The 66,658-nt window shown below is 36.8% G+C and overlaps 3 protein-coding genes across 3 annotated transcripts; all 3 read right to left on the minus strand.

Annotated features, from left to right (window-relative positions):
- Positions 1-22,918: 22,918 nt before the first annotated feature.
- Positions 22,919-23,875, minus strand: LOC101626609 (olfactory receptor 14J1-like). The gene has a single exon (XM_004694733.1). The coding sequence runs from the start codon at positions 23,873-23,875 to the stop codon at positions 22,919-22,921; it is 957 nt and encodes a 318-aa protein (XP_004694790.1).
- An 8,068-nt stretch (positions 23,876-31,943) lies between these two features.
- LOC101632915 (olfactory receptor 2G3-like) lies at positions 31,944-32,879 on the minus strand. The gene has a single exon (XM_004694757.1). It carries the CDS (start codon positions 32,877-32,879, stop codon positions 31,944-31,946), a length of 936 nt encoding a protein of 311 aa, XP_004694814.1.
- Positions 32,880-42,935: 10,056 nt separating this feature from the next.
- On the minus strand, positions 42,936-43,901 carry LOC101633143 (olfactory receptor 14J1). Its single transcript, XM_004694758.2, has one exon. It carries the CDS (start codon positions 43,899-43,901, stop codon positions 42,936-42,938), a length of 966 nt encoding a protein of 321 aa, XP_004694815.1.
- Between the last annotated feature and the right edge of the window lie 22,757 nt (positions 43,902-66,658).

Here is a 66,658-nt window from a genome sequence, read left to right on the forward strand (position 1 = left end):
GACCTTAGACTTGGCTAAACAATTTCCAAGCACATATGTTTGCACATGCACACACATGCGTGACGGTTCTTTGATTAATACTGCATTGAATTTATCAGTCAATGGACTCATGACTTCTCCCTAACACTGAGTCATAAAATATATTAACATTAAATCTATTTCATCTTCAAGAGATCTAAAATGTGTCTTTAAGGTTTGATGTTTTTCATCTCCTACACAAGTTTTCTAGATCACTTCTAAAGGCATTGCATATTCTAATTGCATACAAATGATATTTATTGTCTATGTATTAGAATAGAAATAAATAACTCTTACATTTTGATTTTATATCCAGAAATTTTATTAAACTCTTCTTAATTCAGTTACAATTAGATTTTTACTTTGTATATACAAATAATAGATTCCACAAATAATATTGTTTTCATTACTAATATGCACACTGCAAATATTTTATTGCTTCACCCTATTGCCTATAGCTTTATCTCCTATAAAATACTAAATGAAAGACATATATCTAAAACATAATTGATTGTCTAAAGCAGAAATAGTAGCAATGTAGTGTAGGTTAAAGGTTTATTTAAAAAATAAAATCCATGGCCCCAACAACATAAGGTTGTAGAGGCAAGAATTAGGAATATGCTGTCTTAATATCATCACAATAAGTTATATGATACTATTTCAAGGTAGACTTGAATTCATTAAATATGTAAATATGAAATTATTTCATTAAATACTAAATAAAACCATAAATGGTTTTGTGAAATAGAAATTAGAAGCTGAGATGAAAATGAAATGTAGCATTAAAATATTTAATTAACTAAAAAAAAGGAAAAAATAAAGGGGAACTAAATAATAAAGGGAAGAGAGAGAGAACAATCTAGTCAAATGACTAGATTTTCATCTAAACATTTGATTATTCAACATAAAAGGTTCAACACATCAAGTAAAAGACAAAGATGGTCAGAATGGAGTTAGACAATTAACACAGCTATTTGCTAGGTATAAGAAGCATTCTTAAATACAAATAAATAGATAAAAGTATAGTGCTGTAAGAAAAGATCATGAAAACACTAATCAAAAGAAAAATGGATTCACTGTTACTAACAGTCTCAGCAGACTCCAGAAAAATTACTGTCCAAAGTAAAGCACTCCAAGATACTGAAATTTCCCCCTAAATATACACACAAAGATATATATGCAGCATGCATGTTTACTCATATATACATATTACACACACATATATATTCACATATATTCAATCATGCAATATCTATTTATATATTTGTAAATATAAAGGACGTATACATTTTCAAAATGGATAAAGAAAATTTTACATAAAATAAATACTCAACAATTATATTTGGAGATTCAAATAATTTGCTGAATAATTGATACTAGCTTACCAGAAACCTGAAACAGTACCAGCAAACTTGACCCCGTTGACATTTAGAGCACTCACTCCTAACAAAACAGAAAATCTTTTCAAGTGCACAGGAAATATTCATTAAGATAGAACATATTATGGACCACAGAACAACCTCAATATACAAAGTAATTGAGATCATATAAATCATATTTCATATATCAATTGTTTCTAAAGGAAATCATGGCAGAAATAAAAGTGGACCTCTGCATCATTGTCTCCAGAGAATATATTCAGATAGCAAAGAAGCACCTGAAAAATATTTTCTACCACGTATTATTAGGGATATGAAAATCAAAGCTATAATGAAGTGTCACCTCACACACACCTGTGAAAATGGCATATGTCAGCACGGAAAGAGATAGCAAAGTATTACTAAGCAGGTAGAAATAAAAAGGGGGCTGTTTTACAATTAAAAGGTCTATGCACTCTGATGGTCATTGTAGCATTATTCCAAATAGCCAAGACTTTGAAACATCTCAACAGTCTGTTAATGGATGGCTGAATAAAGATGGCGTGGCCCATGTACACACCTTAGTGGATTACTACTCAGATTTTAAAAGATGAAATCTTGAGTTTTGTCCCAGCATGGCTTTAATGTGTGGTAATCATGCTCAGCAAAATAAGTTAGGAAAGACAATTACTGAATGGTTTGTCTCACATGTGGAATATGAAGACAAAGCAAGCACACAAATAAAAAACTCACTAAAATAGCTGATACTCTTAACAAAAGATAGTGCTTACCAAATGAGAACCAAGGGGCTGGAGAGAATGGATATAGGAATATGGTGAGAAGCACTAACTGTTAGAACTGTGTTTTTTACATAAATATATACATATATAGTAAATAAAGAATAATAATAATTTTTAATGATAAATAAAAGAGAAAACATCATTAGAATTCTATTGACAAAACAGGATAGATGTTACATTTACTGAAAAAACATCTATTGAAAGACAATTTCATGTAATTTTATGAATGTTCTGTTAAAGTTTCACTGGAAAATTTAGGGTATATATTACATTTACTAAAATATCACTATACTGAAGTTGATATGTAAAAATAAGAATCTTCTTTTAGAGTTCTACTTGAAAAAATCAGATTCATCTTGTAGTTACTAAAATAACTGTGAAGAAAGATAATTTCATATAAAAATTAGATCCGTCTACTGCATTTGATTAAAAAATCCAGCATACATATTTCTTATGCTGGAAAAACACATTGCTGAAAGTAAATTTCATGTAATATTAAGAATTGTCTATTATAATTCTCTTGGAAAAGCTAAGATAAATGTTACCTTTATTGAAATAACACATTATGGAAAGTCAATTTTATGTGAGATTAAGAACCTTTGGTTTAAGTTCTATTTTGAAAAAGAGGATAAATGTTACATTTATTGAAATAATACATTTGGGACTCCAAATAAAAGTTTACCCAGGAAGTAAATAAACCGCGTACACCTTTGCATATTAAAGCCATTGAGTTTGTACTTGACAAAATCTTCCAAATCCCTGCAAATGTGGCCAAAGAGGAAAAATCAAATGAGTCACTTTCATTACCACACCTAAGGATAAAAAGAACTAGACTAACACTAGCTAAGAGGAATTTTCAAAAGTTTATTGCCAGATCAGAGACTTTCCCATGGAAATGTTCTGCCGAGGTTCGTGTCTTGCTGTGTTGTGGTGGGGAGGAGGTAAACGAGGCACAGCCAGGGCTGGGGCCTTTCAGTCAGCTGAACAGGCTAGGGCCTGACACATATGGTGAGCGGCATAGAACAGAGCAGCAAGTCACTCCAGTGAAGAGCTGAGGTAATGCGAGCAACGTGCAACAGTACTTGTTTGAACACAGAGTTTAGTTGCCTCAGTATGGGTAACAGAACCCACCCATCTTCCTCTCTGGCAGACCCTAGAGACCGCTGACCCTAGAGACTGCTTGGCCCTAACATAGCACACTCCTGATTGCAAAACCCAAGAGAGATCATTTGTGTCAAACAGGCACAAACAGACCTCTTGTCCAAGCTCCATGCCCAGAAGTCAATGCTCAGCCACACACTTTCCATGCCACACAGAACAGGAGGAAGAGAGTCTGGGGAGTTAGGCTTCCTGAAGTGATGAAAAAAAAAAAAAAAAAAAAGGTACTAATTGAGGTGGGGGTGGAGGCAGAATTTATCTGCCCTCATTTTCCAACTGAACTGGGACCAAAATTTTGGTCTCCAGCTTCTCTTCCTTTCATTTAACTGCCACAAAACAAAACAAAGACGAGAAAAAAAATTAAATTCGATGAGCCAACATAATACCTATTTGTGCAGTAAGAAAAATCAGAACAAAAATAGAAAAGCTGGAAAAGAAGAATAAGTCAGGGATCTATATAAAAGACAATTGTTAATGTAAAGATTTTATAATTACAATTTTAGTAACACTAATATTGCCCTTTTGTAAGGTCACAGCTACATAGAAAGACAGATGCAGCAATGGAGAAAGGAGGTCTAGGAACAAAACAAGTTCTACATTAAGGGATTAAAGATGTTAAAGGAAGCAAAAAGAGACTGAGTGAAATAGGGATGCATGTGGAAAACTTATCAAATTGACTGGAAGTAGAGAGAATCTCAGAAATGGAAGATGAAAATGTGCAAATTACTCAGTGAAAGAAGAGAGATAACTAATTAAAAAAAAAAAAACAACAGAGAGCTTTTACATAAAATATCACACATGAGAAGAAGAAACTTACCAATTGTGGGCATTCCAGAGGGTGAAGAGAGAGAAGGGAAAAGAAACCCTATTCAAAAGAAACAATAACTCAGAATATCCCAGACCTAAAGAAAGATATAAAAGTAGTTGTCTGGGAAACATAAAAAAAAATTCCAAATTTCTATATGCAAAATGACCTTCACAAAGACATATCACTGTTCATTTATCAAAAGTAAAAGATAAGGAAACAATAGTGAATTCTACCAGAGGGGGGGAAAAAAAAAAGAATGTGACAACTTGATTTATTTTAGGTGACATTGGTTTTCAAGAGTGTACCTGATTCAGGGCTACAAGGTTGTATCTTTTCAGATGTGTGTTACCACATCACAGCCACCACCGAGGCACCCACAGTCCTTCCTTATAGTCTACTGACCCGTCCTCACTCTGTTGTGCACCTTCCTCCTGCCCTTTGGTAGTTTGATTTCATAGTAGAACTTCCAGGGTTTGTTTTTGCTTTGGTTCTATTGTTTCTCCTTTTGTAGAAAAAGTTCTTTTTATCAATATATAGTGTTCCCCTGTGTATATAACCATGCCTTGATACCCATTTAAGTTGGGAACTTAAGTTGCTTCCTTAACTTGGTTATTGTAAATAATGCTGCAAGGAATATAGATATAATAGATCCTTTAGAATTAGTGTGGAATTACTGGTTCATATGGTTCTATAATGGCAGAGCCAGCCTACATTCCAACTTGTGTTTCCATGCTGGTAAGTAATGATGAGACTTTTTCACATGCCTATTGACCATCTGCACATATTTATTAGAAAAGTGCTATTTATCTCTCCTGCCATTTTTTTTTTAAATTGATTTGTTTTTGTTCTGTTGAGTTTGTATGAATCATTTGTAGGTCTTTGATATCAATCACTGTGAAAGTTATGGTGTCCAAAATGGTTTCTACCTCTCAGTAGTGTCTCTTAGTTTCACTTAGGGTCTATTTCAATGTGCAGAAGCTTTTTGGACATAGTACCAATGTTTATGTTTTTTGTTGTTTTTCTAGCAATTGGAGAGGTGTCTGTGAAAACATCACTGAAGGTTATGCTGTTAAGTGTTTCTGCCTGTCCTCTTCTAAATGTTTTTACAATCTCAGATCTTACATCTAAGTCTCTTACCCATTTAAAATTAATTTTTGTATTATGTTGTGAGATAATGGTTTTGTTTCATTGTTTTGTATGTAGGTGTCCAAATTCCACAATACCATTTGTTGAAGAGACATTGATTTCTCCATTAAATATGGTTGAATTCTTTGTCATAGTCTAAGTGTTCTTGTAAATATTTGTGTGGGTTTATTTGTGAGTTTTCAATCCTATTCCATTGTTCTCTGTGTCTATTTTTATTCAGCACTAAACCATAATGTTTGGATTATTTTTGCTTTGGAGTATAATTTGAAGATGGAAGTGTGACACTACATGACACTACATTTCTTGCTTTTGTGTGAGGCTAATTTTGGCTATTCTGGATATTTGTGTTTCCATATGAATTTAAGGAGAATTTGTTCTATTTCTTTGAAAAATAGAAACATTGATAAAGATTGCACTGAATCTATCGATTGCCTGGAGTAAGAAATCCATTTTAACAATGCTAATTATTCTGATCCATTAACATGAAATATATTATTTGTGTGGGTTTTTTCTGTTTCTTTTAACAATGTCTTATAGATTTCAATGTAGAGATCATTCACCTCCTTTGTTAAGTTTATTTTAGGCATTTAAAATGTTTAGTTGTGATGTAAAGGCATTATTTTCTTGATTTCAATCTCATTAAACTCATTGTGTGCATATGTGAAAACAAATTATTTTTGTAAATTGATTTTGAAACTGACAATTTACTGTACTGATGTATCATTTTAGTTAGTTCATTTGCCAAACCATTAGGGTTTTTTTTAAAGGCATACCAGCTACAAATGCTTCTTGATTTACTTCTTTCCCAATTTAGTTTCCTTTCATATCCTCCTGTTGCCTCACCTACCTAGCTAGGACTTCCAATACTGTGCTAAATAGTAGTGATGAGAACGGACATCATTGTCTTAAAACAGATCTTAGAGAAAGTTTTTGGCTTTTCATGATTGAGTTTTATGTTAGCTATGGGATTATCCTATATGGCCTTTATTAAATTGTTTTGAGGAATAGTCCTTTTCCCTCATTTTTGAGTTTTTTTATAAGTGAATATTGATTTGTATCAAAGTTTTCTCTGAATTGATATGATCATGTGATTTTTATCTTTCTTTCTGTTGATGTAGTGAATTATATTGATTACATTTTATATACTGAGTTATCCATGCATCTTTGGAATAAATCTTATTGTTCATTGTGTATTATCTTATTAATGTAATGTTGAATTGTATTTGTTAAGATTTTGTTGAGGATTTTTGCATCTATGCTCATCAGGGATATTGGTTAGTAGCTTTTTTTTTTTTTGTCATTACATAGATGGAGGCTGAAGATATTATCCTTATCAAAATAAGGATAGATAAAATCAGATGTTTCATTTATATCTGGAATATAAAGTACTTAGTGGGTCAGACAACACTAAATATTAAAACTAACCCTTGAAAGTTGATCATAGATCTGAAGTATCCAGAGGGTGAGGTGTAAAGGGGGAAAACCCTAAGGTTTAAGGTGTTATATGTTATATTATTTAGCTACAGTGTAGCAAAATACAATGTAGCAGTAACCATATCTGTGGGCAGAAATCTTAATGTGTGGAAATATTAACAAGGAATAAAAATTGGTACTTCTCTTAAAGAAAAGAAAAATGACTGCAAATCCATTTGGTATGGACAAATATGTAAAAGGATTCTTGACATAACAACATACATAGAAAACTCAGTAGATGCTACCAAAGCTACTAGAAATGATCTATAGTAGAAGTGATTGAATATAAAATTAATAAAGAAAATTGTTTTATTTCTATATTAAACAATTAATTAGAAGAAAGAAAAACTAAGAAAATCATCCTATTTACAGTCACACTAGAAAGGGATATACTGGAGAGTAAATTCAACAAAGGAGGTAAAGGACTATACTTTGAAAATTATAGACATTGCTTAATAAAATAAAAGTGCGCACAAAAGAAATTGAAAGTATTCCATATTCAGAGGTTGGAAAACATTGTTAAATTGGGCATATTACATAAAAAAATTTACAGGTTTAGTGAACTAATATAACTTACAAGGGATTAGATCAAATAACTATAAAATTTGTAGTGATATATAGAAAGCTCTGAAAAGCCAAAGCAATCCTGACAAACACAAACAAAACAAAAATTAGAGATAGCGTACTACCTGATTTCAAACCACACTATACAGCTATAGAAATGAACACAGTGTGGTAGTGAAACAAGAACAGAAACACGCACCAGTGGAACAGAATAAAGATCCAAGAAATATATTGACAAAAAATAAGACAGTTGCTCTTTGGCAAAAGAACCACACATATACAATGGAAAAAGGAAAGCTTCTTTAATAAACGGTTTTGGGAAAACTGGACAGATAAATTAAATAAAAAAGATCATTACCTAAATCCATATAAAAACCTAATTCAAACTGTACTAAAGATACAAATATAATACCTGCAGGTGGGGATCCAACTCATGCGGAAGTGGCTTTAGCTTTAACCTGCTGCGCCACCAGGAAGGGCCCAGTAACATCATTTTTAATGATAAAATACTGATTTTATTTATCAGAATGAAAGTTTGAAAGATGAAATGTTAGGAAAACAGTCAAAGATATGCATTCCTATCTTTCATGTTAATCCTTATGGAAGCCCTAGCCAATTTCTAAAGCAAGAAAAAGAAAATGCACCAGCACAATTGGAAATAAATAAATAAAACACTTTACCACAAACACATTGTTTACTACTTTAAAAATCACATGGTATAGGGCCTTCCCTGGTGTCTTAGGGGTTAAAGAACAGCACTAGTAAGCTATCACAGCCACTGTGTACAGTTTGATCCCTGGCCAGGGAGGTGACCCATATGGCCCAACAGACCTCTCCTGTTTCACCCCCTTTCTACTCCCCTCAGAAGTGGATTTCAGTCAATCTGCCTTTCTGTTCCCCACTCTGTCTCTGGTAAATTCTCTCGCCTCCCCCACCTCTGGCCTGTACCCCTGTTCTTGTATGCATAAGTAAATAAGTCTTAAAAAATCATATTGTATATTTCTTTCAATCCACAATCTAGTGAATGAATTTATATGGTTATAAGATAGGAGATCAATATACAAAAATGGTATTCAACATATTTAAGATACAAAAACAGAAGTGGAAAATGAAACTAATACCAAAATACAAAAAAAAAAAAAAAAGATTGAAGTATGCATTGTACAAAATTGTGAAATTTCCATTTTATTACTGAGGTATCACTGGTTTACATCACTGCAATTTATGAGAGTAAGATCTCAAGGTTTGTTACCACAGCACACTGACCACAAAAGCATCTGTAGTCACTGTAACCCATTGTGCTTCCTCCTTACTTTGCTCTTGCCCCCCCCCCTTTTTCATCCCCATTCCCTCCTAAAGCCTCAGTTTCATATTCACTTTTCTAGTGCCAGCTCTTAGTTTGATTTTTATATAATCCTTTTACATTCTTCAGGAAGCTGTATGAGAATGGTATTTCTGGGTCACATAGCAGATCTATTTTTAATCTTTTGAGTTATAACCAAACTAATTTCCAAAGATGCTAAACCAGTCTCTATTCCTACCTACAATGTAAGAGGTTACTTATTTCTTCACAACCGTATCAGCATTTATTGTTTCTGGAATTTTTGATTTAAATAATTCTCATAGGTTTATCTCATTGTGGTATGATTTTCATTTCCCTGACAATATGTGATGATGAATATTTTTTTTTTCATGTCTCTTTAGACCATCTGCATGTCTTCTTTGGAGAAGTTGCACAATTTTTAATTGGGTTATTTTCTTTTTGTTGAACTGCATGAAATTTTTGTGGATCTACATCAGTCCCTTTTCAGCTATATATAGTGTAAATATTTTCTTCTAATTCAGTAGTATTTTAGTGATGGTTTCTTTTATAAATCTGTTAGATTTAATTTGGAATAATAAAGTAATCATTGAATTAAAAGACACTGATGATAATATAAAAGCGACTATGTGTTTGAGTCCATCATCTCCCACCCACCCACAGCTGCTGTATTAGGAAGTCTTCCCACTCTCTCTCCTCCTCACCCACTGTCCTGATATACTAGAAAAGAAACTAAAACTGAAGCCACAGCACCACCTAATGTCAAAAATAAAGATACTGAATTACTATAAGATAAACCACCTGTATGGAGAACATTTCATTTAATAATGACAATCACAGGCCCTCCCCGGTGGCCCAGCGGGTTAAAGCACAGCACTGAGAATCTAAAGCCGCTTCCGCATGAGTTCGATCCCCGCCTGCCCCGGAGGTGACCACATGGTGTGGCAGACCTCTCCTGACCCGCCCGCTGCCCCCCTCAGCAGTGTACTTCGTCGATCTGCCTGTTCTGCTCCCCGCTCTGTCTCTGGTGAAGCCTCTCACGGCCCCTGCAACTCTGGCCTGTACCCCAGTTCTGTATGCATAAATAAATAAAATCTTAAAAAAAAAATAATGACAATCACAGCAACATGGCATCAAAAAAAGAGAAAAAAAATTCCTAAATCAAACTTGAAGACACAGATGGACAATATAATGGACTCAAGTCATTCAAAATGACTATCAGGACAAAACTCAACAAACACATGGCAATTAAAGAGACAATCTGATGGACTCCAAAAAGATGGGAACTATTTTAGAAGTCCAGATATTCTGGATATGAAGAATTTAATAAATGAAATGAAGGCTGTTATAGAAAACAACAGTAGACCAACGAATTAATGAACTTAAAGATAACAATTTAGAAATGATACAGTATCTATTCACAATGGAATACGGAACTATAAAAAAAGAGAGGATGCATTTTCATTAGCAACAGCTAGAGGGAATAATACTAAACGAAATAATTCAGGAAAAAGAATATAGATGGTTTCATTTATATATGTAATACATAGAGATACAAAACACAGTGTCATACCAAATTAGACCCATTGCAAGCTTCAAATATATGATTATTATATTGAGGCCCCTTAGGGAGAAGGGAAAGAGGAGGGCAAAATGAGGAGGGCACATAATAGAGTATGGGGGAGAATTATGGGTGCCTTGGTGGTGGGTTTTGTGGTGGGCTTGACATATATCTGAGGAGGTGTGACCTTATGCCTCAGAATGCATAGTAATATAAATCAATTTATTTCAAATTAAAAATATGACATAACTCAAGAGTCATATTTGTGAGAAAAGAAAAATCAGATTTAGAAAAAAATGTAAAACTTTGCCAAAATTACCTGAACTTCATTTGAAAGGAAACTTAAGAATGATTGACTTCCTTAAATATTAAGAGATGAGAGAAGAAAACAAAGGAATAATTGCTTAGAATGCCACAAAGTTGGGGAAAAAACTAATTATACATAATTATATATATCTATAAAGACAACAGAATATTTTATTGCAAAAACAGACACACTAGCATAATTTTAAATTATATCTTAAACAAAATACAAAAATAAAATATCAATGATGAGAAAAAAAATCATTAAATACTGTTAAGGAAAAAACAAAGGTACTCCCATCAAGTTATCATTATATTTCTCAGTAGAAACTCTACATGTCAGGAGAGAGTAGATTGATATATTCAAAATACTAAAAGACAGAAACTACCAGCTAAGTATAATCTCCCCTGGAAAATAATTACTCAGCTATAAATGAGATATAAAGAATTTCCAAGGCAAAATTATCTAATCCACTTAACCTGACTCACAAGAGATGTTGAAAGGAGTTATTCTGTATGCAAAGAAAGGAATATAAATCTCAGTTATGGTGGTAAAATAAAGATAGAATGAGACGGTTGTAACTCTAGCTCAAAATAAGTTCAAAAACAATTATAAAATAAAAATCAAAAGGAAAGAAACATACAGAATAACAGCAGGGTACCTAACATTCCATTATATCATCAGACCAATTCTAAAGTCCTATAAAAGCTCATAGTGAAAGGGTGAATTTAGATATTTTAAGAATATAAAGAAGAAAAAGGATACTTATGTCAGACAAAGTAGGCTTTCAGTAAAAAGGTAGTAAGGGACAAATAAGGACATTATGTAATAACAGAAGGATTAATACAACAAGAATACATAACACTTAATAATACATATGTACCTACATAGGAACACCAGATATCGAAGGCAAATATTCACAGAACTAAAAGGTTAAATAGATAAAACAGTATGATGGAGCATTCTCACCACTCGCTTCAATGGGTAGAACATACAGATAGAAAAATCAACACAAACTAATGGTTTTAAGTAACATCTTAGACAAAATGAAGACAATGTACAGAATAGTCCATTTCAGAGTAGCAGAAAGTTTATTCCATAAAGAGCAGTTACGAGGATAAATTCTATGTTGGGACACAAATCAAGCCTAAATCCATCTGGAAATACTGAAGGGATATCAGCATACTTTCTGATGAAAATGTATGAAACTAGAAGTCAACCCTAACAGGAAAGCTGGAATACAGAGAAACAAGTTGCAAATATATGAACATTAGACAATAAACTCCGAAGAACTGTGGAATAATGAAAATAAGTCAAGGAAGAAAAAAACAAAACAAAAACAAAAACAAAACAAACTTCCTGGAGACAAGTAAAAATGAAGCCACAGCCATACAGGAGCTATGAGAAGCAGCAGCAGGATTACTAAGAAGGCAGTAGAGCAAATCAGACCTATCTCAATAAACATTATCAAATAAGTAATCTAACAACTTAAGGAGGTATCAACTCAAGGGAGTGGAAAAATATCAAACATTCTTTAAAAACAAAGTTTTTAAAATGTAAACTTAAATATATGGAGTGCACATTTTTCCTTTTGTCTATGGCTACGATCAGTCTCGTAACAGTACTGTGAGTATATCTTCATGTAAAATTTTGATATGTTTGATCATATACATTAAAATGAGTTTCAAAAAATGTAACTTACAGCTTTCAGGGTGGAGAACACATATTCAGGAAGAGTGGCACAGTCGTAGGGCTTGGCAGCCCACCGCTCCTTCCCAGGTGTCTGTCCACTTGGCTGTTTCTGAGTTACACTTCAGAGAACCTGGGGACCGCCAGCCATTATGTTGAGAAGCAGTTCCAAGAAGATTACAAGACCAAGAATGTCGAAAATCACTCCCTGAGCTAGGAAAAAGGACTCCTCTCCTGTTCCAGAAGACCTATCCACCAGAGCCATTAGATGAGCCCACAGTACCGTCTGACAGCTTTCACATAGTCTGATGGGGGAGCTTATTCGTAGGCACTAGCTAAGAGATCCTGGATTCCCACGCCCCAGAAATGGTGGAACATCCATATTTTTAGTTACTAAGTTTTGGAACACAGCAGACCAGTATTTGTGTGGGAATAACTGCATTCAGAAGATATTTGAGGATTGGATGATTGGTCACTTCATAGGAAAGAAAGCCAGAGACCACTGGAAATTACAGGAATATCTGAGGCATAGTCTTGCCAGGAATGATAGTGGATCAGTGAGAGAAGCACCTGATCCTCCCCTGCCTGAACTCATGGGTTTCTAGATGATCACAAGCTCATTGTAGCCAAAAGAACCCTTGTTTCCCTGAGAAACACAGTTTGCAGGAGTGAAGCAGAGCAGAAAGTTCCTGGGACTGCTTGGCTATTCAGTGGCCCTGAGAAGCACAACCCTTAGCCCACCCAAACTCCCTCGGCTTCCTGCTGCTGCTAGAATACTGGAGCTGAGGCCACTTACTTCTGAGGAAACACTGCCTGCAGGACTGACATGGAGCAGGAAGTGCCCAGGCGGCTTGCAGCTAGCTTCTGTAGTCCTGAATATAGCCAGCCCTCCTCAATCTGGGCTTGCAGTATGAACAGTGCAATCCCTACGCACACTGCAATTTCCTGTGGTGCCTGGCCACAGCCTAAACCCACAGCTCCTGGGCCACTTTACTTGTGACTGAACCCCAGGGTAAAGGTTCTGTCCACAAAAGAACAATAGAAAGGTCAGTTGAAGTTGGGGTGTCTTTTAATCATTTCATAATGTCCTATTTCTTGTCCCTATCTTTTATGGAATACCATTTGCATTTTGGACTTTTCCAACCTTTACTTTGAGCCTATGTTTATCTTTGGAGTGCAGGTGAATCTCCTGAAAATAGCAGCAAATATATATATATATATTTCTGATTTCTGATCCAACTGACCACACTCTGTCTTTGGATTAGTAATTTAGTAATTTCAGATCATTGCATTTTAGGAACCAATAGACAATGAGATGATAATTTCAAAGTCATAACAGAAAATATCTTGATGCCTAAGGTCATGTTTCTTTGAACTACCTCATCGAATGACTAATCAGAAATATCAAGTCATGGCCATTTCAGCCCCACTCTAGACAACTTTGAAGAACTATTCTATCTTCAAAGTTCTGTGCCTTAATTCAAATTCTCCTTTACCTGCTTTCTTCTTTTCCTTCCCTCCACAAATTTTACCCAGAGGCATCCTTCGTACATATCCTGCATGCTAAACTACCTACCAGCTTCTTGAAGATCTCACCTCAAGTGGTTGTTTCCAAAAATGGTGCAAGCACTTTGGACACTATTTCAGCTAAAGGGGAGGATTGCTTTTCTTTGGTTGATCCATCTAAGTCCTGATTCTCATATCTGCCTTACTTACTTACTTTTTAGTGTATTTATTTCTATTGTGTCATATTTCTAGTTCTTTATTATTGTCAATATGTTCTTTATATATTACATTAAGTTTTCTCTAGTAAACTTTATCCTCATGTTCTGTCCTGATAGGATACATGAAAAGTATTAATTACAAGGAAAATGGAATTGGGTGACTAAGAAAACAATTTTTTTTCCTTATATGAAGTTAGCAGTTACTAATTATTCATTTTAAGTTAGTGTGAGAATCAAGTAGGTTTCATAGGTAATATACAAATAAACTTTTTTTTTCTTATGGCACAGCAGTACTGGGTCTATGAATCCAGTCTAGTAAAATTTCCATAAAGGACTTAGTGACCCAACCCTTGGGAATAATGTCAGAGATATTCTTCAAATTTCAGCCTGTTTGAAAATTATTTGAGCTCCAAAGAGCTGCATTTCTCACAATCCATCCTTTCTCAGACTGCCTATACCAATGCTTGATCAAAACTCTTTGAATTTGCACTGGCTATGACGTATGTAATGGCCGATAGGGCCTATAAATTCTCTAACATTCCTATGGTCAGGGTCTTGCTCCCCTTGTGTGGCCTGCATGCCTGCAGGAAGGCTTGGCCCCAGCTAGCTGGCTCAATAAACTCCACTTTTGCATTTCTGGTCCTGTCCTTTGTTGCAGAGGCAACCAGGTGATTTCAGACCCTAACAGTTCTTATTTATAAATATTTACTGTCCATCACATTACCAATGTTCTTAACACTTGAATGTATTTGCCAATTTATTTGAAATTATTTTATTGTTGGATCCATTAATTCTGTCATTTGCTATAAATCGTTCAATTTATATTCTTTCTTCTTATTAGTCACTAGTCATTTTTCAGAAACTTATTTTCTTCAACAAATTTGTATATCTCTGAAGTTATCAGGTATCGTTCTCTTTTCATGGAATAACTGGGGTGGAAGTCAAATGTGTGTGTCTGTGGGGAGGGAAAGGATTCCAGAGACCGAGTGGAGAGCAGAACAGGAAGATTTATTGAAATACACTGCTGAGGGGAACAGTGGACAGACAGGAGAGGTCTGCTGCACCATCTGGGGTCACCTCCCTGATAAGGTTCAAACTCAGACCACAGTGGTGATACCACTAAGACTTAACTGCTAGGCCACCAGAGTCTAGTCCCGGGTCTCAGGGACTAGACTGGCCATATATTTAGGAAAGGCATTCAAATCTAGTTCTTACAACACTCTTGCCTACATGTGACTATGCTGTCATTTCTTTTCACAGACATTTTCACTTTGCAAAGCAGTAGCAGCTCTGCCTACCCGTGTCTATGCAGGTTTCTCTTTCTTTTTCCTAATAAAATTGTCTTTTAAAAATCTGGGAAAAAATACAAAAACACCGATCTCGTGTTGCCCCCCTCCTACTGAGCTAGTGCTCAGGATTTTATCACTCAGAATTGAGTTTCTGCCACTAAACATTACCTGGACCAGACTCCACTACATCTGTTTTACCAGGTAATTCTCCTCCTCAGAGAAAAAGCGGTACCTTTTACTACTCATCACTCTTTTTTCAGACCTGTCTTTTTTAGTCATCATCTTCTATATGAAAAAAAGAGGATAAATAAAACTCCAAGTGCAGTTAACTGGTCCAAGAGCTACTCATGTCAATTACTGTTGACTTCAGACCTCTGTGGTGCCCTAATGTTATTCAACCAATTATCAAGATTGAACTTCAATTTGTTCTGCTTTTCAGTTGAAGAAAATGATAGTCAGTGCCAGTCAAGTTTAATTCACACACACACACACAAATTATAATGGAATAACTGAAACATCTCCTCCATTCAGAAAGGAACTCAGACACAATGCTTGATTTTCCATAAGACTTCTTCTAAATTACAGGCCCTCTTCACATACACTAGAGATAGTTTATCTTATATCTCTCTTATTTTATATTTATATTTTTAGTTAAATTTCTTAGCTCCATTCTGTCATCCTTCTTTTGTGTCTCTACAAAAGGGTTAAAGACACCACACGTGATTTTGCCCTATATTCTATAATAGAAACATTAGTGACTTGTGTCCTGGTATGTGTACTCAATTTATTTATTTTGAGATTTTCCCCCCTAATTGGTAAGTTCATAACATTAAAATTTAGTTATTCAGAGTATATAAAATGAGATATTAATTTAAAAATAAAATAAATTAATTATTAATTATATTACTAAATATGAAGAGGCCATGAATACTGGAGATATATATATATATATTATACATTTATGTATCTAACTTGTTTCAATATAAAAATAATGCACAATGTCTCCTCCCCTTTCAGCCTGTGCTAATTCTCAGCCTTTACTGGTTCTTATAAGCTCTTTCACTCTGATCCTCATTATTACTTTCTACCTGTTCAATACTGTTGTACCTATTAGAAGTCCTAGGGTAATGTTCTTGGCATAGTCCTGCTAAGAGCCCTGCCCTTATTTAACACTAAATGAATGGCATTAGTAGCTGAAGTATTCCTTTTCTCCTGAGTCTCCACTGTTTCTCTTATTTATATCTTGAGCATTAAAGTTATCTGAATGGTTCTCAACCAGCTGATATCAGATAAAAGGCACCCAGGATGTCTACTAGTGCCACTGCACCCTCCACATGCCCTCCTTTATGTTCCATGGATGCGATTCCAAGACATTCTGCTCACAAAAGAGTTTGTTTTTACTTTTAGCACACATCTAATGGGGAAGCAATAATAACCTCATTTTCTATCTTCATGGTTCTGCCACTGATAATTATCTGTCAGTTCCTTTTGTTTCTTTGAATTCCAATATGTAAGAGAGCATGTGGTATTTGTCTTTCTCAATTTCTCTGCTATGACCCATGCTAATTCCATTCATGTTGTCAACAATGGCAAAATTTCATCCCATTTTATAACTGATAAGTATATTTTGTTGTGTATATATACCACATTTTCTTAATCTAATCATCTATTGTTTAGCATGTAGGTTGTCTCTATATGTGGTATTGAAAATAAGATTGCAGTGAACATAGTGAATTGAGATTTGGGGGAGCAGGTGTAGAATCCGAGGACCCCAGGCAGGCTCTTCCTCTGTTTTTGGCAAGGGAAGAATTCAATGTGAAAACCAAAGTATAGAAAAGCAAGTGGCTTATTGACAGGTGAGGGTGAGGACAGAACAGCTCTCCAGTTGGAGAAGGGTTCCCAGTGGGTAGACACTGAGGTGGCAAAAAGTAAGTGCCTATGTGGGTACAGTGGGCCAGGAGTGAGGCTTGGCTTTTGGGTAGCTCCAAGTTATGTCTCTTGCTGATTAGCCAGACCCGATGGGGTCTCTTAGGCTTCAGAGGCCAACATTTCCCAGCCTACTTTTCTGAAACAAGCTTTAGCCCACTGCTGTTGTCCTAAACAGAGCTTTGCTATTTGGCACAACTGCTATTATGCTATTTGGTTGCTGTTCTGAACATTCCACTTCTAACTGAATTGTGGAGGGGGGCATCTTCCTGGTCTGCCAGTATTTCTCAGTAATGGACTTGGGACTTGGGGCTCCCTGTTCCTAACTGACTGCCTATACCTATTTCCTAACTTCCTCCTTCCACTGGAGCACATGCATCCCTTCAACTTTGCCAGCTCTCTTTTCCTTATTTTGATAGATAGCTGGAAAGGAATTACCCTCTCTACTGTCTTCCATAGGGTCTAGACCGATAGCCTTGTTCCTACCAATAGTGTGTAAGGTTTTATTTTTATCCACAACTCACCAACATTTGTTGTTTCTGTATTTATTTTTATTTGGGCCATTCTCATAAGCTTGAGGTATTTCATTATAACTTCTGTTTGCATTTCCCTGATGATACGTGATGTTTAACACTACTTCATGTGCCTGCAGGCCATTTATATGATTTCTTTTTAAACTGAGTATCCTCAGTTCTTTGTAGATCTCAGATTTTAAAGCCCTTGTCAGATGTATGAAGGAAAAATATTTTTCCAATTCAGTAGGATGCCTTTCATTTCAATGATAGTTTCATTCACTGGGTAGTATCTTTTTAGTTTGATGTAATTTCTATTATTCATTTTCACTTTAATCCTTAAATCTACAAAGATATTGCTGTAGTCAATGCTTTGGAGTATTTTTCAGGGATGAACATTACATTAAGGTTCAGGATATCAATATATTAGGAAGACATAGCATTCATTATATGTATGCACTAAACAAAGGAGCACCAAAATATACATGAAAACAATTAATAAACCTAAAAAACACAGACACTGGCAAAAACATAATAGTGGGCGGAGGACCTTAGCACTCCACTAGTCAACCAAACAGGAAATAAAACAACTAACAACAGCCTTATGTACAAAATTAAAGCATATGAACCCACAGACATTTATGGACACCCTATCACAGAAAACCTGAGCACTCTTTCTTCTCAAGTGCAAATGGAACATTGTCAAAGATGGATTATATGTTATGCTACAAAATAAGCATCAATAAATTCATGAAGATTAAATTTATATCAAGTATCATCTCTGATCACAATGGCATCAAATTAGAACTCAACCATAAAAAAATCTGGAAAAGCCTCTAAATTGTAGAGACTAACCAACACACCACTGAGTAAAATTGGATTAAAGAATAAATTGTAAAGAAGTTTAACAATATCTTGGAGACACAGTATACCAAAACCTGTGGATGCAACAAAAACTTTGCTAAAAGGAACATTATGTTAAGATATAAGAAAGATCTCAAATAAATAATCTGACATCAGAACTTCAGGAACTAGAAAAAAAAATAGAACAAATGAAATCAAGCCAGAAGGAGAAAATAATACAACTTAGAGCAGAAAATAAAATTTAAAATCAAAGTACATAAGCATAAGTTGAACAGAAATAAAAAAGATGACTCAAAAGATTAATAAAACCATAAATTGGTTTTCTTAAAAATAAAATTTTAACTAGATTCATTAAGGGAAAAAAATCTAATAAATAGAACAAAAAAATAAAGAGGAGGAATTACAAAGGTCATTTCAAAATCAGGGGCTCATAAGATATTACAATGGACATCTATATGACAGAAATTGAATTTTATAAAAGAATAAATAAAACTGAAAACTAGTAGAAGGAAGGAAATAGTAATTAGAGCAGAAACAAATGAAGTAAAAAAATAATCCAAAGGATCAATGAAACCAAAAACTAGTTCCTGAAAATAAAATAAAATAAAAAAAGAGAGAAAGAAAAAAAAACTCTAACTGGAAAAATGGAAGAAAACTCTGGAAAAACAGAATCAGAAATGAGCAAGGATTAGTTACAACACACAGATCAGGAATACAGGGAATCATAAACTATGAACATCTTTATGACAACAAATTGAACAACATACAAGAAATGAACAAACTCTTACAAGCATAAAAACTTACAAGACTGGATCAGGAAAACCTAAAAAACCTGAAAAGAGCCCAAGGATCAGTAAAATGTGTATCTCCTCAGTGTCACCCTTATTGAAATCTGTACTGATCTGCTGTCCATGGGCCCACCATACAGTGCCTCTCGCCGAGTCAAATTTTAGACAGACATCTTCCTAACTCTACACCCTTAGCTCCCCGAGCACTTAAGACAATTTCTGGTTGCTCAACTGAAATATATCTTTCTTTAATACTAGGAAATAATCACTTTGAAATATATTCAAGGCAAAATATGTCCATGTCTCCCAACTCCCTGGGAAGATAGGAGTGAGACCTTTCTCTTGCAGGTGACTTCACACTATTCTCTTTTGAGAAGATACTGGAAAAAAAAAAAAAAAGCCTTTTCCTTTGTATAGAATCTATTAGTAATCATTGATGGTATTAATCTCCCCACTCTCCAGCTCTTTATTTAAGCCAAGATGAGCTCAGACTGAGTTCTGGCTTTGCTCACTTTTTGAATTATCTTTGAATAATGTTTTTTTTATTCTTTTGGTCTTTTACCCAGTATGATTTTCACTTTCATAGCTGTACTCATTGGGTAACTAAATGTCATCTTTGAATCTCTAACTGCAAAATTATAGGACTCCCTCATTTCCATCAAGTTCAGAGACTCGTCTTCTGACTGTGTCAGAGTAATCTGTCATGAAATTATCCCTTCCATTGCTGATGTTATGCTGGAATATGTGACCAATGTGTTTTACCAGAGAAAAATGGAAGGGAGTGGGTAAATCAGTAAAAGCAGAAAATAGTGCAGTAAAAATAGATTTGATCTTTTTTCAGTGGCCTTAATAATGTACATATGTTTATTTTCAATAATGCACATTTGAAACTTGTATGATGTTATAATGCAATTTTACTTTAACTATAAATAAAGAAAAATGCAATAGCTAATCCTTCTGATTATTTGTTTCTCTATTATGGTTGAATTTATATAGAAAACACACCAAAAATCTTACTAGACTCCAGATTCCTCTACTTATGCTCCCCAAAGTTCAATGCCTCAGACATCACCTACAGCAGAAATGCCACACAGTGCCTGCTTGTTCATGCTGCCCATTTTAAAGTTGAAGCCTAAGCTTGAATGAGATTGGATCACCCATCAGTTGTCATCAGTCATTAATTGTAACAGTAAAACTATATAACATATAATATTGGCCTATAAATTTGTACCAACATGCAAATTAGTATAGATTAGACTAAAGTTAAAATGACATTTGAAATTAAATGGTATGTGAGTATGATAATGGGTAGCAAGGAATACTACACTGACCACCACTCTACTGCCCAAATGCTTTAGTGGTTGCTATCTGGGTTCTGCACCCCCACAAACAATTGCAAGACGGCTCAGGCTTAGAGAATAACAACAGAGGGATTTATTTAACAAACCAGGAAAAACAAGAGTTATTGAGGCCAATAACGGCCCTTTTCTTTACCCAAAGTCGTGTCCAGGACTGCACAAAGACCATTATGATGGCATCTTCTTGCCGCTGTGGACACCCAGCAGCCCGACTATGGGTGGACATTTGATTCACAGACACAGCAAAGGATGCAACAGGAGATGCTTCCTGCCCTGCCAGGATGCCCCAGCACAGACCAGACAAGCGACTCTCAAGACAGCAGCTATTAGCAGCCAAACCACCCAGCAGGTGGTCACACTCACGCATTATAGCAAGATACCTGGCTCTGTCTCCTGTCCTCTCCAGGCCACAGTCCACCGAGATGCTTGTGTCCAGGTCTCCCTTTCTCTTTGGGCTCCACTTTGACAAAACGCCCATTTCTTCAGGTTTGCCTTTCTCCGCCAGGCCTAACAAAACTTTTCCAAAATGACTGCTTAGACGAGAACGGACTCAAGGCCCAGCTCTGAGAAGCCTTCGAAAAGCTGAAAGCGAGAGTGGGGGCTCGGGGGACATCATGACACCGCCCTGCAGCGGCCTGCTGCACCCGTTTTTGTGTATGTCAGTCAGCCTGCGACTGCGCAGAACTTCTCTTGCGTGCCCAGGGCTCTCTTGCGCATGCGTAGAGCTCCCATATCGACATTTTTTAACCCTCTTTGCTTCACCCCGCTTTTAGCACCTTTCTGGGACTATTTTCTATCAGCACCCCCATCCAGGGGCACCACCTGTAACAATTTAAAGTCTTTGGCTACTGGTATCAAGTGCCCCTGCGGATACATTGTCACTTTCTATTGTAAATTGCCTAAACAGAGTTTTAAAAAAATGTGTGTAGTCAGGGTGATTTGGTGGTGGGAAGCCCACAGGGATTACAATTGAGATGGAAAAGGGCACAAAATGATGTAAAAATAAACTATTACAATAAAAAAATAAATTATAGACTTTGTGACAAAGAAAAAGTACGTGCAATAGAGATTAATAGTCCTTAAAATATACTTAGTAATTTTTCTTAAATGTGTTGATAGAAAATAATGAAAACATAGCTGTATATCAATATATCATTATTGTAAAATATGAATAAATGATTTTAACAAGTACACAATTGTTTTAATACATAATGTTATTACTGCTTTTCTGAATATGTTAAAACTGGTGAATTTCAGGCAACATAAAGTTCACACTGCAATGAGGGACATTGCATAAATATCAACCAATGAAAGTGTTTATTTAAATGTTTAAAAAATGTGCGTTGTTCCACTATGGAGAACTGTTTGGAGGTTCCTCAAACTGCTAAACATGGAACTTCCCTACGACCCAGCAATCCCGCTCCTAGGTATCTACCCAAAAGACCCAAAAACACTGATTGAAAAAGATACCTGCACCCCCATGTTTATTGCTGCTTTATTTACAATTGGAAAGACATGGAAACAACACAAATGCCCAAAAGTGGATGACTGGATTAAAAAGATGTATTTACACATTGTATTTACACATACACATTGTGTATGTGGTACATATACACAATGGAATATTACTCAGCAACCAAAAAAGATAAACACATTCCTTTTGCAGCAACATGGATGGAGCTGGAAAAGATCATGCTTAGGGAGATAAGCCAGAATGAAAAGAAAAAGTACTGGATGGTTTCACTTATAGCAGGAATATAATGGACCAGGTGAGAAAATAATAATGAACAGCTATATACCAGAGACATTTTATGGGGGTGAAGTGGGGAATGGGATCAAAAACAATTGGGGGGGAGGGAAGTGCACTGGACTATGGTGATTTGGGGATTACATGGGGATTACAACTGAGATGGAAAAATGCACAAAATGATGTAAAAATAAACTATTATTTTAAAAAATTCTGGCAAAAAATGTGTATTGTTTATTGACATTTCTGTATTGTGTATTTGTGTATCGATAGGTATTGAGATGGAAAGGATAACAGTGGACATTTATTAAAAGTTGATAATGGTTTATTTTTCTTTTATGTAAAAGAACAAAGAAAATGGTTTTAAAAAGGTCAGTCAAACATATGAAGAGTTGCCATTATGACAATGACTATATTATATGGCTTACCTATAGAGAAGAAAATATTCATTCACCTGTACTGAATTAATTCTAATACTAAAGAGGTTCCTTGTGTAAAATTCAGCAGCCATCAACAGGACAAAAAACTTTTCTTGGTGAATTCTCCACCTAACAGTAGTTTTCTTAAAACTCCTTTCAAGGCCTCATTCCTAAAGCTATAGATAATAGGATTGAGTGTTGGGGGCAATACTGTATAAAAAATAGAAATCAGAATGTCAAAAGCAGTTGGAGAATCTGAAGGTGGTTTTAGAAATTCAAAGGTGCCTGTGGAGAGAAAAAATGACACAACGAAGAGGTGGGGTAAGCAGGTAGAGAAGGCCTTGGCCCGACCCTCGGCAGAGGGGATTCTCAGAACTGTAGAGAAGATGTGAACATAGGAAAGGACTATGGAGGTGAAGCAGATGAGAGCCATCACGGACATGAAAGCAGCCACGCCAACAACGCCCAGGTAATCGTTGGAGCAGGAGAGCTTCAGCAACTGTGGGATGTCACAGAAGAACTGGTGGATTATTTTGGTCCTACAGAATGTGATAGAGAAGGTGGTCGCTGTGTACAATATTCCAGAAACGCCTCCGCTTAGCCAAACGGCTGTCACTGCCCACACGCAGGTTCGAGGTGTCATGATGACCTCATAGTGGAGTGGAAAGCAGATGGCGGCATAGCGGTCGTAAGACATCACTGTGAGAATGGCCACTTCTGCCCAGGCTAACGATGTGAAGAAAAATACCTGAAGTATACACTGGCACTGGGAAATATAGCCGTCATCCATCAGTGAATTGTCAATGGACTGTGGGACTGTGACAGAAATGAAGGAGAGGTCCAGAAAGGACAGATGTCTCAAGAAGTAATACATAGGGTGTTGGAGTTGTTGGTCCAGAATTGTGATGGTGATAATGATGAGGTTTCCTGCTAAGGCCAAAATGTACATCACCAAGAAAAGCAAAGCATGTAAGATTTGTAGCTCACGGTTGCTAGAAAAGCCCATAAGGAGGAATCCACTGTCTGTGGTTATATTTGTTATAAACATTTTCAAGAGTCAAATTGTGATAGCTGGAAACAGAAAAAGTAGAGGTGATGTAGTAAGGAAAGGTAAAAATATTTTTATTAATTCATCATTACTTTTTCAACAATAATTTTTTTTTCAGTAACTGTTATTTCTGTTTTGATCTATGTAGACGGTTGGTGACCCAAAGGTGAAATTAAATATTTCAACTAAAAATAGAACTTAGAGAAAACACTATTATCTTAGTAGTTACAGTGGCATGTAAATGAGGTCCTGTCATATATATATATATATATATATATATATATATATATATGCAAACGAATGTATTTGTATCATAAAAAAAAAGAAACTACTCCATTTCTGCAGGTGAAACCCAAACAGCAGAAAAATGATGATCATGTCTTGATGAGAGGTTTCTGAAAATTAGATGAATTGGAGCTGTGTATAGCAGAGTGACTCATATTAGCAGATGGAATGGCTTTTTAGAGGAAATGCAGTATTGGGAATAGAAACAAGGTGAGCTGGTTAGTGGAGTGATAGTCTTTTCCTGACAAACAATTCTATTATTTGTGGAGCTCCAATATTTGTGGAGCCAAAGGCCAAACTATGTAGAGTTATTGTTTAATTAACATTTTAATGAATACCTCATTGAAATCAAGAGTGGAGAAAAAAGCTTTTACAAAGGAAATACATGTCACTCTCCACTTTAGCATTTACTCTGATTCCATGGAGCATATTCTGGTATCTAATAAATATATTTCTCTCTGAATTAATATTTTAATCTTAATACTTTTAATACTACCTTCAGTTAAACAAGTAATTTTTTGAGCATTTATTACAAACATGCATTTTGTAAAGAGGAACATGGTGATTGCTTCAGGGTGTTTTTAAATGTTGGAGGAAAACATTCAAATGCTTTCTACATAACTTCAGAAGAAAGCCTACAGAGGTATTAAGTGATCTACTTTAAATGAAAGGGATAAATCAACACTGTACAGTGTTTCAGCTTTATGGGATAGAAGTGACCAAAAATCCTAACTTCATTAACTCGTGCATTAGTATATTTATTAATAAATCACTGTTTCTGCATTTTTTTCTATCTGTGACTTCCAAGAAATAAAATCACCGCATATGACTGTTTATTTGGGTTTTATTCTAATCCATGTGAAATCTCACCAGATATCGTTTGTATCTCATTAATTCATGTTCTTAGAAATGATATTTAAGAGGATCTTAAACGTTTAGGCCCTTGACTTCACAACCCCCTATAATGGCAAATTTGCCTGGAAAAAACCTTAGGTATCACTTCATTCCCATTAGTTATTTGTCTGAGGGGCTATTATTAGTTCAGTAGCTTCTCTCATTCCCTTTGTTTTTCTGCTGTCTAATGCCAGTCTCTCCTGTTAATAGTTTAGAATTCTGCCCCTCTCAAGTCTTTTCCATGAAGGATGAAATTAGCACTGGGCACCTGATTTCTAGACCCTATTCTCACAGTAGTTTTAAATTTATTATAAAAATGCATGTTAAATTAACTAAAATGTTTAAACTTTTGTTTTACCTGACAATTTTGAAAATATTTCTTCTCTAGTTCTGTGAATATGAATCACAAGGTTATGAATAAATAGGTATAATATCTCCAATCTTAATTCATTTCAATGAAAGTCTCATAGCAGAAAGCAGGAAAATTAAAGAGCAACATAATTTTGTATCTTGGTTTTTTTTCCTCAAAATGATAAAATTATTTTAAAAACTGACTTCATTATTACCCATACTTAATTTTAATTTTAGTATATAAGATATTTTAATCTTCCAAGTTATACAAATAATTGTCATCCGACTAAAGTTGCAAAAAACTGAATAATTTTGAGAAGCCATTTTTATGAGTTAGATGCCATGAATCTATCATAAAATAAATGCCATTTAATTCACACAGGTAAGTTTTATATTTATGAGTTTAGCATTTTAATCTCTACTTTTGTAAGAAATATAGGCTTGAAATACTTAACAGAGTTTAGTGTATCAAATTTACCCTTTGCAATTTATACAGATGCCTAAATCTAAAACCTATGTGTTCTAATGGAAGACATGAAGAAAAAAGACAAAATTATATTCAACATTTAGCTATCTAAGGCATTGCCTTTCTCAGTGATATCAGAGATTATCTTAAAAACCCTTTTTATACTACCATTACTTCACTGAATATATACATAAACATATAAAAGGTTAGTTTTTCCAAGTTGCTGGTTCTCCTTAAGTTGTTCATTATTGTAGTGTGTGAACTAAATTAATCTTCTAATTTTGGGGGAAAGTAAGCCTTCTCCTTGTTAGAATTGTCTTGCTTTTAAACTCAATTTGAAGAACATAGACTTTGTCAGTTTCCATAAAACATTTCCTGTTATCCTACTCAAGATTGTAAAACTTACCTCAGTTGTTTTTGGTGTGTGTGCACCATTAAATTTGACTACCAAATTCTGATCTTTCTCATCTCTCATCTACAAGAGGGCCCATTTTAAATATGTTGTTTCCCTTGAGAACTCTTTTTTTTTTTTTTTTTTTGGTATCTTATGTAATGGAAACCTAAATTGAATGATAAAATTGTTTCACTTTTTCACCTCTCTGTCACAGGAGATTTAGAAACTGAAATTTTCATAGGGCAGGGATTAAACTGTGGTATTTTGTTGGGACTAGCTAAGCAGTGCTCAAACATTAGTAAAAGTATTATTCACAAACAGAGGTACCTGAACACCGCACTATTCTGATTCATGAGGTCTGATATGACACCCATGAACTTGAATTCCTAACAAGTTGCAGCTACTGCTCTTAGTACTACATTTGGAAAACCATAGTGTAAATAACCCGTACACTTAGAAAGGAAAACAGATTTTAAACATTAGAAAAAAATCTCAAATTCCAAGACTTTGTAAAATGACAAGCTAGTCATTTATGGTAAGTGTTTATGACTTATTTTGTTAGAAATTTTCTATACATTAAATCTCAGATTTTGAGCAGCTACTTTGGTTATTCATTATAATTTATATAATAATCATAACTACCTATTAAAAGAGCCTGAAACAAATCTAGCAACAGGGCTTGAGAATCTTGATAATAGCATGGTTTAGAATATTAAAATCCATTATTGAAATCTTAGTTAACAAGTTTTATAAAAACTTAAAAAAATGTAAGCCCACAATATTCTTTTGTAACTTCTGAGTTTATTTACACACTTTAAAATTTTCAGAAATAAGTATATGATAATAAATTATATTTTGTTGCAAGTGTTTCCTTTAAACTACATAGATTTATTTTTCATATTTCTGGAAATATTATTATGTTTAAAAGAGAGTAAACAGGAAGTTAAAAAGACAGGAGTAAAGGCACATTAAAAAACTCATAGTGGGCTCTCCCTGATGGCGCAACAGGTTAAAACACCCCATTATGAAGCTCTCTAAAGCCACTGCAGTACAAGTTTTACCCCCCGACCAGGGAGCTGACCCACATGGTGTGGCAGACCTCTCCTGACCCGCCTACTGCTCCCCTCAGCAGTGTACTTCGTCAATCTGCCTGTTCTGCTCCTCACTCTGTCTCTTGTGAAACCTCTCACCCACCACACCTCTGGCCTGTACCCGAGTTCTGTAAGCATGCATAAATAAATCTTTAAAAAAAAATCATAGAGCATGATGAAGTGGCATTTATCCTTTGATGCCTGAGTGGTTCAAAAATGAAGGTGATAACAACACATATGTTGATCAATAAAGGATAAAAGTTCTATAATTTTCTAGGTAGATACAGAAAAGTCATTTGACAAAATTGAAGACAATTTAAAATAAAAACTCAGCAACTTAGGTGTAAAAGGAAAATAAACCAACAAAATAAAGGTGATATGTGAAAATCTCATGCTCACATACTTAACTGTGAAATGCTGAAAGCCTTCCTTTAAGGTTATGATGAGGACAGGAGAGCCCATTGCCATTATTTCTAAATTAAGCCTGATATTGGAAGTCCTAGGCAGAGTAATTAGTCAAGAAAAGTGAAGGCAAAAAAAAAATTGTCTTTGCTTTTATATTATCTAAACCTAAAACCCTGAAGATGTGGGGCTGAGGGGAGGGAGCAGAAGGACTGTTAGAAATAATTCAGGGAATTCAGAAAGGTCACAGATAAAAAACAAACAAAGGCAACTTTTCTGCACAAGAATAATGAACCATCTTAAACGAATTTAAGAATTCAAGTTCATAATAGGATGATTTTTGCTAGAATAACAAATATTTGTACTTTTTTTGTATGTTCCTGCAGGTCTTCTAGATTATCTATAGGTAAACTTCTGTTTTTCCTGAGCATTATAAAGTTGGTTGCCAGTGTTCTAAGACTAGAATGAGAAAAAAATTATAGAGCATTACGTTTTGGCAGGTTTCCAAAATTTGTTGCTTTTCGTATGTCACCACAGTCAAATCTCAGCCAAGGGGCTGTAGAGACTCTAATTTAAACCAAGGGTGACATATTCTTACATTTCCTAAACCTTCACTGCTACTCCGGAGATGCACACTATGAATATCTTCTTCTTTCTTTTATATTTGTTACATCATCCTTCATTTTGGTACAATGTATGACTTCCCTGTGGAATTCCCACCAGCAGTTCACCACACACCACCATCCTAGTCCTTGTGCGCTTCCCTCTCCATCCTGATCCATCTCCTTTCTCCTCCCCTACAGAGTGTCTCTGATTTCATTTCTGCTTTCACTACCTATCCTATTCTGTGTCTTTACAGATTCATGCTGCTTTGTATTTGATATATTTTTATTGGTTTTAGAAAGGAGTGGGAATAAGAATTTTCATTTACCTGCTATGTGTAGTAAGTTATTATACTCTTTACATTTTTGGTTAAGGGGAAAATTAATAGTAATATGTATGCTAAACTTGAAAATGAGCTTTAAATTTTTATTTAATAATAAACTATTAAGTTATAAAAATATAAAGTGCTGTATTATTTTTATTCCTGATTAATATCATTGGATGTTAGTAATCTGATTTTAACTCACCTTTTAGCAATTACTTCTGGGCTTTAACATATTAAAGATGTTCTTAACTGGAGGGCAATTTTTTTACATACATTTATTTTTATCTCTTCCTTCAAAGGGATATTCAGTAACCTCTAGATATACACTTTATTATTACTTCTCAGACAAATGGGCATTTAAAATTCTTGCTCTCTTATTTCATTGTGTTTCTTGAATGACCTTAATTGCTTTATTAAACATGAAATATATTTTATAAGAATATTATGTATAGGCCCTCCCTGTTGGCACAGTGGGTTAAAGCACAGCACTGAGAAGCTAAACCCACTTCGCATGAGTTTGATTCCTGCCTGCCCCGGAGGTGACCACATGGCATGGCAGACCTCTCCTGACCTGCCCACTGCTCCCCTCAGCAGTATACTCCGTCGATCTGCCTGTTCTGCTCCCCACTCTGTCTCTGGTGAAGCCTCTCATGGCCCCTGAGCCTCTGGCCTGTACCCCAGTTCTGTATGCACAAATAAATAAGTCTAAAAAAAAAAAGAATATTATGTATAATTTGTTAACAGTGTTAGGCGATTGTAGTTCTACACAATAATTAACATGCTGTGATGCTTATGTTTTTAATATTTAGTGAATAATGAATACATTGCCACTAATTCACCCTGCCGCATCACCATAGTCTATGTTGATTTATTACTTGACATGCCAATTCTTTGTGCATATGTTTTCATTTTAGGGGAGTTTTTTTTTTTTTTTAACAAATCGCTGGCTTTTTTTTTTTTTGGGTTTACTTATTTATGCATACAGACCTGGGGTAACTGGAGTATAGGCCAGAGGTACAGGGGTGGCAAAAGATTCAGCAGAGACAGAGTGGGGAGCAGAACAGGCAGATCTACGAAGTACGCTGCTGAGGGGAGCAGCCAGCAGGTCAGAAGAGGTCTGCTGCACCATTTGGATTACTTCCTCTGGGGTCTTGGATGGAACTTGCACTGAAACTCCTGCAGCTAGCTTGCAGTGCTGTGCTCTAACTTGTTGAGCCACCAGGGAGGGTCCTTAGAGAGATTTTTAAAGGGCAAAGATCACAGGTTAAATTTCTTTTGTATAAGTTTATTATTTAGATTTCATGAGAGGAATTAATGATATGAATTGAAAAACAGTAAATGTAAGGATAGGCTTTTCTTCTAAAAGAAATAACAAAATTATGGAAAATTGCATAGCTTAATAAAAGATTATTTTGATCCTTCTTTAGGAGAACTTTGTCAATCAGGATTTTATTTGATCTTGTTATAGTAGGTGGGTCCAGGTTGTATATTGGGAAGTAAATTACATGATCAAGGATGAGGTGTGCAATAGTATTAGAGCCCCGTTCTCCTAATCCCTATACTGAATTTGGCTAATGGGAAATAACAGATATAAAGGAAGAACTAAGCATTATACTTGAACTATAATCATTATATGATCAAAGAAAAAGAATATTATTGACTTGTTTATGAAAATATGCATGCCCAAATCAAGCAACTAACATATTTGGTCAGATGTCAAATATTTATCAACTCATTTTATTGTCACAAGTGAACTTAGTAGCATATTAACTAGTGACTTTCTACATCATTTGCCATCAATTTCATTCAATCTGACACTGTAATCTTTTTTAAAAATTATATTTATTTTTGCACAGAAGAACTGAAGTGTAGGTAGAAATACAGGTGGATTCACCAGAGACAGAGTGGGGAGCAGAACAGGTGGATCTACTGAAGTACACTGCTGAAGGGAGCAGTGGGTGAGACAGGAGAGGTCTGCTGCACCGTGTGGGTCAGTTCCTTGGCCAGGGATTGGGTCCAGGCCACAAGGCTGTGTGGTGGAAATCTGAGACTTAACCCCTAGACCATCATGGAGGCCCCTGAGTCTGGTTATTAGGATCAACAGAGTTTATTCATAACTGACATTTACTGATTTCCTGCTATATGCCTTATACCTACTAAAGTAAAACAAATCTGTGAGATTTTCTTCACTTTAGAAGCTAAGGATCAGAGATGTGAGGTAATTTACTTAAAGTAATGTGGCTGGAAAATAACTGATGGGAATAGGATATAGACTCTGGTATCTCAGTTCAAATATTCTTGATCAATACACTGTTATTTTGGAAACAGAACCTTCAGCTCTGTTTTCATCTATCATCATCACAAATAAAAATTGTGCAATACTTTCTATAAATGAGTGGAGAAAATAAACTACATATTCTTCTCTGTAATAAAGAAAAAAATAACTTTCCCCACATATTTCAGGTGATATGATATAAACATAAGTGGATAACTAATTACTGATAAGGTAGAAATAATATTGATGCAGTAAAATTTTTTATTGCATACATTAACTCAACATATATTAGATCAAAAAGAATAGTATGAGCAGAAGATTGAAAAATGTTTCAATCATTTTAACTTATTAAATTCACATAATATTGTTCATTTTTTACTAACAAGTAAATACAAAAAGTTCAATAAGACTTGCCCCAGCAAAAAAAAGAGAATTGTGTTAAAGTAATAATGCTCTTTTCTAATTTCCTAACTCTCATCTATCTGGAAAATAAAAGATTTGTATTATATTAATGGGAGATATTTTGGATAAGGTGCTTTCAGTAATTTGTTAGAATATTAATTGGTAAGGCTGAAGTGTAGAAAGAGGGCAACTGGTTATTAAATATATCCTATAAATGGGAAGAACAAAAGGAATAAAAGGTGGCAAAGGAAGGAAGGAAAAGATGAAAGAAGTGGTTAAAAAAGGAAGGGATGAAGGAAAAAATATACAGAAAGGAAAGGAAGGCAAGAAACAAATTTCTGCATTATAGACACTTAAGGGGCCTGGAGAAATAATGCCTTATATAAGCCCAATATGAGACTGGGAATAATATTGAAGTGAACAGATAATTATGAAATTAATTAAAATACAATAATACAGGTTATGAATATCACAGATGTTCCTTAAAGTTCAGTACAGTTCTGAGTGAAAGATTATACAAGACGACCTTTAGTTTCTTTTTGCCAATCAAAATTGCCTGCCCTGAGCTCTTCTTTTTCATTTATGAACTTGGGTCTCTGTCAAACAATCTTCTCAGTGCTCCTTTCACATCTTTATTTCTCAGTGTGTAAATGAGAGGATTGAGAGTTGGGGTCACTACTGTATAGAAAAGGGAGATGAACTTCCCTTGGGTATGGGCATAAGAGCTGTTGGGTTGGATGTAGATGGCTGTGATGCTCCCGTAGAAGAGGGACACTACTATCAAGTGGGACCCACATGTACCCAGGGCTTTGCGCCAGGCTTGTGCTGACTTGATCTTTATTACTGCCTTGACTATATGGCCATAGGATGTCAATATCAGTGATAAGGGCAGGAGTAGCAAGACCAGTGAAGCAATGAAGAGCTGGATCTCATTGGCATGGATGTCCACACAGGCAAGCTTAATCATTGAGGGTACCTCACAGAAGAAATGATGGATCCAGCGGTGTCCACAGCGAGGCAGCAGGAGGGTTATTGTGCTCTGGATGAGAGTATTTCCTATTCCACTCAGCCACGCAACACCTGCCAGAGCACGGCACAAACGTGGGTTCATCACGACCGCATAATGGAGAGGTTTGCAAACAGCAGCGTAGCGATCAAAAGCCATTACAGCCAGGAGAACACACTCAGTGGTGCCCAGTGCCAGGGAGACATAGAGCTGGACCGCACAGCCTGGCACAGTGATGCTCTTGTCTGGGCCTCTCAGGTTCCACAGCAGCTGTGGAACGATACTGGTAGTAAAGCAGATATCAACTAGGGAGAGATGAGTGAGGAAAAAGTACATGGGTGTTTTCAGTTTAGGATCTATGGAGGATATCAGAATTATGACTGTATTTCCCACAAGAGTCAAGATATAGGACACCAAAACACCTATGAAAAATATCTTTTCCAGGTCTGGATGATCAGAGAAACCCACCAGGATGAAGTCTTCGTTGACACTGCTATTGCTGATACCCATTACCTTGTTCAGAAAAAGGAAAATATTATGAAAACTTCAAAAAGCGTAATGTGTTGACCACTGGCCATAAAGTCAATCTTTACAATGACTATGAAAAATTGATTCTAAGAATTACAGTGACCCTATGGTGTCCTTCAGGAGCTGCAACAGATGACATTAAGAATAAAACCAGCGAGTTACATGAAGGATAATTGTGAAACCAAAGAGTTTTCCCCAGAGAAATAATAGAGGCTGACAAAAAATTTTTGCAGAAGAAATAAAGAGGGAAGAAAGTGTATATCAGAATAATAAAATTCACTCAGTTAATTTGTGGTTTATGACAAATTATTCAAATTAAATGGGTGGCAAATGAGTGATAACAATGTTTAACACATGAATGTCTCACACACACATGTATATGATATATATATATATATATATATATATACTTTTCATTTTTTTCAATCAGGATATTGAGGTGGGTATTTGTTAAAAAGAATTGATGACAAACAAACCTGGAGCTTAAAGAGGTTATTTTTCTGTAAAATGGCAGATATTTGGCTATTGAAAATAATATCGATGTCACATTAAAATGTTTAATCACGGGATTATGGTGATGGCACATGGGTGACTTGGTGATGGGAAACCCGCAGAGACTACAATTGAGATAAAAAAAATGTACAAAATGATGTAAAAATAAACTGTTAAAAAATAAAATAAATAAATAAATAGTTTAATCATACACATATGACTTCAATAAACATTTGCTTTAGGGACTAGTTAATTCATTTAGTCCACAAGGTTATTTTTGATGTTATTTCATGCAAAGCATTCAGAGAAAAGTCCCCTTGACATTATTATTTTGTGGCTTTGGAGAAATGGACTTCTGATCTTGCATGCTAAATGAAAGGGCAGTTGAACCTGAGTGAAGGAAATAAGACTCAAGGGAAGGAGACTTCTTTGGTGGAATGATAGGTTGCCTCAATATAGGTCAAATCCACATAGAAATTTCACCTTCTAGAGTATTAAAGAGAACAAGTTTTTTAAGGAACTTTAAAAAGAGGCTATTAATGGCCCTCCCTGGTGGTGCAATGGGTTAGGATGCCAGCACTGCAAGCTAGTTGCAGCCGCCTCAGTGTGAGTTCGATGCCTGGCCCCGGAGGTGACCACATGGCCCAGCAGACCTCTCCTGACCCTCCCGCTGCTCCCCTCAGCAGTGTACTTAGTCAATTTGACTGTTCTGCTCCCCACTCTGTCTCTGGTGAATCCTCTCATCCTCCGCGTCTCTGGCCTGTACCCCAGTTCTCTATGAATAAATAAATAAATCTTTAAAAAGGCCATTAATTATAAATGCATTTAAAAAATGTACTCACTAATTCAGAGCATAGTCCCAAGGACTATAATTGTACATATTTGGGACAAATACGTGCTTTCACATGTCATCAGCAAAAATCAATCAGGCTAAAAAATTCTTCCCTTATAATAACTACATATTCTAAAATTTTTTATCATTTGTATATGTTAATCATGGAGGTAAAGTATATTAAGTCATTCTTAGTGATTAATGTATTAATTTATCTTCTAAAAATGATACTTATCAGAACTCATCTAAAAAAGGAATTAAAACCAAGGGAAGGATGAGGTAGAGGTTTAGGGCATTTAATGACAGCGTGAAGTCACTAAAATATCCCTCAAAATAGTGAAAAAGAACAATAATAGTAACATGAGGATAGAAAAGCCCCCTCTAAAGATCAAACCAGACAATATACATTTTTATCTAATTATAAATAAATGACCTTGCAATCATATACATACATATTCATATATATATAATTACAAGGATATATAACTGCCTCAATTTATCTTTCGTGGCTAACTTTAATATGCTTAGCTACCACCTCAAATACTACTTTGTCTATCAAAAGAATAACATACTGTGAAACCCACATCATTCTTCCCTTTCACGTGAACTGCTTGTTGCTACCTTACACTATGTGGCCCAATAAGAATTTTCACTGTGTTTTTACTACTCTCCACAACTCTACCCAAAACAATATCTCAACAGGATAAAATTATAGCCTCCAAGACAATATGCTCACCTTAGAGTTCTATTTCACTATGGCACAAAACTAACATCATCAGGACAAACATTGCTTTGAACTAGAATCCCAATTTACCAGTAAAGATTAAAATCGTATGCATGATGGGCCTTCTCTGGTGGTGCAGTGGGTTAAAGCACAGCACTAGGAAGCTCGCTGCAGCTGCTTCAGCATGCTCGATCTGTGTCAGGGGGTGAACCACATGGCGCAACAGAACTCTCCTGTCTCACCCATTCAGCAATGTACTTTGTCAATTTGCCTTTTCTGCCCCCCATTCTGTCTCTGGTGGTTCCTCTCACCCCCCTGTATCTCTGTCCTGTACCCCAGTTCTGTATGCATAAATAAACAAATCTTTAAAAAATATAATCACATGCATGATATAGATATAAAATCAAGGTAGCAATGGAAGTGGCTAAGTTAAAAGAGATTTTTCCAGATTTAATTTTTGCATATTGAAAATATCATTTTACATGTAAAAGAATTTTAAGCCACAAGGTTCAAACTGTTGTTACCTTGAAATGATAAGACAGTGCCTCAAGCCCATGTACCTGTTGTGGGTACTGTTATTTGAGGTGAAGATCCCTGAAGATTGTTAAATCAGGAGAGACTGGAAAAGGACACAGGACACTGTTATGAAAAGATCCCAAGGACAAAGTTCTCCCAATATGCCAATTAATATCAGGCTCTGTAGTATCCAAAGAGCTGTCTCAGGAGATCATTTTGAAAGATATTCATTTGCCTCTATGATCATTCAGTATTGTTTACATCTGCACCAATCATAAAGATATTTAACCTGTACCCTCAGAGTTTCCCAACAGGGAGTTGTTTTCTCATTCTGCCACATTCATGTTAAATTCCCACTCTCAATATATTATGTATTAGGTATATAAGTACATATGATGTAAATAAATAACTTCAAATTCTTTTTATTTTTGTTAAGTTTTCTCTCACCTTGTTGTTTTGTTTCATTTACATTTCAAAACTGTAGGATGGTGCATATTAAAAGGGCCTTCTACCTCAATACTTAACGACCTTCAATTGTTGCTGAAGATAAATGTCCAGATATGTTGCGTAATGACTTCAACCCTGATTTTTCATAATTTCAAATGCATTTCTGAAGTATCTTCTTTTCTTTTCATTTCTCTCATCTCCATAACAACCAAATTACTGTATCTCTCTATCCTGTGTCTTAAATATTTCTAAATCAATTTTTTTTTTTGCTTCTAACTTCTAAAGTAAACTAGAGGAAGTTTCATTTAATTCATCCTTGACACCTACAAACGTTCTATATCTGTATCATCCTCTATTCTTTTCTTCAGGTTTTCATAAAAAAGTGATTCTCTCTTGATACTTCTTTCAAGTTTTTTAGCCCAGATAAAAAGTTACATGCAGTCAGGTTTCAGGCATGTGATAATGATGGAGGAAAAACAATTGCTTAAGTGCAAGAATGAATGGCAATAAAAACTTAGCTAAGACCTATAATGAGTAGTAAACAACAATGGTGATTTTGAATATTTCACAGTACATGAACCAAGTGAAATAACTTAGATTCAGTTAATAAATTTCTATGTAGTAAACCTGAGCACTGTAAAATATTCAATATCTTTAAGAGAATCTATTTTTATGAAGCTCTACTGATTTATTAAAATTGTATAAAAAGTAAGCAATTCACAATACATATAGCATGGTGAAATACTACAGTGAACACATCTTGATCAAGAAACAAAATATAGGACATATTCTAGGTTAATTCTTAAGTCTCTGTACGTACACAATTTCTTTAAAAATTTTATGCTGAAACATTGTTGTACAAAATTGTATATGATTCAGAGTTGTAGGTCCACACCTCTTCAGATGTCTGTTACCACACCAAACCCACTGCTGTGGACTCAAAGTCCTCCACTACAGACTATTGTCTCCCCAACCCCTGTCCTAGCCTCCTTTCCCACTTCTCCAGTAGCTTCAATTTCACAGCCAGACTTGAATTATTTTTCACTGAGGTAACTTGTGTTTACAACTTGGTGTTTTAGAAATATAGAAACTACCCTTTCAGGTGTTGGTGCTATACTACAACCACCACCTAGACACCCATAGCCCACTCCCATAGTTACGTACTCTCTCCCTTCTTTGTTTTCACCCCTCACTATCTTCCTTTCTCTGAGTGCTTCGGTTCTATAATTAACTTACAGGGTTATGTTGTTATGTTGACTATCTGACTCTGCTTGGTTTCTCAATAATCCACATATATTTATTAGACAAATTTGATCTATTTGACATTTCCTTACTGGTCATCTGCTGTATCATCTATCCATTCTTGAGTGTGGGTAAATGTTCAACTATTTACCTCACTTTTTCTCTGTTAATTTTTATTTTGTAATTTAGGTGCTGCAGTGTTGGTTCCATAAATATTTACATGTGTACTATATATTTTAAAATATTCATTTGTGCATACAAAAACTGGGGTACCCCACATGGCACAGGTGTATCTAGATGTACTATTCCACTACTTTTTTCATTATATAGTAACCTTTTTTGTCTTTTTTTTTAAACAAAATTCAAGTGTGAAGCTCATTTTTGCTGATATAAATATAGCACCCAGCTTTCATCTGGTTATCATATGTTTAAAATGTCCTTCTTCCCATTTGTTCATGCTCACTCAATACGTATTTTTAAGACTAAAAAGAGTCTGTTTAGGAAACATTGTTGGATGTAATTTTTTTAATCCAGTCATTCTATCTCTTTGTTTTTTTTGTACTTACATGAATTGATTTAATTTTGTAATACTTTTATGAAGGTAATGTTGTTTTAAACACAAGTTAAAGGATTATGTTTGTACCTCTTTATTTATGTGAGCTATTTTTGTTTTCAATGAAGAAATACATATGTTTCAAGTGGTTCTTGAAAAATACAAGGAGTACAGACATTATATTTGTAGCATTTGTTTCATTTTGTCTATTCATTTGTCTTGCTTCATTATATTTGACATATTAGATGCATCATCTGATATCCATTCAAGTCCATCTATGTTGCTACAAATGGCAAGCCTTCATTTTTTTTTTTACTGACTAGTATTCTATTACTTATATTGCACATCTTCCTTATCCACTCATATCTTTGAATACCTAAGTTGTTTCCATAACTTGGATTGGAAAATTTAACCCATTTATATTTAAAGCAGTATTTTCTTCTTCTATCATTTAAAATTTCCCCTCAAGCTTGGTTAAGCACCCTAATCCATAAAATAGTTCGTTGTGCTCTTTCCTCCAACACATTTTCACCATCTCTTTTCCCTTCTGGGTGCCTCATATCTCGGGTCATTTTTCAAGGTTTGTCTTTGGCCCTTTGCTTGGTTTTTCTGTATTCCACATATTAGTGAAATCATCTGATATTTTTACCTTCTGACTTAATATTCTTAGCATAATCCTTTCCATGTTGCTGCAAATGGTATATCTTTTTTCATCACTACATCATATTCCATCATGTATTTTATACCACATCTTCTTGGTCCATTCATCTGTTCTGGGGAATTTAGGTTATTTCCACATACTGGCTATTGTTAATAGTGCTGCAATAAACAGAGGAGTACAGGTTTCCTTTAAAATTGGTGTTTTTATATTTTATTGGGTAGATTATTAGTAGGGAATAGCTGAGTCATATTGCAGGACTATTTTTAGTATTTTAGCGGAGTTCCACACAGCTTTTCATGTGACTGTAACAGTTTACATTCTCACCAGTAGTTTAAGAAGGTTCCTTTCTCTCCACATTCTTGTCAGTAGAGGTTATTTCTGTTTTTAGTATGGGTTATTCTCACAGGTGTGAGGTAGCATATCATAGTGGTTTTGATTTACATTTCCCTTATATTAAGTGATAAGGTGTTTTTTTTTTTCATATGCTTGTTGGATATTTTCATTTATTCCTTAGATAAGTCTATTTAGTGAAAATTAAAAAGCTTCTTTACAGCAAAGGAGATTGTAGTCAATATGAAGAGACACCCTAATGAATGAGATAAAATATTTACACATCTTATATATGATAGGGAACTGAAATAAATGAGTTCACTAAACTCAACAAAACAAATAACCTAGTCTAAAGCAGTTATTTGTTAGTAAGACTTAATATCCCCATATACTAGAAACAATATATGACAAGACACACCTAACATCATACTCAGTGGCGAATATTGAAATCTTTTCCCCTAAGATCAGCATCAAGACAGGGTTTCCTCTGTCATCACATCTATTAAAGATAATATTGGAAGTCATAATGAAAACATTCAGACCAGAAGAAGAAATAGAACTATCAGAACTACAAAAGAAGTAAAATTATCTCTATTTATAGATGATATGGTTTTATGTATAGGAAATTCTAAAGATTCAATCAAAAAAGATGTTAAATCTAATCAATGAATTCACTAAACTTAGAGAATATATTTTTTAACATATAATCATTAGTATTTCTATAAACTAAAAACAAAGTTTCTATAAAGAAAGAAACACTCATTTATAGTAGAATCAAAACAATAAAATACCAAAAATAATTTACACATTAAATTTAATACTTATCAATGTCCTGATGGCAATTTTTACAGATTAAAAAAAAATACTAAAATTTTGTACTAAAGCTTTTGAATAGCCGAAGAAATCCAGAGAAAGAAGAACATTTAACATATCAATTCCTGATTTCAAAGTTTACTATAAAGTATGTATATTAAACATTATGGCAATGATAAAAAGCACAGAAATAGAGTAATGGAACAGAATTTAGAGTAAAAAGATAAATCCAAACCTATACATTCAACATATTTGGCAAAAGAGCCAATATTTAATACTCTAAAGGGAAAACACAGTCTCATTAATAGATGACACAAGGTTAATTGAATATATTCACATATAAATGAAAGGAAAATGAACTATAGGACTCACAAGTTATTGACCTAAATTGATCAAAGACAATGCCAAATCTGAAGCCATGAACTCCTGAAATAATACAAAGGAGTAAACTCCTTGAATGAATCTTATTAGTGATTTTTTCAAGTAACACATAATAGCAATAAAATTAAAAAATAAACAAAGGGGACTGAATCAAACTAAAATACTTCAACTCAGCAAATGTGACCATCAACAAAGCCTATTCAATTGGGAAAATGTTTGTACACTATCTTATAAGTTTAATATCCAAACTAAAGAATCCATGTAACTCAACAACAAACAGCCTGATTTAAAAATGGACAATCTACCCAAATAGACATTTCTCCAAATAAAATGTACAAAATGCCAACAGGTACATGAAAGATGCTTAATGTTACTTAGAGAAGTGCAAATCAAAAACACAATTAGATAATATATCATTATAAAAAAAAGCAAGAGATAAACGCTGACATGGACATGGAGACTTAGTTACATTTGTACATTGTCAGTGGGAGGATGAATTGACACAGTCATTATGGAAAACAGTATAGAAAATCCTCAAAACATAATAATATGTCAAATTATCCAGCAATTTCAGTATTTATCTAAAAGAAATGAAAACATTAACAGGATATTGCAACATGTTTATAGTAGAATTAACTTACAATAACCAATACATGAAAAAAACCTAAGATTTTATTAAAGAATGAATGTGTATGTATCAAAATTCTCTTTTATCTATCCAATGAAATATTATTCAGCAATTAAAATGAGGAAATTCCACCATTTGTGGTCAAATTCAGGGACTTTTTGTTGAGTGAATTAAGTTAGTGAACAACAAATACTGTCTGACCTAAATTATATGTGGAAGCTAAAATTAAAAAAAAAAAAACTCATAGAGAAATTGAGGGAAGGTAGTCAAAAAGTAGAAACTTGCAGTTATAAAATATATATGTACTTCAGTAATGTATACCATGATGACTATAGCTAACACTGCTGTATAATATATAGGAAAAAAATTTAAGAATATATCAGAGTTCTCATCAGAACATATTTTTTCCTTCTTTTTCTATCAATATAACAAGATGGATGTTAGCAGAACCTATTGTGATCATTTCACAATATATGAATCAAATCACCAAGGCACATACTTTAGATTTATACAATGTATGTATGTATGTCAATTATTTCTTGAGTGAAATGGATATTCTCACTCAAATTAACATGCAATTTCTCTATGTTAATAATCTTAGTTTAGTCATATTTCTTTTACTTCCCATAAAAATTTTAAAATTCTCTCTGATATAAAAACACTCCTTTTAATTAAATTTTAGTGTTAATGCATTCTATGGATGTTTCTATTTCACGGTCTAAGGGGGTGTCCAAAGTGTTTCAATGATACATTAAAAATAATGTAGGCAGGCCCTCCTTGGTGGTGCAGCGGGTTGAGGCACAGCACTGAGAATCTAAAGCCGCTTCCGCATGAGTTCGATTCCCGCCTGCCCCGGAGGTGACCACATGGCGTGGCAGACCTCTCCTGACCCGCCCGCTGCTCCCCTCAGCAGTGTACTACGTCGATCTGCCTGTTCTGCTCCCCACTCTGTCTCTGGTGAGGCCTCTCACCACCCCTGAGTCTCTGGCCTGTACCCCAGTTCTGTATGCACAAATAAATAAATCTTTTTAAAAAAAATAATGTAGGCATAAGAGAATGAAGAAAGGGTAATTCTATTGGGCATGGAACCTAAGAAATTAAATATACATGAATAATTATGTGACTATAATAAAATGTTCATTAAAATATAAATTAGATTAATGACAAAATTAATATTCTAAATAGAATACATATTAAATATAGCATACAATCATACATATAGAACTAGAAACATGCTTATGACATAATTTTTTAACAAAAGATTTCATTGAGTCTTATGTACAGTGATATTGCAAAACTAATATCTAAAATGTTGTTTGAAAATAACTATTAAAATTATTTATTCATTCATTAATACTCATTATATTCATTAATAGCATAACATTAGTTATAATGGATTTTTCTTTGCTTATTTCCACTTTTGATTTTTTTTACAAATTATATGCGATCAATTTAAATAAATATATATACACTTAAGTTTTCATATAAAGAGGAAAAGCTGTTATTTATGGTTCAAGACAGCAACTGCTGGTTTCAGCAATGCCAGGTTTATAGTAAAAGTGAAATATATTTCCTTTAACAAAAAAAGTATTCATGTGTGTATACTATTATAGACAAAAAAATTAAAACCATATAAAATATTCTCCCAATATTCAGCAGTTTCTCATTCTGAAAGTGTAATTTGAGTTACTTAAAATTGAGAAAACCTGTTCAATAAGGGTCCTCATTGAAAAATATTAAATTATCCCTGAATGAGTTGGAACTTTTTTTTAATTTTTATAGATTATATACATGCAAACAATCTCATTGGGAAATAAAGTATTTGCAATAAGTTGAGGCAAATAAGAGTTGAGTGAGATAAATACTAACTGGAATCACAGTTTTACTACTTTCTATTTGAGATCTCAACAAAGCTTCTCTCAACTTCAGCGTACTCATTGGTAGAATGGAGACAATGTGGACTAGCTTGAAGATTTAGTTGACAAAATTAAAATGCTGTATAATGTATCTCACATGTATGAAAAGCTGAATGTAAATGTTATTTTAATACTTAAAAAGAAGGGAAAACTAATCTGGATATTTAATAGACATGAAAAAAACCTGGGAACTACATGCATATACCATGCATCCACTATATCATAAACACAATCATTCTCCAGAAGATAGTCTGACTTTATCTTTTAGAAACAACATTAAATTATGCTAACCAGGCTTCAAACTAAAAGCCTCTCCTCTTGATTTCAGAAAAACTCCTAGAAGATGCCTTAAACTAAAACTTGAACTAGAGAAAGGAATGCCAATATGCATATATTTTGAGATTATAGAATATAGAAAAGTTGGCAGGGAATTCTGAAAAAAATCAGATTTATTCCCTTATAATCTGAAACATAATAGCAATACCTTCTACTTCTATAGTTATTTAGAGTTTAAAAATAGCTTTTAAATATATTTTTCTCTGAGCAAATTCTTCCTTTGACAGAAGTTTCCTCAAAGCTGCCTTCATGGCTTCATTTCGTAAACTGTAGATCACTGGATTGAGTGTTGGAGGTATCACAGTGTAGACTATGGAAAACATGAGGTCCATAGGTGACTGGGAACTAGAAGGGGGCCTGAGGAACTCAAAGCCTGCAGCTGATAGGAAGAAGGTGACTACAAATAGGTGTGGTAGGCAGGTAGAGAAGACTTTAGTCCGGCCCTCAGATGTTGGGATTCTCAGCACTGTAGAGAATATACGAATGTAAGAAAGCACAATGGAAATTAAACAGACAAATGCTGTCGAGGTTGTGAATGCAGCTATGGCAAGCTCATTAATGAATTCATAAGAACATGCTAGTTTCAGCATCTGAGGAACATCACAGAAGAACTGGTGAATGACTCTCTCCCCACAGAGAGGTACAGAAAAGTTAGCAGCTGTGTGCATGAGCCCAGAGAGGCCCCCAGCAACCCACACAGCAATTACTGCATGCTTACAAGCATAGGGATCCATTATGATCTCATATCGCAGTGGTTGACAGATAGCTACATACCGGTCATATGACATCACTGTGAGGATGGCCACTTCCGATGAGGCTAGAGCTATGAAGAAGAAAACTTGAAGTATACACTGACTGAGGGAAATGTATTGACTGTTCATAAGTGAGTTGGCAATGGACTGAGGTACGGTAACAGAGATAAAACAGAGATCCAAAAGAGAGAGGTGCTTCAAGAAATAATACATGGGGGAATGGAGGCGATGGTCCAAGGAAGTTATGGTAATAATGAGGATGTTTCCAGTTAAAGCCAGTAGGTACGTCACCAAAAACAGGAGGGCATGTAACATCTGGAGTTTGCGGTCATCAGAAAACCCCATGAGGAAGAATCCACTCATTGAGGTTAAGTTGGCCATGGTTGAAAATAGCAAGTATGACCCTGTTCAGGAAGTCAAAGAAGAGTAAGAAAGTTACACAATGTATTCAACATAAGAGAACTGAAATCAGAGTGGATTTATCCCCATATTAATTAGTTAACATTTAATTCTGAAAAAAGGCTTTCGGCATTTTTCAGGAACATAGAACCCCTAAAATCTGATTAACAATTTTATATAAGGTTTTAAACAGTCACAATAATGTTCTGGAACACTAATTAATTGAAGATATAGTTGGAGTTGGGTTATTAACCTTCAATTTTTCACACAGAAGGTGAAATCCAATTTCTGTAGGAAAATGGATTTATATTTAGCTTAATATAGTTGGTTATATTAATTCATTTAAATACTTAAAGAATCCCTTCACCATAACATTAAACAGAGCAAGATTTATCTCTGTTTCAAGTTGTGTTTATTGCCTGATAAAGGCAAAAACTAAAGATAAATGGGCAAGATCCATTTTATCTTTCTGGCATTAACTATTCCAAATTAATTAAACTTCCCTATATCTAAAACGTTGCTGTTTTTCTTCATGAGGTGTATATTAGTGTTATAGTACCTAAAAAGAATATTTAGTGTTTCTTAAATTTTTTAGGTGAGCTAAGAGTGTGACATAATTCAGGGCTGTCTTTTAAATTTTAGATATTTAAAAATTGATACACATAGAGAAATGCCAAATATACGTAACTGATGATGGTGCATTTGCCAGCTCACTAATGTAGAAATGACAACAAAATTTGTAACTAAGTGATCATAAGGCGTAAAATAATCAAAATAAAATCCAGAAAATGAATGGCATGTGTGCAGAGCCACAAATGTTATAGGTTGGTCTCTTCAGAAGAACAATCACATTTTTTGTAAAAGATGAAGAAGTTTCACTCACCAAAGTTGAACTTAGTCAGTAGAAACAAGTTTCATTTAATTCAAATTGGTCCTCTTTGCTCTAGAACTTAGCCAGTAGCTTAATCTGGATGTTTCTCAGGTAGGAAAGAACTAAGAGTTTTTCATGGAAGATTGAACAGGGAACATAGATCCATGGACATTTCAATTTAACAGTAAGCCCATGATACTTGAAATGGAGCCAGCGCTGCCTAGGCACTAGGGAACAAACCGGTTCAGCATGTTTAGTAATTCAGGCAAAGCATTGGACTTCATGGAGCTCTCCCTCAAGGAATTGCCTCAGTGGAAAGTGGTTAATTATCACCTTGGTTTAACTGATCTTATAGTCTACACATGCCAGGGAGATAAAAATATATATTTTACAAAAATATATATATATTTTCTATGGTTTAGATACAGACTTAATTTTCTCTGAATTTTTTTCATCTACTCACAAATGCAGATAAAAATCATACTTGTTTTGTATGAATCTCATATAGAAAAGGAAAGAGTAGTTACTTATATAAAATCAAACATTACAGAATCAAAGAATCCTAAAGTAATATTTATAGACCACTTAGTCCATGCATTATTCAAACACTATTTTCTAAAGTAGCACTGAAACTGATAACCCAACCCCTATTTCAGCAACACTGGAGATAAGCAATTTTCAATAAAAGATGAAAGCCTTAAGTTGTCAAACGCCTATGGTTTGGAGAATGGCATTTTTAATTGTATGGAAACATAATATGAAATCTATGTTCTTAACAGTGAAATACATTTGAGAACTAATTTAAAATCTTTAGTCTCCAGGTGGCTCCATCGCGCAATGGATAGCGCATTGGACTTCTAAAATCTTTAGTCTCCTCATAAATATAAAAACTTGATAAATATCAAAATGTTCACAGCACGAAGGACTGCAGGGATGGACTGTGGGTGCTTTGGCAGTGGGAGTGGTGTAGTAACAACACCTGAATGTGGACTTCTGTTCCTCTACAACACAAATAATGATGTAAATCAATGCTTTAAAAAAAAAATGAATGAATAAAAATGCCTGGCATACCAAAATTCCAGAGGTAGCTTGTAACCAGAACTGTAACCTCAGGAGTAAGGATACTTCAGGTAGGTGCTTCCTTAGTTTTCCTCCAGGCTCCTCACTTGCTCCACCCTGCTGAAAGCTCCGTGGACCAGAGTGGGGCTTCCAGCATTGTAGGAGTAGAGTGTAGGACAGTTGTAGAGGAATCATCATATGTATTCTCAGGGATCCCAAATGCACACAACTGAAGACACCTTCTCTGGCGCAGCTTAGGTTCTTCACTGAAGGACTCTCACACTGACATTTTTCTTTAAGGAGTGAGCATGGCTGACTTTCTGTAGTTGTGTGCAGGATAAGGGGCTGGACTACTCTTGCAATGTGCTAATGCTTGTGATTCCTGGTTTTCATTTAGTATTCCACAATTACTATTGAATTGGAGGTAACCAGTGCTGACCAACATCTGCCCCAACTCAGTTTCTTCAGACAAATCTCTGAGGGGAAGGGAGCTATGAATACCTGATGGGTGAGTGCTAGAAGAAGGGAGGACTTAATGTTCCCTGTTTAGAGTCCAACAATATGATGTTCAGTTTTCAAATCTGCTCTTACTTTCCATGGATGGGGACCCTTGTCTTGAGTGTGTCCTTGCACTTAGAGACACACAGGCACATGCATTTGTCCAGCCCCCTTCTCTGGGATGTTATTTATTGCAGCTCCAGAGCGATGTCAGTTTATTGCTTCAAATTAGCATGGATAGTTTAATTATTTTCCTTGTTTGGAGTGAATTTTAATAGAAAAGGGGTTGAAAGTAACTTCTTCCTCTATTTTCACCATTCTACTTAAAGTATGCTATCAGAAATAAAGTTGTCTTTAAATATTTACCTAAAAAATTACTTTCCAAAGTAATCACCATTATAACTGACTTTTTTTTTTTTTATTTGTACATACAAGAGCTAGGGAATAGGCCAGAGGTAGAGGGGGGAAGGGCTGAAAGAGTCACCAGAGACAGAGTGGGGAGCAGAATAGGCAGATCTACTGGGAATACACTGCTGAGGGGGCAGCAGGAGAGACAGGAGAGGTCTTCTGTGCCATGTGGTTCAGCTTCCTGGCCAGGAATAGATCAAACTTGTGCTACAGTGGCTGCTGATAGCTTCATAGTGCTGAGACTCCCTTGTACCACCAGGGAGGCATGAGTGATTTTTTTTGGGGGGGGTGGGGGGGGCTTCAGTGGCTATGATTCAAGTGAAGATTTTTAAGTATTCTTTCAAAGTTCTCAACATTAAGTCATAAAATTTCAATTTTTGGCAGACTGTGATGTTATCTAAGTATAAAGTAAAAAAAAAAAAAGGGAGAAAAAGAAGAAGAGATTCTGCTTTGAATAGACCTGTAGTTTCTGCAGGGGAAACAAGCACAGATAGAAAATAAGGACAAAGGGTCAAACCCAAAGGTTCGAACTTGAAAGCAGTCTATAGAATTGAGACATTCAAAGGAAGAGGTGAAGAGGGTGGCCCAAGCACAAAGTGGAGAGGAAGCAAAATGAACTTAAATCATGGGGGCATTATGGTATCATTTCTGCAAGAAGGCTTTCTCTATTTTCAAAATGCAAACAACAATATAACCCCATGTTACTTTGAGTTCAGTAACTGTTTGGACTCAGTTTATTCTTCTCAGAGCAAAGCTGGGAGATTCCTTTGATGTCATCTTTGCAATGTCCCAATTCAGAAAAATTATGCTTACTGAAGTTAACAGAAAAGTGACTGGAATACAAAGACAGAGGAAATATAAAATCATAGAAACAAAGAATGTAATAGTTGAAATTAAAAATACAATAGGTGATTCACAAGTAGTTTCAATAAGGCTGAGGAAGGAATTAGTGAGATGGAAGAGAAGATTACTATCTAAAAAGATCAACAAAAAGTTAAAATAAGGAATAAAAATAAAAATAACATAGGAAAGTTACAAAGTAGGATCAAGAGGAACAACATTTGCATCATAGAAATTCCAGAATATAATAGAAAAGGACAGAAATCCTACCTTAAGAAATAATAGCTGAGAAATCCCCTCAAATTGGGGTAGGAAATAAATATCCAGATACAGAAAGCTCAGGGTTTCAAATAAAATAATCCCAAACATATGCATAACAAGAAACTATTATTAAAATGACAAAATTAAAGATGAAAAATCCTTAAAGCAATCTTTGAAAGTCAGAAAGTCACATATAAGAGAACCCCAAGAAGACTATCAGCAGATTTCTCAGCAGAAATCTTAACCAGCCAAAAGAAATTTATTGATTGATTAAATGCAACACCAATAAAAATTCTAATGGTGGGCCCTCCCTGGTGGCGCAGCGGGTTAAAGCACAGCACTAAGAGGCTAAAGCCACTTCTGCATGAGTTCGATTCCCGCCTGCCCTGGAGGTGACCACATGGTGTGGCAGACCTCTCCTGACCTGCCCACTGCTCCCCTCAGCAGTGTACTTCGTTGATCTGCCTGTTCTGCTCCCCACTCTGTCTCTGGTGAAGCCTCTCACCGCCCCGGAGCCTCTGGCCTGTACCCCAGTTCTGTATGAATAAATAAACAAATCTTTAAAAAAAAATTTAATGGCATTATTCAAAGAAATAGGGCAAGAATTACCAAAATTCATATGTATCCTGAATAGTAAAAGCAGTCTTGACAAAAAAGAAAATGAGTGGAGGTATCACAATTACAGACCTCAAGCTATATTATAAAGCCATAATAAATAGAATGGTCTGGCACTGGAACTAAAACAGATACACAAAATAACTGAATAGAATTGAGAGCCCAGAAATAAAGCCACATCTATATGGAAAGTTAATCTCTCAAAGGAATTGAAAACAAACACTAGAATTAGGGCTGCCTCTTTAAAATGTTGCAGGGAAAACTGTACAACTACATGCAAAATGAAAATAGATCACAAGCTCAAGCCATATACACCAATCAACTCAAACCAGGTTAAACACTTGCAGAATAGCCTGAAACCATAAATTACATAGACAAAAACAGGCAAAACATTTCATGACATAAGCTTTGCCTTTATTCTCAACATCAAAGAGAACAAAAGAACACAATCAGCTTGGACTACATCAAACTAAAATATTTCTGTCCAGTGAAAGAAACAATAACTAAAATTAAAAACAAAACCCTACTGAATAGAAGAAAACATTTTCATATCATATATCTGATAAAGGACTGCTATCAAATATATATATATATATATATATATATATATATATACACACACACACAGAGTGCACAAAATTTTACAAAATCAAAACAATAACCCAATCAAAAAATGAGAAAAAGAACTACATATATTTTTCCAAAGAAGCATTCAAACTACCAGCAGGCACATTAAAAGGAAAAAAATGTTCACAATCACTTATTATTGGAGAAATGCAAATCAAGACCTCAATGAGATATCATCTCACACCTGTGAGACTGGCACATATTGAAAAGACCAGAAACAACAAATGCTGGTGAGAATGTGGAGAAAAGGTAACTCTTCTACACTGTTGGTGAAATGCAAACTTGTCCAGCTATGGAAATGTCTCAAAACATTAAAAATTGTCTGCCATTTGGCCCAGTAATTCTACTCCTAGGCATCTATCCCAAAATGTTAAAAACCATGATTCTAAAAGGAAACATACACTCCTGTGTCTGTTGCAGTACTATTTACTATTGGTAAGCTATGGAAACAGCTGAAGTGCGCCAGGACACGAGTAGATCTAGAAGATGTAACATATATAAAATTGGAATTCTATTCAGTGTTCAAACAAGATAAACTAATGCTATTTGTGGCAACACGGAAGGAGCTTGAAGGAATACTGTTAAGTGAAATAAGTCAAAAGGAGAAAGATAAATACCAGATGGCCTCACTAATATGTGTAATATAAAGTAACTACATTAATAGTCAGATAAGAATGTGTTGAAAAACTAACCCTTCATAGTTGACGACAGGTCCATGGATGGGTGGGGCAGGGTTGAATCAAGGAAAGATGGAAGCACAATTGTCTATGGTGGTAGAATATGGGTGAGCTGTGGTGGGTGCACTATAATGCTAATACCTGATAGGGCACCCTAATATTACCTCAGTTAGAAACAAACAAAAAAAAAAAAAAGAGAGAGAGAGAGAGAGTGAGCAAGAGAGAGAAAGCCCTGACTGGGATTTTGGAATTATACTCCATAAACTATATGTGCTTTACAAGGATTTTACAATTTTCCCTACCAGATTTATAATTTCCATTATATCTCAAAATATTTTTTTTTTTGCAAATTTGAGAAGTAACAATTGCATAACTTACTAACTTTTCATTATTTGGTATAATCTTTCATTTTTATAACAGGGAATTCACAGAGCATTTTCAGTTTGTTCCCTCAAATTAAAGAGAAACTCTTAATGTGAACATCTAACAATTAGTTGAAAGTCCTGACCTCTGTAATTCAGTCACTTTAAGTAAGATGGGGTTACTGGGGAAGAATAAATAAACCCAGTTCTCCTTTAGCCACTGAGTTAGGCCATGAATCTCTTGTGGGAAGGGAACAGTGGTATTTGCTATCACACCTCATTCACCACCAAAAATACATAAATAAAAAAATTAAAAATTTAAAAGAGAACAATTATTTTTGTTTCCAATAATTAGAATTCTTTTTACCGAACAAAATTTACACTGTCTTGAGTTTTTCTGTGTACTAGATTATCTGTTGAATGTTCACCTCACTACCTGAATTTCAGTTTATTTGTTTTTATTGGAAGAAATTATTGAGAAAGATTGCAATTTGTGTTTTAGATGCAGGACCATATGTAAAAACATTAATTTTATCAATTTGAATTAATCTAATTTTCAATTAGATATCTATAATTAAATATTCAAATATTCTCTGAAAAGGGAAGATATGCAATAGATTAATATCAATGACACAAAGCAAAACTACTTACTATTATCTTTCTAAATTCTTAATTTTACTTTCTTTATGGAAGTACAAATATGAATTTTTTTTGAATATTTATTTATTCATATAGAACTGGGGTACAGGCCAGAGATGCAGAGGGTGAGAGGATTCACCAGGGACAGAGTGGGGAGCAGAAAAGGCAGATGACGAAGTATACTGCAGAGGGGAACAGCAGGCGTGTCTGGAGAGATCTACCTCGCCACGTGGATCACCTCCAGGGCAGATGGGAATCGAACTCATGCGGAAGTAGCTTAAGCTGCCCTTTAACCCGCTGCGCCACCAGGGAGGGCCCAAATATGAATTTTTTAAAAACACTTTACATTTGGCTTATTAATATCTTCATTATAAACTATCATGTTAATATTTAGTTTTCATACCATTTTTAGTGAAATATAGAAAAATATAGCATATGGTTTTCATCTATTTTATAAAATAATCTTTGCATATTTTTCCATTACAAAACATTTAAATATGTAGACATTGCAAAAATACTACCAGAATTTACCCCACAGTACACATAACCATTACTTTGGATCTGAATCTCTTTTAAAATGTGAACAATTCTTTAACATTGCTTCCCAAATTAACTACTACCCTGAATTTGATGTTAACCTCCCAACCACAATTAGTGTTTTATCATATAGTATATGCTTATAATTGACATGTAATAAACAATAAAATAATTTTAGCTAAATTTAAAAAATTATTAAAATGTATATATTTTTATTTTTTTTCTAACCATACATGTGTATTCTGATTTTTAAAGGAATTATACTCCATAACCACCGATATGATAAATAACACTGTTTTTGAAGACTGTGGAACAAGTAATTTACTAATTACTATTTCCAATATTATTTTCTATAGAATATGCAAGACTGTACATTTTTGTTTTGTGCCCATAATCAAGAGTTTCTTTTATATGCTTATTTTAGAATTTTGGAATATAAATTTTGAATAATTGCAAATGTTCTGAATTTTTAAATGTTCTTTTGCATGACCAAATTTCCAAAGTTATTTATTGATTTAGACTTGACATAAAATATTCTTTTATTTGCTCTACAAGTAACCATGGCTTTTTGGAATACTTTATATTTCTCTTTGAAATGCAAATTAACTCATTATGTTCCTTTTATGTTGATTTATAGTCAGTGTAATACCTATCCATGTTTGAATGGAATTATTCAAAGAAAATATTGCTTAAGTTTATATGGAACCAAAAGATGTCCCAAATAGTTACAGCATACATGAGAAAGAAGAATTGAGGTAATATGATCCCAAGCTTCAAACTATATTACAAGGCTACAGTAAAAAAAGCAGCATGACATTAGAGTAAAAATATACACAGATACCAATGGGAACCTGCACTTAGATGGGCAGTTAATTTGCACTAACAGAGCCAAAGTAAACACTGGAGAAAGGAGTTTCTTCAACATATCGTACTGGGGAAACTGGGCACCCACATGTTATGGTCCTATTCAGACATTCTGCTATCAGTTCATGAATACCATTGGTGAATAATGATTATATGTTTTTAATATTGAGTATTATCACCATCAATACAACTTCTGTTTATATCTGGCAATTATGCACAATACTTTCAACCTTCTCATAGTCCCTCATTGTTTACTTCATTTTCCTTTGGTCCATGTTCATCTTGTGGCAAATCAACCCTTTCCTTTAGGACATGAATAACTGTCATATGATGAGACATGGAAATATAATGTCCTGTCAAGAAATTATGTGTTGAAATTCAGATAAATGTGAGAACTAGCTCCCCAGCAGACAACCTGACCTAAAGGAAACTGGAGAAAACAGATTAGCATGGATCATTTTTCCTTGTAAAATTTATGCATAAATATCACATGTCAAATAAGCAGGCTTCATTAGCCTACTAGGACCAACATAACAAAATATCACACTGATGGTTTAAACAACAATTTGGTTCCCACAATTCTGATGAGTTCAAGGTGAAGGTAAGTGGGGTTTATTTTATGGAGGAGGCCTTCCTTCCTGGCTTAGAGATGGTTACTCTCTCTAGGTATCCTCCCAAGATCTTTTTCTTTCAGAGAAAGATATATAATATTTAACTATAGATCTAATTAAAAATTAGATTAATTGAAATGGATCAAATTGATGTTTTTACATACAGTCCTGTATGTAAAACACAAATAACAATCTTTCTCAATAATTTCTTCCAATAAAAACAAACTGAAATCAGGTAGCTAGATTCAGGAAAACTCAATGCCATTGTAAACTTTGTCTTTAAGTTAGGTAAAAAAAACTCTCGATTCCAAAACATAAAAATAATTGCTCTTTTTATATTTTAAAATATTCATTTATTTATTGGTGGTGAATATAGTGTGGTAGCAAATACCACTGTTCCTTTTATTACAGGGTGAATTGGGCCTCCTCATCTGCACACACTGAATTTTTTCAGTTATACTGTGGCCCTCCCTGGTGGTGCAGCGGGTTAAAGCACAGCACTAAGAAGCTAAAGCCTCTTCCGCATGAGTTCGATCCCCGCCTGCCCCGGAAGTGACCACATGGTGTGGCAGACCTCTCCTGGCCCGCCCGCTGCTCCCCTCAGCGGTGTGCTTCGTCAATCTGCCTGTTTTGCTCCCCACTCTGTCTCTGGTGAACCCTCTCACCTTCCGCATCTCTGGCCTGTACCCCAGCTCTGTATAAATAAATAAATAAATAACTCTTTAAAAAAAAATTCAGTTATACTGCAGGTGCACACAACAGGGTCAAAATGGGTTTATTTAGAAAAGGGGAAAAGAACACGAAGCACAACTGGAATAACTTACCGGCTCAGCTGACTTGGAGCTCTGGTAACAAACTAACTGAAAGCCCAAGTCATGTGGTCCATAGAACAGTTTTCCGAACAAGAGAACAAGAGACCCAATAGCGCCTTATTTACACCCCTCCCCAAAGTCCCATAATGCCTACTTAGCTCCGCCCTCAGGTCTTCGCAGTTCTCTCCCTGGTACTGCTGGGAGTTGTAGTTTCCAATCACTGGAGTAGCGGATGAATACCAGAAAGCTGGAGTAGGGGGGGGGGGAGGCCACAAGATGGCAGAGTTCCTTTAGGACATCCTTCCCCTTAACACTTTGCCACAAAAGATTCATGGCCTAACTTTAGTGGCTAAAGGAGGACTGAAAGGGATTTATTTTGTGCACCCTCCCACCACTGGCCTCTATGGCCAGTACCTGTGGTCTTGCAACCCTCCGACGATTATGGACAGCTGGTCCCAGAAGGGAGGGCTTAAAAGGAGGTGTCAGTCTGGGTGTGGGGAAGGCAATGGGGCCTGAGAGACAGCAAGGAGCTGCTCAGCAGAGAAGAGTACCCATGGGTTCTTAAGGCGCCCTTCCCCAGGGAGGATGCGTGGGTCACCCCTGCGAATTGTGGAATCAACCTTCACTTTCATGTGTCTCATCCTTCGCATTGCTGTGCTAATTTATTGGAGGCTGCTAGAACTGTAACCTGTGTTTGAAGCCAAAAGACTATTACAGGGGGTGCCCCCTAGAGGGGTTTGCTGGTGAGACAATAGCTCCAGGGAAAAATGCTAGATAGATAGTCCCAGGAAAAAAAATGCTAAAAAGTGTGGTGGAGCGGCTGATAAGTAATGTGGGACTGCAAAAGGACAGAGGCAGTCAGTCTTGATAGCATGTGGAGCTAGGGACCCCACGACACTGATCTTCCAGAAGACTGTTGTGGCCTGTCAGAGACGACGGGGACCTGGAGTGTGGGTCTGCTAATATTAAGCGGCCTTTTAGGACATCATTGTGTTACCTACAGTTCTGCATTCCTAACCAAGGTCAGAAGTGCCTGTCAGTAATAGGTCAATCAGTCATAGGAGCCAAACCTTACTGCCTTTCAAATCAATCAATCGAGAAAGCTTGCTCACCCTGGGAAGGATTTGCATAATGAGGTATGACTAGGAACATCTGGGGAGCTGAGAACCAGTGCATGATAAGGGACTCCAGAAACTGATCACTTGAGAGCCTTGTTGATAAGATTGAAACCCTGAAACCCTGACTGGGGAACTGAGCTGGATCTCAATTCCAATGCTGAGCCATCAAGTAGATGAGAAGCACCTGGAGAGCAGACTCAGTCCCAGATACTATAGATAACAATTCCACCCTTTCCCTTTTCTTGTTTCCTACTTCCTCCTGAAATTGATGCTCTATGATTATTTTATTAATAAAAAAGCCAGAATCTTGCTCTTTGGCTGCAGCGTGCATTATATAGCCTGTCCCATGACTTGTTTCTTTACCAGTGTAGTGTGGCCTTAACAAGTAGCCAGGCGACTAAAACAGTCTGGGGTTTCGCTATCATTGTGGCCTGGCGGGGAAGATGGAGACACAGGAGCCAGGCATCTTACAGAGGTGAGGCCTGGCAAAAAAGGAGAAAACCCAGAGCCTGGAGTCTCGCTGAGATGCATGAGTGTGGCCATTTGCTAGGTCATTTGCTGATATTGCTTTGAGTCTTGCCTGTTTGGCATTGCACTGGGACATCCCAGCTTCTCATGGATTATCTCCTGTTGTGTCTTCTGTTGTTTTCATTGTTCAGAAGCTGACCTGGATACCACATGTCCACAGTGTCTGGACGATGCCACCTTAAACACACAGCCTATTGTCCAGGAGAGGAGCTCTGTGTCCTCAGCAGCAGAAAGACGCCATTTTAATTGATTTTGTGTAAGACTGAGTAACATTAGACATAGCTTTGTGTGAGGTAAAGGCCATTTTTGGCCTCTGTAACTCATTGTATTTCCCTGGTTAAATACAGGGAAATAAATCCTATTGTTATTGTTTCCTGAGCCTGAGTAGTCTTACAATTATGCATGTGGGTGAAGAACTCAGTGACCAGTAAACTATTTAGGCAGAGTCCCCTTGCTGCCCTGTATCAGAACCAGTGGTGAACTTACCCAGCCTGTGATGGATGTACAAAATTACCCCATTCTACAACCCCGATAGGGCTGTATTTCATCCTCAGCACTTGATTGGCACCCATCAGCTTGCTGAATTTTTGATCTGCATGAACTCCAGACTGTCAACTGCAGAGGTCTCAGCTGTAATAGGTTGTTGGCTCCACTGTGAGCCTGCCATGTTGGTCCAGCCTGCCATGTTGGTCCAGCTCTCTGTTGGTCACTACTGCTGGTGTCCAGAGACCCAGGGCTGTATGCTGTAGGGTAAGTCGCTGGTCAGCCTTTTAACACTATTAGCTTCTGTGGCTCTCACCTGCGACCTTGATGGTATTGATGGAAAGGTGCTTGGGAGCGTGGGCCAGGACTGGTGCCACTGATGGTGGACACCTGGAGAGTAGTGTTGTAACAGATGAAGGTTTCATGGACTCCCCCCCACCCCAGATACTGGAATTACTAATGCCATCAATACCAAGGAGAAACAGGCTGGGATGTGAGGGCGGAGCTGAGCAGCCAGGTTGGGATAAAACCGGACATGTGAGCTCTGGGGTTCTGTTGGCCTGGTGGTTAGTGGCTGGTCTCTCTCTCTCCTTGGTCTCATGATCAACGGCTGGTCGTTTGGCTATTGATGAGCTTTCAGTGTGCTTTTGGGGTTCCAAGTCAGCAGAACTGGTAAGATGTTCTAGTTAACTTGAATCTCTCTCTTTCTCTCTCTTTCCTTGGGTTGTTCTTTTTCCTTTCCCCTTTTGTAAATTTATTGATCCTTTTGTGTGTGACTGCAGTACAATTAAATTTTAAGCTCGTGGGTGAAGTCCCACAGACATGCAACCCCGTTCACATTGGGGTGCCTTGAAGTAGTTTGGCACCCAATGTGACTAAGTTACGCCCGTGGTTGACCAGCCCAAGTACCTTACTTATGTTGGTCACCATAAGTGCTTTAGGTGTACAGGACACGTGGCTTCTTTGTTTCAGGTCTTGAGAAATTTGTTTCTTTTTCTCTTTGTGTTCAGCTCTCGCTTGTGTTTAGCACCATGAGTTTGAGCGGTTTTATCCCCAGCTTGGGTTATTTCAGTTTTCTTCCGGCCTTAGTTCTCAGTACCCTTTTGCCTTTGAATATTTCCACCAGTTTTATAAGCATCAATAATCTGATGAAACCCAGTTTATGGCAAATGATTTTGCTTCTGTACACATCCATGGGTGTCTACAAGCCATCTCTACCTTACAATCCGTGCTTCTAGGTGTCTTTTTGCTGTTGTGTGTCAGCATTATTTGCTATAGCTGTGGTTCTATAATAGGCGGATGTTCTACTTCAGCTACTGAGAATATGCAAGACGAAATGCAAGCTCCTCATGAGAGACGGCTACTGCAAATTCAGAGCCTTATGAGGGCACGCCACAGCAAATGCGGGCTCTTACTGCGAGCACGCAGCTGCAAATACAGGCCCTTAACTGGCTATTAACAGTATGGAAAATTAAAATCGTACTGTTTTTGATGCAGCCTTTCACACTATGCAGGACCAGATACAGGTTATGATTACAAAAAATCTTATTGCTTTTGATTCAACTTTTGATAGTATATGAGATGAGGTACTGACTATAAGAGATGGAAAACATACTGCTTTTGATTCTGCTTTTAAAAGTAAGCAAAGGCTGATAAATGATGCCCTACATAAATGGGATATGGCAGAATCCAATGTTATAGACATTCCCTGAGGAGTGCAGGCAGGTGGAGTTGGAAGAGGAGGAGTATCATTTGCTGAACACCCTAAACCCTTCAGGACAAAATCCCTCTCTGCATGACAATGCCACTCCTGTAGAAGCTCCTAAGGCTTCACAGGCTCCACCCACCTCTGGAGAAGAAACTAACATGGCTTCTCCTTCCCATACTAGATGAGTTACCCACTTTGGCAATAAGAATCACCCAAAGTGGGGCAATTCCCTCTTTGGTGAATGCTGGTGGGTGGCTTAAATGAACGTGGCAACTTGCTGGGCACTTTCGGTTACATTATCCTTTCGGTACTGCAGACCTCCTAAATTGGAGGAACTCTGTCTCTCCTTACAGGCGGAATCCTAAGAGGAGGGCGAACTTATTTGTTGCTGTCTTCCTCTCTCACCGTTGTACCTGGGCAGATAACCAGAAAATGCTGCAGACTCTTTTGACTGCGGATGAGCAGCGGATGGTGCTCAAGAGAGCCGAGGAGGAAGCTAATCATCTCCAACAGGATGTAGAATCCCCAGACCAGAGGTGGTTGTCCTGATGGTAGATCCCAATTGGGACCCCAATGAGGGGGAAATGGAAACGTTGGAGCTCTATAAAAAGTGCTTATTGGTAGGGCTGCAGCAGGGTATTCCCAAAAGAATTTCAATAAAATTCTGGACCTTGATCAGAGAGCTAATGAGGATCCATCAGCATTCCTTGAATGGATTGTCCAGATTTATGCCACTCACACAGATTTAAATCCAGATATTCCAGAAAATGCTCGTGTGATCACTATGGCATTCATTATGACTAGAGTCCAAACATCAGGAGAAAGTTAGCAAAGGTGGATGGCATCACAGATGAGTCCATCCCAGTTAGTAGACTTAGCATTTAGAATTTATAACAGAGAAGAAGGCGACCTAAACCTGTGACTGTTTTTGTACAGAGGGGTCATAGAACAGAGTTTCAAGAAAATAGTAACAGAATATCAGGAGGACACCGGAGGCACGAACCCAGGAGGTGTGAGACCTTGGGGAGAAATCCATGTGCTTACTGCAGGGAAGAAGGACATTGGAGTGTGATTGTCCCATATTACAGGGCAACAGGAGATGAAATGATGACAGGAGGCAAGGAAGAAGGCCAGTGGCACCTCAACATGATGCTCCACACGGGGGTTACAGGAGGGAATATAAATAGAGTATAAGGGGCCCAGAACTGAGGAGGGAGGAAAGGAGGCAGATGATGCGCAGAGCAGAGACTCGGGGGGAATACGGACAAGGTAGAAATCAAGATCCGACTACTGAGGAAAGAAGACTCATGGTAGCACACAGGAGAGATTCAGATGAAGAATAGGATCCCAGGGTATCCACTAGATTTAAGATAACCCCCTTGGAGTCCTGGGTAACACTCCATGTGGGGGACAGTCTGACTGATTTCCTGGTGGACACTGGAGTGACATACTCTGTTTTGAACACTAAATTGACTAAAGTGAGCAAACAGATGGTACCAGTCACCAGGATCACAGGAAGGCCACAACAGAAAGCCTACTTGCAACCCCTGGAGTGCCAGCTGGGCACCACTCAATCCAGCACAGCCTCCTGTACATGGAAGAGTGTCCAATTCCTCTACTTCATCATGACCTTTTGAATAAGCTAAATGCACAGATTACATTCTCACTTAGAGATCAGAGGCTTCATCTACAGGTACCTGCAGAACATGCTCTGTGGTTCCAGATGCTACTTACTCAGAATGTTCCCCCAAAAGGGGAAGTGTTACCCTCAGAAATCATCGAAAGAGTAAGTAAATGGGTGTGGGCTGATGGGACCCCAGGACGTGTGAAAAATGCAGAGCCTGTAAAAATAGAGGTAATAGAGGGGAGCAAAACCTCAAAGAGGAAGCAATACCCTTCAAAAGAGGCTTTGAGAGGAATCGAACCAGTACTGAAAAGGTTCAGTCTGTACTCATTGGGCAGTGCCGCTCACTGTATAACACTCCAATTTTACCAGTAAAGAAACCCCATGTTGGCGAGTACCGTTGTGTCCAAGATTTAAAAGCCACTAATGAAATTGTCAAAGATATACATCCAACTGGTCGAATCCCAATACCTTATTAACTGCCATACCAGGTGATTTCGGGTGGCTTTCAGTACTAGACCTTAAGGATGCCTTTTTCTGTATACATATAGATATACGGTGTTAGCTGCTTTTTGCCTATGAATGGCAGGACCCAGTTTTGCTAGACTGTGCTTCCATGGGGGTTTAAGAACTCCCCAACTATTTTTGGGGAAATACTAGCCAGGGATCTAAGGAAAGTTAAATTAAAGGAGGGCATCTTATTACAGTATGTGGATGATTTATTGATTGCAAGTCCAGACTATGAAACTTGTCTGGAAAATACCATAGTGGTATTGAACCACCTGGCAGAATGTGGCTAAAAAGTGTCACCTCAAAAGGCACAAATATGTGAACAACTGTGATATATTGGGGGTTTGAGATTACAAAAGGAAAAGGAAGCTTGATGACAGAAAGAACACCGGTGGTTTCTACCCTTAAAGTCCCCAGCAACTGAAGGCAGCTGCGTGGATTTTGGGGTATGGCTGGGCTTTGCAGGATTTGGATACCTAACTTTGGATTGATAGCAAAGCCCTTATATGATGCTCTCAAAGGCCTAGACTATGAAATTTTGTCCTGGACTCCAGAATGTTAAAGAGCCTTTGATGATATAAACAGTAAGCTGATCTCAGCTCCAGCATTGGGGCTGCCAGATCTCAGAAAACTGTTCAGACTCTGTGTGCATGACTGTGGGGGTTGGCCTAAGTGTGCAAATCCAGAAATGCAACCTGTTGCGTATCTGTCCAAGCAATAGGACCGTATCACTAAGGAGTGGCCTCCATGTTTGCATGCTGTAGCTGCAACCTGTGACATCCTCTTCAGAGAAACTTACATTGGGTCAGCCTATCACCGTGTATGTGTTAACATTGCTAGAGTAAAAGGGTGGACTTTGGTTGACTGCTGGGCAAATGGGAAAATACCAAGCAGCTTTGTTAGACAATCCTAATGTAAAACTGCAGGTTTCCAATTCTTTAAATCCCGCTACACTGCTTCCAAACAACGTAGATGGATCTGAGAATGACAATTTAATCTATAACTTTTTAGAAACCATACAGTGTATGCCAGCCGACTGGATCTGACTGGCAAGCCTCTGACAGATCCAGAGTGGGAACTATTTACAGATGGCAGCAGCTTCATGGACCAAGGCCATTGGTGTGCAAGACACCATAGAAACCAAGGCTCTTCCAGCAGATACATCAGCACAGAAAGCTGAATTGATAGCCCTGACTCGTGCCTTGGAACTGTCTAAAGGTAAGAGAGTCAATATATTTACTGATTCAAAGTACTCTTTTATGATTTTTCCACATTCATGGGGCTACTTGGAAGGAGCAAGGACTCTATACTGCCAGTAACAAAGATGTTAAACACTGATTGGAAATCCTGGCCTTGCTGAGGGCAGTAGCTTTACCATCAGTGTGTCCTGGCCACCAGAAAGGAGGGGGGTGGGGTGGGGTCTGACACAGCTAAGGGCAACAGGGCAGCTGACCGGGTGGCAAAGGCAGCTGCCTGCTCTGCTCTCCAGGGTGCACTCATCCCTCTTGTGGACCTAACTCAATATGCTCCTGAATACACAGAGTAAGATGAGAAGAGAGCTCGTGAATGGGGATTTACTGACTTTGAGCCCAGCTCCACTTGGAGAGCAAACTCCCACGGGATGATACTCCTCCCAGAGGCCCCAGTATATCCTGTACTAAAACACCTGCATGAAGAATCCCACGATGGAAAGATGCCTTATTACAGACGGTGTGTCCATATTTGAAGGGCACATATTTACACAAAATAGCATAACAGATCACTCGAGGTTGCCAAATATATGCCAGAAATAACCCCAAACTGACTCGTACTTTAAAGTTATTGGGATGCAGTATCAGTGCAAGTGCCCTTTTGAGGACTGACAGGTGGATTTTACACAAATGCCTAGAACCACTGGCAATATCAAATACCTACTTTTTTTTTTTTTTTTTTGGAGACCTTCTCAGGATGGGTAGAAGCATCCCCACCAAATCAGAGAAAGCTTCAGAGGTCACAAAACAGCTGCTAAAGAAGATAATACCTCGCTTTGGTTTGCCTGACTCTATCCAGAGCAATAATAGGCCTGCATTTGTCTCTAAATTACTCATATAGTATGCAATGCTTTACAGATCAACTGGAAATTGCATACTTCATGGAGACCACTATCTTCTGGACAAGCTGTAAAAATAAACCACACTTTAACAAAGACCTTGGTGAAACTATGCCAGGAAACACATCTGTGTTAGGACCAGGTATTATCCCTTGCCCTTCTCCAGATAAGAATGGCGCCTAGAAGTGGGCAACAATGAAGCCCATTTGAAGTCATGTTTGGAAGACCCTTCCAGACCTCAGTTCTGAAAGCCACTCCAGAAATAGAATAAGATTGTAGGGTCACACAATATGTGAAACACATCCAGGAGGTTCTGGCAGTAATCCACAACTTTGCAATCTTGAGGACCTCTGTGCCTCCTGATGAAACATTACATCCCTTCAGACCTGGAGATGAGGTCTTACTCAAGAGTTGGCAGAGCGGAGATGCCCAAACCCAACTGTCAGAGGAATGATGTTTTACTGAGCATGTATACCTCCTTGAAACTTGTGGGCATAAAACCCTAGGTACATCACTCCTGATTGTTAGGAAAGCCCCAGATAGAACTGACATAGAGACAAACACCACTGGTCTTGCAAAACCCATCGAAGATCTCAGATATTTATTTTAAAATATTTAAAATATTTTTTACTTAAAAAAAATGGTAGTAACTTTTCTTCTTTTCCAGCAGTGTACCTCAAAATACATTTTCCGAAGGAACCCTGAAATGACAAACATGCTCTAACCAAATCTTTTTCCTTTGAAATATTTTGGAACATAATAATCATGGAACTATGCTAGCAGTATTTTTTTTTTTCATGATTTGATTTTACTACACAGAGAAAAGCCTTCAGTTTTGTTTTTAATATTTTTGAGGACTTTAAAAATTATTTTTCCTTGTGCTTTATTTATTTATTTATTTTATCATTTTGGTCTATATGAGTAAAACTGCCATTATATATGATTCCACATGGCATAACTAAGAAAACTGTCTATATGTTGTCTGTTTGTCTTGTCTTTTTGCTTAATTTTCTTGACCTGGAGGTATTATAAAATTGGTTTAGATGTTACTTATAGCTATTGAAAACAAAAACCTGTAATGAAAACTGGTACATATGTTTTGAAAACGTGATCTGGGCTAATTTTTGGTTCATGGTAACTAATTCGTACTCTAATATGTTGTTTTAAAACATATTTCTAAGGTTATATTGGGTATAATTATTTTTCTTTTCCTTGGGTTGATAATATCAGGAAACTGGAATTTTGGAAAAATTAAAGTTTTTGAGGACAAAGAGTCTATAGTTACGAAGGAAAAACCAAAAAGGTTATGATTTAACTGTCAATATCGCATTACTGACTGAACTGGAGCTTTCATAGAGAATGAGATTGTTGCTGCTGTTTTTTCATATTTGTGACAAAGCTTCCCAGAATTCTAAATTTGAAGTAGAATTTGGTAGTCTGTCATTTGTTTCATCAAAGGAAATTTTGTGGAACCTCAGTGGAGCTCCTGAGACACTCCACAACATTTCTCCTTTTCCTCCTATGAAAGGTATTTAGATCAATTGGGCCTTTTTGGTTGACCTAGTGAAGAAAAATACTGGAAAGGAAGCGTTGTCATTTGGGGAAAATGTAAAACATTGGCTTGAATATAAATGTAAACATTAGTTTTCTGAAAAGTGCATAAAAACCTTTTGATGCCATATGTTATAGAAATTGTAAATTTTGATTGTTGTCCTGAAATATATTCAATGGTTTGGTTTCTGGAAAAAAAAATTATTTCCAGAAAAAGACCTCAACTGATTCCAATTGGTGGAAATTTTGATGGTGAAAAAGATTTTCTACAAAAATCATGAACAGACTGATTTTTACTAAGTTTTGTTTGAAATAATACTGGTATTTTCCCCCATTGTTTGATTCAAAGAAAGTTTTCTTGTTTTGAATAATCAGAATCTGCAATAATGCACTTTTTTTTTTTTTTTCAGCAAAGCTAACTTGTGTTTCCATTTTTCACTCCCCTTGGTACCAACACAGTCTAAAATTGTGGTAATTTTTACTATTCAGTCTATTTTTGTTTAACTTCAATAGGGAATTTTGTCTTCTTAAACTAAAGAAATTGGAAATGTGTTTTAGTGGCTTTGCTTGGCATTCTCCAGGAACTTCAAATAGAGCTGAACAAGAAGAGGAGAACCTGCTGCTTTGTTTGTAGGGCTCCAGAGACCTCCAAAGAAGGTGAGGAAGCTTGCTTTCATTGGCAGGCCTGGACGACCTGGAAAAATAAAAGTCCTGGTAACCTCGAGAAGAGGAAACCCTAGGTTGAATCTGCTGAGACCAACATTGCTCTTGAAGTCTGTGTGGACTGGACATCGACGGTTCGCTCTGATCCTCTATAGAATATTCCAACAAGGCTAACAACAGCAAAAACAACAAATTGCTACTTGATTATTCTGCTCTGTGATTTTATGCAAAAATAGAGAAATGGTTAAAAGGTAGTTCGCATTTGTAAATAGCTTGTGCATTGTCAGATAAAGTTGGGATCAAGGTTGAGATAAAATTTTAAAACCAGCTTTTAAAATTTTTGTTTGTTTGTTTGTTTTGTTTGTTGCTATGATTTTGATATACACCAGAAGTTTTTTTTTTTCCTCCCGCATGTACTAATAGACTATTTTCCAGTAATGGCCATCACATTGGACATTCATGGACAATGCTGATGACTGACTGCTCCTTTTGCATACATTGAAAACCCTTAAGACTGTCTCTTAAGACTGCACCCTAAAATCTGTACCACCATAGATATGGTGGTATGAATATCAAAAGGGGGGAATTGTAACAGGTACAGGTTTCATGGACTCCACCCCCACTCCAGATACTGGAACTACAAATCCCATCAATACCAATGAGAAGCCCTCTGGGACCTGAGGGCGGAGCTGAGCAGCCAGGTTGGGATAAAACCAGACATGTGGGCTCCGGCAGGTCGGGGGGGGGGGTCTCTTGGCCTGGTGGTTTGCGGCTGTTCTCTCTCTCTTTCCTTTGACTTCATGGTCAGCGGCTGGTCATTTGGCTCTTGATCAGCTGTCAGTGTGCTATTGGGGTTCCAATTCAGCAGAACTGGTAGGATGCTCTAGCTAATTTTTTCTCTCTCCCTGTCTCTTCCTCCCCCTCTCATTCCTTTTCCTTTACCCTTTGTAAATAAACCCATTATTGACCCTTTTTGTGTGTGTCCACAGTACCATTGAATGTTAAACGTGTGGGTGAGGACCCACAGACAGGCAACCCAGTTCACATTGGGGTGCCTGTAACAGTGTGGGTATACGGGTGTGGCCACACCTGAGCCTGGAGGCCAGGGCTATAGGGGTGTCACTCTGAGACATTGTGGTGGGATGAGCAGCGTAGCTACAGAAGCTGTGAGCCCACTACAAGAGAACACCAGAGAGGCTAAAGATCTGTGGGGGGCTCGGTTGCCTGCCTGCCCCCTAGCTCCCCCTGTCTGGCTCCCTGATTGCCTGCCTGTCCCCTAGCTCCCCCTGTCTGGCTCCCTGACCTCTTTGCCTTGCCATACTGATACTGACAGCTGAAGACCGTAAACTGTTACGGGTGGTGCCCTGTGGAGGGGTTGGCTATAGAAAACCGCACCCCAGGGTGAAGCATGGGAAAAGTAAGAGAGCTCTGGGCACATGAGAGAAGACGCTGTGAAGACTTGCACAAGAGGGCCAAGAGTCAACCATGCAGAGAGGTGAGAGAGAGAGTGGTGGGCAGTGGCGGCAGATGAGGCGGACATCTCTGTGAGGGCTTCTCGGAGTTGGGCTTTGTGGGCGAGGGCCACATGGCTGAGGCCATCGAGTACAGACGTGTTCGAGTAGTTATTTTGGAAAAGTTTTGTTAGGCCTGCAGAGAAAGGGAGACCTGAAGAAACAGGCATCTTGTTGAAGCACGGCCTGGAGAAGACAGAGACCCAGACCCAGGACTCTGGTTAGGCCGCCACAGCTGCTGTCCTGAGTATCGACTGTCTGGTCTGTGCTGGGGCGTTCTGGCAGCCCAAGAAGCAATTCCTGTTGTGTCCTTTGCTGTGTGTGGAATTTGTTCCAAGCCTATAGTCTGGCTGCCGCGTGTCTACAGAGGCAGGAAGATGTCAAGGCACATGGCCTGTTTGGGAGAGAAGCTGCCCAGCCTCAGTGGTGGGGAGACACCATCATAACAGTCGTTGTATAGGACGGGACAGTACTGGACATGACTTTGGGTAGAGTAAACGGCCATTACTGACTTCGGTAATTCTTGTTTTTTCCGTCTGTTAAATAAGTCCTTTTGTTATTTCCTAAGCCTGAGCAGGCTTGCAATTGCATGTGCAGGTGAAGAACCCAGACTGTAACTGGCAAAGTAGCAAAGCCTTGGCCAGCTTAGGGTCCCCTGCCACCCGGTATCACTACCACCTTGCTGGGGATTTAAGGGTGGCATCACTCAGAGACAGACAGCTATGAGAGAACTAGAGGCCTCGCTAGAGAAGAGGCACCAGAGAGAGGCCCAGAGAGAAAGCATAAACATTGGTGCTGGTAGCCAGCAGGGTGATTGGGTGCAGCCAGGCATGGAGCCCTCTGAAGACTCGGGAGGGACTGAGGGATGGGGCAGCAAGCGTGTCTGTGGGCCCCTCCCGAGTCCCTGTACAGGAGGAGAGTAGTCTGCACACAGTGGGGAGGCACTGGAGGACATGGTGCCTGTTCGTGGTCAGGGCTGGGGTGAGGTTCCCACACAGCTCTGCAAATGGACCCAAAGACAACGCTGGAGGCGCATAGCAGCACATGGGGTGACCAAAGTCCAGTTGCTGAGACCAGAGCTGCAGAAGCTTCAGAAATACAGGAGACAGACAAGGTCCAGGATCTGAGGGCTAAGACCTTGTATGGTGGAGGAGACGGCTTGTGAGGACCACCTCATGGCCACTGAGGGAGCAGACCCCCATCCCTCACACAGAGGTCACCCAGTGCTGACGCAGAGGAAAGAGCTGATGGACTTGGATGAGCAGTTCTGCCA

The sequence above is a fragment of the Condylura cristata genome, unplaced genomic scaffold (assembly GCF_000260355.1).
Source record: "Condylura cristata isolate star-nosed mole 26May11 unplaced genomic scaffold, ConCri1.0 scaffold00046, whole genome shotgun sequence".
Classification (NCBI taxonomy): Eukaryota; Metazoa; Chordata; class Mammalia; order Eulipotyphla; family Talpidae; genus Condylura; species Condylura cristata.

What these genes read in the sequence shown, in the direction of transcription:
- LOC101626609 (XM_004694733.1), bottom strand. Translation starts at nt 23,875, where the DNA reads ATGTTTATAACAAATATAACCACAGACAGTGGATTCCTCCTTATGGGC.
- LOC101632915 (XM_004694757.1), bottom strand. Translation starts at nt 32,879, where the DNA reads ATGGGTATCAGCAATAGCAGTGTCAACGAAGACTTCATCCTGGTGGGT.
- LOC101633143 (XM_004694758.2), bottom strand. Translation starts at nt 43,901, where the DNA reads ATGGCCAACTTAACCTCAATGAGTGGATTCTTCCTCATGGGGTTTTCT.